Source organism: Microtus oregoni, unplaced genomic scaffold (assembly GCF_018167655.1).
Source record: "Microtus oregoni isolate MIOR12 unplaced genomic scaffold, Mior012 000005F_ref0000423, whole genome shotgun sequence".
NCBI classification, from domain to species: Eukaryota; Metazoa; Chordata; class Mammalia; order Rodentia; family Cricetidae; genus Microtus; species Microtus oregoni.
The window spans coordinates 9,960,983-10,021,930 of NW_024543064.1; the positions used below are offsets into that span (position 1 = coordinate 9,960,983).

General features: G+C 48.3%; 3 protein-coding genes and 1 pseudogene across 4 annotated transcripts; 1 reads left to right on the plus strand and 3 right to left on the minus strand.

Annotated features, from left to right (window-relative positions):
• Positions 1–4,773: 4,773 nt before the first annotated feature.
• Positions 4,774–5,312, minus strand: LOC121448749 (40S ribosomal protein S10-like). Its single transcript, XM_041652950.1, has one exon. It carries the CDS (start codon positions 5,310–5,312, stop codon positions 4,815–4,817), a length of 498 nt encoding a protein of 165 aa, XP_041508884.1. The 3' UTR covers positions 4,774–4,814.
• Positions 5,313–7,569: 2,257 nt separating this feature from the next.
• LOC121448497 lies at positions 7,570–12,689 on the minus strand (annotated as a pseudogene).
• A 24,986-nt stretch (positions 12,690–37,675) lies between these two features.
• Positions 37,676–58,458, minus strand: Lrrc38 (leucine rich repeat containing 38). 2 transcript variants are annotated; one of them, XM_041652711.1, is made up of 3 exons: positions 57,487–58,458; positions 38,840–38,923; positions 37,676–37,815 (listed from the first exon to the last, which is right to left on the minus strand). In XM_041652711.1, exons 1-3 carry the CDS (start codon positions 58,385–58,387, stop codon positions 37,700–37,702), a joined length of 1,101 nt encoding a protein of 366 aa, XP_041508645.1. In that variant the 5' UTR covers positions 58,388–58,458; the 3' UTR covers positions 37,676–37,699. The 2 variants fall into 2 exon arrangements, with proteins under 2 accessions (XP_041508645.1, XP_041508644.1); XM_041652710.1 differs by having other exon boundaries at positions 37,706–38,923.
• On the plus strand, positions 51,203–51,996 carry LOC121448170 (cytochrome c oxidase subunit 6B1-like). The gene is made up of 3 exons (XM_041651963.1): positions 51,203–51,210; positions 51,408–51,566; positions 51,822–51,996. The coding sequence occupies exons 1-3, from the start codon at positions 51,203–51,205 to the stop codon at positions 51,994–51,996; spliced, it is 342 nt and encodes a 113-aa protein (XP_041507897.1).
• Positions 58,459–60,948: the final 2,490 nt, after the last annotated feature.

The window sequence follows — 60,948 nt, forward strand, 5'->3', positions numbered from 1 at the left end:
TACAAGACTGTCTCCAGTAACAACAAAACTGGAAAAATAAAAGTGTGTTTAATATGAACACTCTTAGGGCTGGGGGTAGAAGCAGGACGATTTCTGTGAGTCAAGCAGACTACAAGGTGAGTTCCAAAACAGCCAAGAAGAAACTCTCTCAAAAAAAAAAAAGGAAAAGAAAGAAAAAAAAAGAAAAGAAAAATAAGGCTGGGTTTTCAGGACAGCCAGGGCTACAAAAAGAAATCCTATCTCAAAAAAAAAAAAAATCAAACAAAACCAAAAGACAAGCTAGGCAGTGGTGGCGAACACCTTTAGTCCCAGCACTGGAGAGGTGGCGGCAGTTGGGTCTCTGAGTTCAAGGTCAGCCTGGTCCAAGGAGTGAGTTTCAGGACAGCCAGAGCATCTACTCAGAGAAACCCTGCCTCGAAAAAGCAAAGCAAAAAAGGACAAAAACAACAACAAAAATCAAAATATAAAAAAATGAGCGACCTGCCGTGATGGTGCGTGCCTTTAATCTCAACAATCCAGCGGCTGGAGTTGATCTGTCAGTTAAGGCCAGCCTAAGCTGCAGTGGACTCCAGTCTCAAAAATACAGAAATCAGGCTAGAGGTGGTGGGAGACACCTTTAATTTCAGGACTTGATTCAAATAGGCAGTCAGATCAAGGTCAGCGTGGTCTACAGAGTTCCTGGACAGCCAACGCTATGTAGAGAAACTTTGTCTCAAAAACAAAAATGTACACAAATCTGTAAGCATATGAATAAAATAAACAAAATAAGGGCTCCAAGACATGCTTGATCACGCCTGTAATAACAGCATCTGAAAGGCTGAGGCAGGAGGATTCCTATTTGTTCTAGGAGAACCTAGGATACAAAGACCCCACCTGCTGATGCTTCCACCTCCATCCACAGGCTAGGATTAAAGGCACTGGGCACTATGCCCACTTTTATAAAGCTGCCTACCACCCCTTCCTGACTACAGGCGGCTGCCACCTCACCCAGATTACCTATTAAATTGGGAAAACATCTGCTCACCGTAGACAGGACTCAAGCAGAAGACCAAAGTCAAGAATGTCCCTACCCAATTCTGGCTCATGAACCAGTTAACTGATCAGGCTCAGACAGAATTACATAGACCTAGGAGGGGCCAGAGGCCCAGGTTCAGATGAAGGTTTGAAACGCAGCCCCTCTCCATCCGTCTAGGAGAGAACCTGCACCAAAAAGCCCTGTCTAGTGAGGATCTTAGCACTAAAATGGTAATGGTTGTTAGTCTAAGAAGCCAAAGTTCAAACCAAGCGATTTTTGATTGCAGAAGCAGCTTGGTTGATCGAGCGCATGCCTAAGGCTCAACATACACGGGATATAGCAATTCGGATGTGCAAGCTAGGGAATCAGAAGTTCAATTCATGCCTCAGTTAAATAGGTTCAATGACGAGCATTTAATCCTAGCACTCCCGAGAATTACATTTGTTTGGATAGGCAAGTCTCCAGTGGGCATCTAGATTAATATGGACTGATTCGGGATCAAATGATCCTGCCGCCTGGGCCTAAACGACTCGTCTGCTACCACCTAAGTTCTTTTTCCTTTTTTTTTTTTTTTTTTTTTTTTTTTATTTTCGAGACAGGGTTTCTCTGTAGCTTTTGGTTCCTGTCCTGGAACTAGCTCTTCTACACCAGGCTGGCCTCGAACTCACAGAGACCCGCCTGCCTCTGCCTCCCGAGTGCTGGGATTAAAGGTGTGTGCCACCACCGCCCGGCCCACTAAGTTCTTTTTATTTTCTGGTTTTTCGGGTTTTTTCTGTGACTGCCCTAGCTGTCCTGGAACTAGCTGTGTACCATTGTACCAGACTGGTTTGACTTTCAAAGATTTGCCTGACTCGGCCTCCGTAGTTCTGGGATTAAAGGCACGACCGCCACTGCCGGGCTAAAGTGACTTACCAGAGTTGGACAGAAGAGAGAGGTCCGCAGCAGGGCCAGGAAGTGACTCCTGCCTCGAGGACTGTTTTCTGCGGTTCCTCTGTTGATCTGGCTCGCTGGAAACTCAGTATGTAGTCCAGTCTAAATTTAAACCCACAGCGAACAGCCAGCCAGCCTGCCTCGGGCTCCACGGGCTTCTGAAGTTTCCACGCCCCCGAAGCAAGTCCAGACCTCACTACAAACTGCTACCTGATTGGCTCTTTTAGTCTCCACCCACTTCATCTGAATTTGGTTTTTCCCCCAAAGAGCTTGCGTCTAGAGCCAGCCTTGACAGAACGCATTCTTTTTTTTTTCTTTTCTTTTTCTTTTGTTTATTTATTTATTTTGGTTTTTTGGTTATTTTGACACAGGGTTTCTCTGAAGCTTTGGAGCCTGAGCTGGAACTAGCCCTCGTAGACAAGACTGCCCGCCGCTGCTTCCTGAGTGTTGGGATTAAAGGCATGTGCCACCACCGCCAGACTCACAGAACACCTTCTGAACACCAGAGCCCGAGGCTGGGGGTCTCTGCGACTTTGACACAGCCTGCTTTAACTAAATATTGGCTTCCGGGCTCCAGCCAGGCCTACTTGATGAAACCCTGTCTTTAAAAAAAAAGGGGGGGGGGGAGGGACGGTGCCCATCTTTAATCTCTGTGCTCAGGAATCTGAGGGAGGAGGATCTCCATGTGCAAGCATGTGCGCATGCTCATACATGAGCAAAGGCACAGGCAGTGTTTGAACCTTATCTGTGTTCCCCAAAGGTAAAGAATTAAGATGGAAGCCGGGAGGTGGTGGTACAGGCACCAGGCACTCCGGAGGCAGAGGCCACGAGATCTCAGTGAGTTCAAGGCCAGCTTGTTTACAAAAGCTAGTTCCAGGACAGTCTCCAAAACTACAACAAAACCCTGTCTTGAAAAACAAAAACAAAAATAAATAAATAAATAGTAAAAGTTAAAAAATAAAAAGAAAGAAACAAAGAAAAGAAAAACAAAGCAGGGAGAGAGGAATGAAAGTAAGAATGAAAAGGAAGGAAGGAGGGAAGAAGGGAGGGAGGGAGGAAAAACGGAAGGCAAAAAGAAAAGGCAGCCAAGAAGTGGTGGTGCCCATCTTTAATCCAGGCAGAGGCAGGCAGATCTCAGTGAGTTTAAGGCCAGCCTTGTCTACAAAGCAAGGTCCAGGACAGACAGGACTCTTATACAAAGAAACCCTGTCTTGAAAAAAGCAGAAAAAAAGAAAAGGAAACACCTGCAGGCACAGTGACAGAGTATTTTGTTACATAGAGGGAAAAGAATCCAGGACCAACCAAGATACATACTGCTGGACCCTAGCGTCCAATCACAGAGGAGGAGGAGTTGCCCCAAGAGACAATCTCTCATATCACAGCTGATGTAAAAGCATGAGGATTTTATTATATTCATTCTGTCATGACAGTGTCTTCCAGCAGTTGGGAGGCTAGAAGACCCTGAATGTCTGATACATGTAGTAATAAGAGTGGCGGGGCTGCGTCCCCAACACCCCAGCCGCCTGCTAGCTTATGCCTGAAATAACAACACACAAACTGTATTCATTTAAACACTGCTTGGCCCTTTAGCTCTAGCACTTACAGGCTAATTCTCACATCCCGATCAACCCATCTCTAATAATCTGTGAGAACCGGTCTTACGGGGAAGATTCTAGCCTAGTCCATCCTGGGTCGGAGCTTCATGGCGTGTGTCTGCCTGGGAGCGGGGCATGGCGTCTCTCTCAGGCGTCTGCTCCCGAGAGGAGAGCTGTGGAGTCTGACCTCACTTCCTCTTCCTCCCAGCGTTCTGTTCTGTTTACTCCACCCACAGGGCCAAGCAGTTTCTTTATTGCTTAACCAATGAAATCAACAGATTGATATATGACACTCCCACATCAGATACAGGCTATTTTTAAAGGGAAAAACCACAGAAGGAAGGGGCGTCTGAGGGTTGTTCTTTGACTATTATAATCATAATAGTCAATAGCTTATTCAAAAAGGCTATTACCGATAATTGGCTGGAGAGTGGTTGCCAGATCAGATGAGGTAACTTTAAAACCAGTATTCCAGAGCCAGAGGCAGGAGGATCTCTGAGTTAGAGACCAGCCTGGTCTACAAAGTTCGTTCAGGGACAGAACATAATAAGAACGTGTCTCAAAAACAAAGAAAACAAATTAACAAAAACAAAGTGGGGTGGGGCTGGAGAGATGGTCCATTCACTAAGAACTCTTGGTTGCTCTTCCATAGGAACTGAGTTCAATTCTCAGCACCAACATAGCAGCTAACAACCATATGAAATGCCAGTTTCAAGTTCTTTTTTGAGCCGGGCGGTAGTGGCACACACCTTTAATCCCAGCACTCAGGAGGCAGAGGCAGATGGACCTCTGTGAGTTCGAGACCAGCCTGGTCTACAAGAGCTAGTTCCAGGACAGGCTCCAAAACCACAGAGAAACCCTGTCTCGAAAAACCAAAAAAAAAAAAAAAAAAATCAAGTTCTTTTTGGTATTGTGGACATTAGGCATGAACACGGCATCCATACACATTAAATAAAGAAAAGGTTTTAAAACCACAAAATAAACTAAAAAAATGTATTACATTTTATGTAGATGATGTTTTGCATGCTTGTTTGTATGTGACCCCATGCTTGTCCGGTGCCCTCTGAGGTCAGAAGAGGGTGTCAGGTTCCCTGGAACTGGACTTATTAATGTTTGTGGGTGCTGGGATCAAACCTGGGTCCTCTGCAAGAACAAGTGTCTTTAACCAATGTTGTCGTTCATTCTTTCTTTCTTTCTTTTTTTTTTGTTTTTGTTTTGTTTTTTTTTTTTGGACACTTTTCTTTAAAGTTTATTCCAAACAACAGTCTTCAAGCTCACTGTGGTGGCTGACCACGTCCACGACCAAAGCCTCCTCTAAACTGGAACTCGGTGGCTGAGCCAGCCCCGGCCTCGGCTTTCTTGTCAGCACCAGGAGGCACAGCACTCCTTCTGTAGGTGTCTCGGTCCGCCTCCCCTCTTGTGAATCTTGCCGGGCGCTCACCCTCTGGCCCTTTGGGCCGAGGCCTGCCAGTTTCGGGACGGCTGCGGCGCAGGGTGGCAGGCACGATCTCCGGAGGTAGGTGGAGATAATCGTGGAGATACTGGATGCCCTCATTCGTAAGGTACCAATAGAAGTGTCTCCAGACAAACTGCTCCTTCACGTAGCCTCGAGACTTCAGAGACTGAATGGCCTTCATGACATGAAGGTTGGGCACATTCTTGTCAGCCAGCTCGGGGTGTTTGGGCATATGGACATCCTTCTTGGCAACCATCACTCCTTCCTTAAAAAGGAGCTCATAGATGGCAATCCGGTTCTTCTTGGGCATCAACATCGCGGCAGCTGCAGGGTCCGGGACTGAGGCTGGAAAGGAAGGGCTCTTTCTTTCTTTCTTTCTTTTGGTGTTTCCCATCTCAAAAACCAAATAACTGAAAAGTGAAGCCACAGTCTGTTCTTCTGTTTTCTAGACCCTGATGCAGCACAGGAAATGCCCTGTGTCACACAGGCATCAGCCTCTCCTGCTGAGAATGGATCTTTCCAGATGCACAGTCTTGTTTTCACTCTCCCTGAATTGAGGTCTCAAGACATCGACTCAGGAAGCTGAGGGCTGAACTGGGGTAGGGGATGAGTCCAGCACTACCATGCTAGAAAACCAGGCAAGCGGGATAGAGAGAGGCTGGGATGTGTTTTCCTCCACAGGAAATATGTCTGAGATAAAGGGATAGACACAGGAAAGGAATGGGGACACTGAAGAAAGGGGGTCTCACACCTGCACTATGGCCAGGGCTTGTAGGAATAAGCACCAGCCGCTGTAATTCTCTATGGCTGTTTTGTGCTCATGGGTAATGAGAGATACGGAGCGTGGTGAGGGACAGTCGGGAAAGCATTATGAACAGGGACAAAGGATGAACCGAAGCAGAGATCAGTGAGTTTAGCAGACCCCCAAGCCCCAGGCTGATGTGGTCTCTTGTCAGCTCCGATGCTTGTGAAGTAGGTCATGAATGAGCTTCAGATTTCACTGCATCCCTAACTTCTGCCATTTCGGGAAGGCACGTTTGTACAAACAGTTCCTTGAACCATCCAGGACCCCATGAGGATGTGCTGGGTGGGTGTTCAGGAGCATGGTCAGTCATCCCTGGGACTGGAAAGTAGTAGTTGAAAAGGGAAGCTGTGGCTGTAGAAATGGTTAAAAGCACGAGCTGCTCCTGCAGAAGGACCCAGGTTTGCTTGGAGCACCCACGTGGCAGCTGGCAATCATCTGTAACTCAGTTCCAGGGGCAACACCCTCTTTGTAGCTTAATAAAAAATGATCAGGAGACAGGCTCTCTTTAGGTTTCCTTGGATGATTTGAACTTTGTAGCCCAAGAAATTTGCGGCCCTCCTATCCTAGGCTTCAAGTAGCTAGTACTACAAGCTGGTACCACCTAGCCTGCTAACCTGACATGTTTTCCTTCCTTCGTCTCTCCTTCCTTTCTTCCTTCTTTCTTTCCACTTCCTCTTCCTTTCCCTTTCTCTCCCTCCCACATCGTATATCTTGTTTCACATCTGGCCAAGTTGACAGTCAGCATTAACCACTCCATCTGTGATATTGAATAAGAAAAGAATGGATGTTGGATAAGTGTTTACATTTGTAGACACCGTCCTGTTCTACCAATAAGTGAAGAAACTGCAGGGTCTGGGCTCGTGGACACTGCAGCAGACTTTATGGAATGTACTAGCAGGAGGTGTTGTCAAGAATCCCAACAGTCTTGATGCTGTGGCAGTAGACTTGAGAGTTAGAGGCAAGTCTAGGCTAGAGAGTGAGACCCAGTTTCAAAAAAAAAAAATCGGAGAACCAAGACCCTACTACCCTGTCTTTCATCCCAGCACTCGGAAGGCAGAGACAGGCAGACGTCTGTGAGTTAGAGATAGCCTGGTCTACAAGTGCTAGTTCCAAGACAGGCTCCAAAACTACAGAGAAACCAAAAAAAAAAAAAAAAAAAACAAATAGCCGGGCGGTGGTGGCTCACGCCTTTAATCCCAGCACTTGGGAGGCAGAGACAGGCGGATCTCTGTGAGTTTGAGACCAGTCTGGTCTACAAGAGCTAGTTCCAGGACAGGCTCCAAAACCACAGAGAAACCCTGTCTCGAAAAACCAAAAAAATAAATAAATAAATAAATAAACAAAAAATAAATAAAAACAAATAAAAAACACCATACAAAAAAACAAACCAAACCACAATTCAAGATCTTTGATTGGCTAACACCTATAAGCTCATCAGTTTCAAGGAAGAAGGGGAGCTGTCACTCAAAACATAACCAACTTATGATTTGCTGTGTAGTGGAGGTGCACACCTTTAATGCTGGCACTTGGAAGGCAGAGGCAGGCAGATGTCTAATTTCCAGGTCAGCATTCTTTACATACTGAATTTCAGGACAACCAGGGTTATGTAGAGACCATGGCAAAAAAAAAAAATTAAAATTGTCAAAACTCTGCAGTGGTCATTCAAAAGACTGAAGCAGAATTGGTGGAGCCTCCTGTCCTTGTGACAGAGAGGGAATACAACCTTGGTTTCCCCAGAAAGTATAGGAAAGTTTCAGACACTATCAGCTCAGCTGACGTCCTTTGGAGAAGAAATATGGGGCTCATGAACAGAGAGCATCATGACTCCTTAGGGAAGTGAATTGTATCCAAGCCGTGAAAGCTCATGAGAGTACCAGCTGCGGCAATTTGGAGTGTTAGAAGGAAGCAAGGCAAGGAATGTATCTCTGACACCATAGTGACCACTACCTGGTATGTTTTCAGATTTGTCCCCATACAGATGGTCCCCAGGAAACAGAGTACCAGAGTCTATTGCCCTTGAACCTACAAGTTCATTCACAACACAAGTGAATGTTAATGAGAGCAGGACTCAGAGAGACAGGCTGGCTCTAATGGAGGAAGGAAGCTGAGGCAGGAGGATTGCAAGTTCAAGGCCTGACTGGAATACAGAATAAATTCTGGACCACTCTCTACGGAAAGCCGAAGAGACCCCTGTTATAGCCTTTATTTGAAAGGAGTGCACCACTGCGCCTGGCTAACAACTACAAGATGGCTCAGTGGTTAGGGAGCCTGTGTTCTTGCAGACGACCAGGGTTTGATTCCCAGCACCCACCCAGGAGCTCACAACCACATGTAACTCCAGTTTGAGGCAATGACACCCTCTTCTGGATTCCCAGGTACTGCATGAACGTGATACAGAGACAAGCAGGAAAAACACTCATGTGCAGTGAACATACTTTTCAGAAACAGATACACACAGTCTTTAGAACACATCAGAATTTATTAAATAACAATAAATCTGCATATAACATGAATTTTGTTGTCTATAACTCACTAAGTACTATGATCTCACTTGATAATCATAGCCACTAACAAGCCAAAAATTGTTCCAAGGTTAATCACGCATTAACTTCAGACAATGAAATGCAGGCTACCGTGGAGCTAAGGGTGAAAGAAGTGGAGATGCCAGGCTTGGTGGGGCAGGATCCTTCCAGCACTGAGAGGCAGAGGCAGGCCATGGTTTTCTGTGAGCTAAGACTAGCCTGGTTGCAAACCAGGTTACAGGACTACCAAAAGAGACAATCTCAAACACCAACAACTACAAAATTAAAGAGGAGGCTGTAGATGTAGCTTAGTGGTAGAATGTACATTGCTTGCCTGGTAAACAAGAAGCTATATGTTCAGGCCAGGGATTTGGTTCTCTAGGTAGACACTGACAACCAAGATCAATTCTGGGTTCCTATAGAACTAACTCCTACAAATTGGTTCAGGACCCCCCAACACATCAACAATAACTATTGTACATGTAAACACACACTATGGAAATGAAAACCTATGGGCTTCTTTTTCCCAGAAAAGGGGCCATAAAGCCTCTGATTCCATGAGCCTCTTGTTAAGGAGAATCGACCAGAGTAGAATAGAAGATGGCTGACCTTTTCCACAGCCTTGTTTGGAGATACACAACATGCAGCACGCCGTACATTCACACACACACCCCAATTCCAGAAGTCCATCCGTCATGGTATAGTGTTGTATGCAATCCAGAGACAGAGTTGGGAGCTCACTCCAAGCGATGGTCTAATGACACAGGACATTACCATGGCCCAATGCTAAAAGTCCCTCTTTATCTGATGCAGGCAGGGCCGAAGTTTTCAGTGGTCTGGAGTTGGTAGCAATGCCATAAAAGCTGATTTTCTGCTAGGTAAACATCTACTTGCCCTGCTTCCATTAATAAACTCATAGGTGACAGGATTTAGGAGTGTAAATACATGACTTACCATGTATGTCACAGTAACGCTGGGTGGCTGTTGACTCACAGACAAGACATTCATCCAGCCTCCGCAAGACAAGCCAATTGTTAAATGATTTTAGGTCTATGGGTTATAATGATTTAGCCTGCATGTATGTTTATGCACCACATGTGTGTCTCATGCCCCGGAGGCCAGAAGAAGTCATCTGATCCTCTATAACTAGAGTTATGGATGATCCCACATCAGAGGTGATGTGGGAGTGTCATATATCAATCTGTTGATTTCATTGGTTGAGCAATAAAGAAACTGCTTGGCCCTCATAGGTTAAAACATAGGTGGGAGGAGTAAACAGGACAGAATGCTGGGAGAAAGAAGCTGAGAGAGGAGTAGCCATGATTCTCCCACTCCAGGCAGATGCAGGTTAAGATCATTCCTGGTAAGCCAGCTCGTGGGCTACAGCAGATTATTAGAAATGGGCTAGTCCAGGTGCGAGAGCTATCCTAGAAGAGGCTAGATAGAAATGGGCCAAGCGGTGTTTAAAAGAATACAGTTTCCGTGTAATTATTTCGAGTAAAGCTAGCTGTGGGGGCGGCCGGGTGCCGGGGACGCAGCCCGCCGCTTCTTATTTCAACACAGAGGCATGAGGAAAATCAAACCAGGTCCTATGCAAGAATAGGAAGTGCTCTAAATGGATGAGCCAACTCTCTAGCCCCACAAACGGCAGATATAAAAAGCTACTATTTTCCTGAGGAATTCAAGGCACAGCCACAGAATTCTTAAAAGACAGATACAATTCTATGGTTGTTTAAAAGTTCTCCCCTTAACTCTATTTATTTATTTTGTATACAATATTCTGTCTGTGTGCATGTCTGCAGGCCAGAAGAGGGCACCAGACCTCTTTACTGAGCCACCATGTGGTTGTCGGGAATTGAACTCAGGACCTTTGGAAGAGCAGACAATGCTCTTAACCACTGAGCCATCTTTCCAGCCCCTCCCCTTATCTCTACACACTCCAAACAAGGCTGGACAACCACCTCAAAGTTCTGGGGACAGATCATCACACCCAGGGATGAAGACTACCGTTGACCCTTCAGATCTCAAGGTTATCTCATGATCTCTCAACTCCCTCAAGAAATTCCCCGAAAAATGGTTTCCACAGAAGTTAAACCACATAAGCTGGGTACAGCACCTCAGGGAGGACAGGATGGCACGGAGTTGGCAGTCCAACAAATGGCAGTTCTCCAAGTCCAGAGATAGCAGAGTAGATGCAGATTTTCGCAGCACAGTTTGCAGGGGCTCTGGGCTAAAATGAGTCAGTTGGACCCTTTTCACACTCAGATGTTTTAGCTGGCTTGTGCACGGGAATTCTGACATATGGCCCAGGCTGATTTTGATAGCCAACAGTCAGTCAGAAACAGGTTCTCTAAGGGCGTTTTTAGCCACCTACAAGAAAACAAGAAGACAGATTTGGGAATATGCATGTGGTCCAAGATCCTTTTAATCACACAAGGAAAGTCAGTAGCCACCATGCTCCATGACAGAGTCTGCTCAATCTAATCTGTTCTGAGGCCTTTCACCATCACGGTAGGATCAGCTCAACCCAAGACAGCAATTCCCTTCCACACAGGAAGGACCAAGGCAGGCAGGATCTGCCTATGGGTTCACAGACCTGCCTCTTCACAGCACTTCACCCCGACCCCAATTCTCAACTGGGACATCACACTTCCCATATCCTCACCCTCTGACATCCAAACAAAGCCAGGTATGGTGGTCCACACCTGTGCTACTCCTAGGGCGCTGAGACAAGAGGGGGGCTGAGGGGAGTACTGGACAATCCTGTTCCCAATCTGGACCACAGACAACTCATCTCCAAACCCAGCCTGTCCTAGATGGAGAGCTGGAAGCAAGCTGAGCAGAGCTCAGTGAACAGAGTCCCCCCTACACGGCCCTCCTCCTTTTCCTTTTTCCCATACACCTTAGACACTTGCTAAGAAAGAAATCAGACCCCATTCTTACTAGATCTCATTCCTGAGAGGCTTCCTAGCATGGTACCTCTTTCTAAACCACCAACCACAGCTCAGCCCTACTCCTTTGGATTAGTAGCTATGTGAGACCCTGCTCCAGGACAGCAGACTCAAAACAATGCTCTGATATTCTCATGCTCTGGCAAGGATAATCTACCAGGGCTACAGAGAGTAGGTGGTCGCTAATGTCTAAAGGAACAGGCTTTGGCTGACACCCCTTCCTTACCAGAAGAGCTCCTCCAGGTGATCCTCTGGGAAGAAGACATGATGCAGATGCAGGCACTGGAGGTGCTTCAGTTTGAGAAACTGCGAGGTGAAGTGGGTGATGAACAGCTGCTTCTCCACTGGCGTGATATAGGCAAGCAGCCAGAAGCAGGAGAGGAGGAGATTGCGCAGGTACCTCATACGACCCAGGTAAGGGGAGAAGTTAAGCAGGCAGGTAAGATCATTCATGTAATACAAACGCAGTTCCTGAACAGAGTTCAGGTCCAATGTCTCCAAGACATCTTTATGGTAACAAGTGGCCATGGACCAGACCTCTAGCTTGTTACAGCACAGACATAGACCTTCTCTCCAAGCCACCCAAGCAATGACAAAGTACTCCAAGGACTTTAATGGGCATTCCTGCAGCACCAGGTCTATAACCACCTTCACCTGCGGCTTCACCTCTGTTTCTGAAAGACACACCGCTGCTTGGTTCTCACTGTAGTCAGGAGCCTTGAACACAGACCACAGATCCCACATCCTCAAAGGCATAATCCGTAGATCCAGCACTTTGAGTCTGCACCTCCTGGGGTAGAGCAGGGAAGAGCATCAGCATGGAGGCTTTAACCACTGCCCTATTCCCACTCCCTTCTCCTTAAGTCCAGCCAGTCCCACTCTAGTGCCTGTGTGCACAGTGACTGGGTCTTCCAGTCTCAGCTGATTCATGAGTCCTGAAGAACCCAGAGCCCTTTCCCAGAGGGCTCAGCAATGGCCAAAGCCTCTGGAGTTCTCAAAGTTGGTCCCCCAACACTTCTACCTCACTATAAGTCTACTCTTTTACCCTGATTCTACCTGTCCCCAGCTGTCTCTGCTTTTTAATTCCCAAGGCCTTCCTTCAGGGCATCCAGGTCTACTCACCTGTGAGGAACCTTCTGGCAAAGCATGCTATCAAGCCCAAACAGGATAATCTCTAAGATTCTCCTGTAGAAATCATTTCTCTTGATCATGGCTCCTAGTGGGAGGCAGGGGAAGGGCCAGGCCTGCACCATTGCCTTCACAATGCTAGTCTTTTCCTTTTTGCAGGCCTTTTTGAACAGTGATGGGAAAAAAACTGAGGGTATATTGTCCAGATTAGAGATTGCCACAGTCTTGCTCCTCAGGAGGCTGTTCTCCGCCAGGTCCTGGAGTGTGAGTGGGGACTTGAAGCTCATCCTGATGAATCTTCAGTAAGAAGGTTCCTGGAGCAACATTTAGAAAGATACTCTTTCAGTCAGGCAGTGGTGGCACACACCTCCTTTAACCCATCACTCAGGAGGCAGAGGCAGGCAGACCTCTGAGTTTGAGACCAGCCTGGTCTACAGAGCCAGTTTCAGGACACGCTCCCCAGCTACAAAGAAACCCTGTCTCGAAATATCAAAAAAAAAAATAAAAGTAAAAAAGAATGAAGCCCATCCTATGAAAGGAGTGCTGAGACACTATTCTCATCCATGAGGGGAGCTAACCCTGGGACAGTCACTGCTCTGAGAATGGCACAGACCTCAATTTAACTCACTCCACTCAATGCTCCAATGGACCACAAACCCTTCGAACTTCCTGCTGGTCCCAGGAGAATGGTCTCTCGAGCATCCACGGCCACAGCTCATCTCATGACCACCCATTTCCAGTTTGTGCGCTGCATTTCATGTCCAGTGAGAAGTGAGTCCTGCACATCCTAGAAGCTAAACTCGAGCTTCGGGGAAATGTGTGTCCTTCAATACCCCATAGGGCCAGGAGTGCTGGCATGCAGGTGCCGTCCCTGCACTCAGGAGGCAGGGAAGAGGGGGTAGCAATAACTTAGAGGGAATCCGTGGTAAGAGCTAAGAGAGTTATGACAGGCCTGTCAGCCCTTGAAAGTAGAATAATCAGGGGTTTGATGCCAGCCTTGGCTACATAGAAAATTGGATGTTAGTTGGACTTACATCAGATCCAGTCTTAAACAAGAAATATCAGCCAGGGCCGGGAGATGGTGTCACATGCCTTTAATCCAAGCACTTAGGAGGCAGAGGCAGGTGGATCTCTGTGAGTTTGAAGCCAGCTTTCCAGAGTTCTAGGACAGCCAGGTTTACAGAGAAACCCTGTCTCTAAAAATATAAATACTCTTCCTATTTTCAACTCATAAATAGAAAGCATTATGAATCTATACCCAGGCTCCGGGAATGCTCACCTTCCCTGATGCCTATGCTCAGACACCCTGGGGTCTGCTGGCAAACAATGCTGCAGGCTGAGAACTCCTTACTGCAATGACATCAGCATTCTAAAATGCAACCACCGCATCCACACTGGAATTTCCGTGTCAGCATCAGAATTTTGGCTTCTGTGTTGAGACAAGGTCTTCCTATGCAGCCTTGGCTGGCCTCAACTCACTATTTAGGCTGGATAGCTGGCTCAGTGGTGAAGAGACCATGTTGTTCTACTAAAGGGTTTGGGCTCAGTTTCCCAGTACCCACCTGGTGCCTCACACCATCCTTAATTCCAGTTATGAAGCTCTAATGCCTACCTCAGAGCACCGAACACGCATGTGCTGCATATAAACACACACATGCAGGCAAAACACTCACACATAAAATGAATATCTTTTAAAAAAAATTTAATGTGTAGACCAGGCTGGCCTCCAATTCACACAGATCTACCTGGCTCTCTGCCTGAGTGCCGAGATTAAAGGTGTATTCCACCAAGCCTGGGCAACAAGTTTTTGGGTTGTTTGTTTGTTTATTTTTGATATTTGTTTTTTGAGACAGGGTTTCTCTGTAGCATTGGAGACTGTTCTGGATCTAGCTCTTATAGACCAGGTTGGTCTCGAATGCACAGAGATCTGCCTGCCTCTGCCTCCCGAGTGCTTGGATAAAGGCGCATGCCACCACTGTCTGGCTTGTTTTGATTTTTAAGACAGGGTTTTTCTGTGAAACAGTCCTGGTTGTCCTGGAACTCACTCTGTAGACCAGGCTGGCCTCAAACTCAGCCCCTCTCCAACCTTCTAGGAGGGAACCTGCACCAAAAAGCCTGTCTAGTGAGGATCTTAAAACTAAAATGGTAATGGTTGTGAGTCTAAGAAGCCAAAGTTCAAAACAAGCAATCTTTGATTGCTGTAGCAGTTTGGTTGGTTGAGGGCACGCCTTAAGGCTCAGCATAAAGAGGAAATAGCAACTAGGAAGTGGAAGCTAGGGAATCAGAAGTTCAATTCATTCCTCATTTAAATAGGTTCAATGACTCAGCATTTAATCCTAGGACTCTTGAGAATTACAAGTGTTTGGATAATCAAGTCTCCATTGGGCATCTAGATTAATATGGAATGATTCCGGTTCAACGATCCTATGGCCTTGACCTCAGTGACTAGGTAAAATCATGGTCTGCTACCACTAAGTACTTTTTTTTCCTCTTTAGTGTTTTATTATTATTTTTATTTATTTATTTAGGTTCTTCGAGACTGGGTTTCTCTGTAGCTTTGGAGCCTGTCCTGGAACTAGCTCTTGTAGACCAGGATTGCCTCGAACTCAGAGATCCGCCTGGCTCTTCCTCCCAAGTGCTGGGATTAAAGGCGTGCGCCACCACTGCCCACAGGCTTTTCAGTTTTCAAGACAGCGTTTTTCCTGTGACCGCCACAGCTGTCCTGGAACCTGTGTACCAGGCTGGCCTCAAACTCAAAAGATTTGCCTGCCTCTGCCTCCCGAGTTCTGGGATTAAAGGCACGACTGCCACTGCCGGGCTAAAGTGACTTACCAGAGTTGGACAGAAGAGAGAGGTCCGCAGTAGGGCCAAGAAGTGGCTCCGGTCTCCAGGACTGTCTTCTTCGGTTCCTCTGTTGACCTGGCTGGCTGGAAACTCAGTACATGGTCAAGACTAACTTCAAACTCACAGCGACCACCCCACCAGGCTAGTGCACTCCAAGGGCTGCCGAAGTTTCCACAGAACGTTCTACTTCCACTACCCCTAAGGAAGCCCAGACCCCACTACAAACCGCCACCTGATTGGCTGTTTCAGGCTCCACCTACTTCATTGGGATTTTTGATTTTCTCTAGCGTCTACAGGTGACTATGGCAGAACACCTTCTTAACAGTAGCTCACGAGGCTGAGGCAGATGGGTCTCTGCGACTTTGACCCCAGTGTGGTCTAACTAAATATTAACTTCCAGGCTCCAGCCGGGCGGTGGTGGCGCACGCCTTTAATCCCAGCACTTGGGAGGCAGAGGCAGGCGGATCTCTGTGAGTTCGAGACCAGCCTGGTCTACAAGAGGTAGTTCCAGGACAGGCTCCAAAACCACAGAGAAACCCTGTCTCGAAAAACAAAAACAAAACAAAACAAAAAAAAACTTCCAGGCTCCAACCAGGCGGACTTGATGAAACCCTGTCGTTAAAAAAATGGTGGGTCAGGACAGTGCCCATCTTTAATCTCTGGGCTCAGGAAGCAGAGGCAGTAGGATCTCCGTGAGCAAGCGTGTGCCCGTGTGTGTATGCGCGCACACGCACACACAGTGTTTGAATCTGATCGGTATTCCCCAAAGATAAAGAATTAAGATGAAAGCTGGGCAGTGGTGGTGGAGGCAAGCAGATCTCTGTGAGTTCCAGGCCGGCCTGGTCTACAAGAGCTAGTTCCAGGACAGGAACCAAAAAGCTATGGAGAAACCCTGTCTCGAAAATAAAAAAAAAAAAAAAAACAAAACACACAACAACAACAACAACAAAGATACTCCACAGTGAGGCAGCCTAAGGAGGACAGCCTGATCCTGTCCACAGAAAACATTAGCAAGGCTTTACCAGTGCCATTGCGGTTTTTCTCTTTATTTGTGTTACTGACACAAGGCTTTGGTATGAGCAATCCAGGTTGGTGTGGGACTTGCTATGTAGACCAGGCTGGCCCTGAGAGGTGAGTTTCAGCCTGTCCAGTGCTGGCTAACAGAGCAGAAACACCACAGCTGGCAACCTAGATTTTAGGAGCCATGCTTTATCACCCCAGGTTTGTTTGTTTTATGTTGTTGTTTTGTTTGTTTGTTTTGGGTTTTACAAGACAGGGTTTCTCTGTAGCTTTGGAAGCCTGTCCTGGAACTAGCTCTTTTTTTTGTTTTGTTTTGTTTTGTTTTGTTTTGAGACAGGGTTTCTCTGTGGCTTTGGAGCCTGTCCTGGAACTAGCTCTTGTAGACCAGGTTGGCCTCCAACTCACAAAGATCCACCTGCCTCTGCTGGGATTAAAGGCGTGAACCACCACCGCCCAGTCACACCAGTTTTTGTAGAAGCTGGGTGTCAAATTGGAACTCATTCTGTAACCTAGACTGGCCTTGAACTCACTGAGAACCAAGTGTGTCAGCTTCCTGAGTGCCCGGATTAAAGGTTTGCACCACCACCTCCAGGATACATTCCCTTTTAAAAGGTAGGCCTTGTCCACCTCCTATTTCTCTCTCTCTCTCTCTCTCTCTCTCTCTTTCTCTCTCTCTCTCTCTCTTTCTCTCTCTCTCTCTCTCTCTCTTTCTCTCTCTCTCTCTCTCCCTCCCTCCCCCCCCTTTCCTTCCTTCCTTCCATTTCCTCCTCTTCCCCATACTCCCCACATTGTATCTCTGGTTCTACATCTTGTCAAGTTGATAGTCAGCATTAACCATTACATCTGTGATATTGAATAAGAAAAGAATGGATGTTGGGTAATTGCCTACATTTGTAGACACTGTCCTGTTCTACCAACAAGTGATAGAAACTGCAGGGGCTGGACTTGTGGACAGTGCAGCAGACTTTATGGAATGTACTAGCAGGAGGTGTTGTCAAGAATCCCAACAGTCTTGATGCTGAGGCAGTAGAATTGAGAGTTAGAGGCAAGTCTAGGCTAGATAGTGAAACCCAATTTCAAAAACAATAAAAAATAAAAAACCAAGACCTTACTACCCAATCTTTAATCCCAGCACTTGGGAGGCAGAGGCCGGTATATCTCTGTAAATTTGAGGCCAGCCTGGTCTAAAAAGTGAGTTCCTTGACAGCCAGGAAAGTTACACAGAGAAACCCTGTCTCAACAAACAAACAACAAAACAAAACCAAAAACAAACAAAACAAAAAAACAAAAATAAATATTTAAAACAAACAAATCAACAAAAAACCAAGACTCAAAAATGCCATGAAAATGGAAGGAATGGAGGGAAGGAGGGAAGAAGGGATTGAAGAAGGAAGGAAGGAAGGAAGGAAGGAGGTGGTGAAAGAAAGGTTGGCTTCTGAAATGTATAATCCAGAGCTATGGACTGAGTGACAGATCGTGAGACAGTGGAGAACTGTTTGGGCCCAGGGTGAGGCAGCCTTGCAAGGTGTGGGTGAAGCTTGGCCTCGGGTGTAACCTACTGGACGGGTTCCACGTCTGCTTCCTTCCGAGGGTCCGGCAGAAATAGTGCCGCATCTGTACTACAAATTGATGCCTTGCCCATTCCCTGGATCAGGCATGTCCAGGAAGCACTGCAAGTGCTGGGCACCCAGGAGCATGCAGTGAACCTTAACTGGAGTCTGTTGGCTCTGGAACCGTGTGCTCTTTAACTGGCTACTAAGACTGAGGACCTGGGCTTCATTCCTGGAACCCACATGGTAGAAGGACAGATCCAACTCCTGTAAGGTGTCCTCTAACCTCCACAAACATGTCTGTGAATGAATTTTTATCCCTGGGCTATAGGTAGTTTAGTCTGTAGAGTGCTTCCTACACAAGCATAGGACCTGAGTTCAGATCCCAGGCACCTACGAAAAAGCCAGGCTTGGTGTCTCTTTATCCCTGGACAGGTAGCAATGAGCAGATCCCTGAAGCTTATGACCAATCAGCTTTCCAGTGGGGTCTAGACTCTCTGTCAAAAAAAAAACAAAAAAAAACCAAAAACAAGGGACAGAAGATCAAGGGAAATCACACACCCATGCACATATACACAGACTACACATATATACATACATGCATACACACATGTACACACAGAGAGAGACTACATACACATAAAGACATGCATACACAGACTACACACTACATACACTCACACACATGCACCTATGTACACACATTCACACATATACACACATGTGCACACACAAACTACACGCACACACATATGCACAGACTACACCCACATTCACACATGCACATATGTACACACACACACACACACATACTCACTCTATCCTTTAAGTTACAACCTTGCAGTTTGACCCATATAAAAGACAATGAGACGACGTTCATTTAGGGCTTCACATACAGTGAGAGTTCGCTAGCGCAACTTCTTTTTCCTGGCAGAGGTCCACACATTCTCCATCCTCTATACCCAATAACAGGGAAGAGAGCAGATATACAGGCACAGGAGGAATCAGCTTCAATGTTCTCCATGTAATCATCTTTCACCCACAAAGCCAGGCTTCACCAGCCCTAAGAGGGCTCAACTCGGCACTCACCTCCAGCAAGGCCAAGATAAACATTCTAAGCTGTAGGCTTTGCTCGCCACCTGCTGGACATTCAGAGTACAGGGCCTGGGTTTTTACGGGCACCAATATTTTGAGTGGTAGTTTTTGCTTTGTTTGGGGGTTGAGTTTTTAAGCTCAGAGACAGTTTTCTTAGTGTTTTAAAGAAAAACCCAAAGGCAGATAAGCTGTAAAAACCTCAGCAGCTTCCTGGAGAAGAAGAGTGGCAGGGAGAAGAGAGAAACCCATGCCGTATGAATTCAGCCACAGGACAACAGGCCTCTGTACGGTGGGAAGAGGGGCTTTAGGAAAAGGTAAGGAAACCTGTGGAAGCATGCTTAGAACAGAGGTGACATAAGAGAAGTCAGTCTGTGCTGGGTAAACCAGAAAAACAAGCCTACTTGTGAAGCTGCCACGCTGAGACCTGTGACTACCGCTGCCTGACAGATTGTTTTGTTTGTTTCTTTCAGAAGGAATCTTGCCAGGCGTGGTGGTGCACACCTTTAATCCCAGCACCCCAGAGGCAGAGGCAGGTGGAGCTCTGTGAGTTTGAGGCCAGCCTGGTCTATAGAAAGAGTTCCAGGACATATTCCAAAGCTACACAGAGAAACCCTGTCTCAAAAAGAAGAGGAGGAGGAGGAGGAGGAGGAGGAGGAGGAGGAGGAGGAGGAGGAGGAAAAGGAGGAGGAAGAGGAAGAGGAGGCGGAGGAAAGGGAAGGAAGGAAGGAAGGGGAAGGGAAGGAAAAGGGGGAGAAAGGGAGGGGAGACGGAGAGAGAGGGAAGGAGGAAGGGAGGGAGGGAGACAGGGAGAGAGGGAGGGAGGGAGGAAGGAAGGAAGGAAGGAAGGAAGGAAGGAAGGAACGCTCGCTTTGCGTAGTCCTGGCTGGCCTGGAACACGCTATGTATACTTGAACTCACAGAGATCCATCTGCCTCAGCCTCCCAAATGCTGAGATTAAAGGCGTGTGCCTCCACATTCAGTTTTTTTGTTGCTGTTGCTGTTGTTTTTGTTGTTGTTTTTTTGAGACAGGGTTTCTCTGTGCAGCCTTGATTGTCCAGGAACTCAGTCTGTAGACCAGGCTGGCCTCAAACTCACAGAGATCCACCTGCCTCCCAAGTGCTGGGATCAAAGGCATACACCACCACAGCCCGACTTCACATCCAGTTTTTAACAATCACTATTAGGAAATGTTTGAACATATTTATTCGGAAAACCAGCCAGGGCCCTTGGGAGGCCAGCCACACCTGCTTAAAGAAGGTTCTCACAGACGGGCCTAACTGGGACCTTCCCAGTAGGTGAGAAGAAAGCCAGCCTGGGTCCTTGGTCCTTGAGTGGTGAGAAGACAGACAGGAGCCCCTCATTTTAAGTAAATAAGAGGGGAGAGAATTGGGAGGGTTAGAAAAGTGCAATGGTTCATATGCCATGGGAAGACACATAGAGGAAGAAAGGCAGACAGAGAGGATTGGGCAGATGTTGGAAAACAGCTTGCCACCTGGGTCCATGGTGATGGTGGTGAGGAGCAGACAGAGGAGGGAGGTCTGCTTGCCACCCAGGACCACGGTGATGTCCAGATCAGGTGACCACCAAGGGCTGTGTGCAGGTCCTATAGGAACCAGGGTCTGTGTTGAGATCCATGACCTCTGTTGCCGTTGAGTGCCATGGTGACTCCAGTGGGCTGGGCTGCCTCCTGGGACAGAGTTTGGGTTCATGAGCCATGCCACCACTGGGGCCATGGGTGGTTTGAGCTGTCACCTGGGGCCATGGTGAGAGCCAGGCCCAGGATGCTGCTGAGGACCATGTCCATGCCCATGATCCTACAGCTGAGATTTATGTTGATGCCCATGTCCTCATGGTGCCACCAAAGGCCACATGAAGTCTGGGGTCTAGCCCACATCCTGAGGACTTGTTGGTGTACAGGGGCCATGCTGCCCAGAGCTTTTATAATTTAGGAAAAAAGCAGCAGAAGAGAGAAAGGCACCATACAACAGAGTTCACAGGGAGGGTTTTTTTTTTTTTGCTAAGTATAATATGTTTTTTATTATTTATTTATTTATTTATTAAAGATTTCTGTCTCCTCCCCATCACTGCCTCCCATTTCCCTCCCCCTCCCCCAATCAACTCCCCCTCTCTCATCAGCCCGAAGAGCAGTCAAGGTTCCCTGCCCTGTGGGGAGTCCAAGGACCTCCCACCTCCTTCCAGGTCTAGTAAGGTGAACATCCAAACAGCAGGGAGGGGTTTTTATGAAGGAAAAGGGAACATAAAAAGAGGGAAGGGGAGAGAGAGACTGGCCTCTGGAGATAGGAGCAGCATAAGAGAAGAAAGAGACAGATGCAAACAGAGAGAGAGAGAGAGAGAGAGAGAGAGAGAGAGAGAGAGAGAAACAAACAGAGAAACAGAGAGAGAGAGAAATGAGAAGTAGGCAAGGCCCTTTTAAAAGGGAACGTAGTGAATGTGCGCAGGAGATGCTCTTAGTGGCTGCAGCTGAGGGCGAATCCTGTCAAGCCCCAAGGTCAGGCCAGTATAGATGTATAGATGCCTGGAAAATAACATTCCTCCCTTTCATTTATTATAAAAAGGTGAGGAGATAGAAAGAGATAGCAGGTGAGGTGGGGATGAGGACGCTGTGTTCTCAAGAGTACTTCCTGCGGACCTGGGGAGTGTCATTCATCTTTGAGGGCCTGAGAATGCTGGTCACGTCCTGGAGTAACTGGCTGTTTCACTTCACTGTCCAGGCTCTGTGGTACCATCCATCAGGTGCCACTTGGACCTGGCAAAATGCTGTTCGGGGTGGATCCAAGTCGACTCCCTAGGGCTTAGAGCACCTGATCCTTTTCTATCACCACAGCATTGCCCAGGTATGTTTGATGGTCTTGCAACTCCAGCTCTGTGGCTGACAGCTGGTAGTCCTGCCAGGAGAACCTTTCCTGATCAGGGAACCAATGTTTTGTTTTTTGGTTTTTGTTGTTTTGGTTTTTCGAGACAGAGTTTCTCTGTAGCTTTGGAGTCTGTCCTGGAACTAGCTCTGTAGACCAGGCTGGACTCGAACTCACAGAGATCTGCCTGTCTCTGCCTCTTGAGTCCTGGGATTAAAGGTGTGTGCCACCACTGCCTAGCTGCCAATGTTATAATTTAGAAAAGGCAGCAAGAGGGCTGGAGAGATGGCTCAGAGGTTAAGAGCACTGGCTGCTCTTCCAGAGGTCCTGAGTTCAATTCCCAGCAACCACATGGTGGCTGACAACCATCTGTACTGAGATCTGGCGCCCTCCTCTGGCGTGTGGGCATACATTGAGGCAGAATGTTGTATACATAATAAATAAATAAATCTTTTAAAAAAAAAAAGGCAGCGAGAGAGAGAGAAAGACACCATACAACAGAGTTCACATGAGGGTTTTTATGAAGGAAAAGGGAACGTAAAAAGAGGGGAGGGAAGGAGAGGGAAGACCTTGAGACAGAAGCAGCAGAAGAGAAGAGAGGCAGAGAGACAGATAGACAGACAGAGAGATGGAGGTAGGCAAGGCCCTTTTAAAAGAAAGGGAACATAGTGAATGTTCACAGGAGGTGCTCTTAGTGGCTACAGCTGAGAAGCTGAGAATGTAGCCTGTCAGAGTTCCAAGATCAGGCCAGTACAGATAGCTGAATACTAACAAGAGCCATCCTGATCTGAGTACCAGGAGCTACCTCTGAGAACAGGAAGTCAGCCAGGCTAAGCTGCTGCCTGAGGCCATGTCTGGGTCCCTGGCCCAGCTGCAGCCGGGGTCTGCAGTTGAACTCTGCTGCACAGGTTGCCACTGGAGTCCATATAGAAGCCTGGGATCTGAGCTGGAGCCTGTGGCTTGGGTGGAGTCAGTGGGCCACGCCACAGCAGGGGCTACCACCTGGGGCCAGGATGTCCTCTGGACTTAGGGCCATGTCTGGGTTCATGGCTTTGTAGAGGCCAGGGTCCAGATTGACATATGTAGCTCCCTCCGGTTGCCACCGAGCACCATGAAGAAGCTCTGGGTCAAACCAGCCACCTGAGATGGGTTGGTGTCCGAGGACCAGATACATCCATGTCTGAGTGGCCTGCACTGCTTGCTACTCAATGACATGGCAATGTCTGGACCCAAGTTGCAGCTAAGGGCCATGTCAGGGTCCATGGCCTCAATGCAGCCAGGATCTGTGCTAATGTCTGTCAAAGACTGCACAGACATCCAAGATCAAGGTCCAAGTTAGTGTCTCAGGGACAAACCACCACTGGGGACAGTGGAGACATCCAGACCCAGCTGCTGATAAGGACCTCGTTGGGGGTCCATTGTCTGACTGCAGCTTGAGGTCTCACCTGAAGTCCGGGTCCTGCATTGCCACTAATGGTCACCTAGAGGCCCAAGGTTGGGGCCACAACTTGAGGTCTTGGTGGTGTGGCTGCCGGACCCATTGCCACCTGAGCGGCCATTCCCTCCATCCAGAGCCAGGATGTCATTTGGGCCTAAGTTGTTGCCAAGGGCCATGTCTGCGTCAGTGGTCTACTGTGGGATCGTGCTCTTGAACACTGGAAAGATTTGTCATTCATGTTGATTGATTCTCCAGTAGCCAGGCAGGAAGTATAGGCAGGGAAGAGGAAAGGCAGAGACACAGTCACCAGCAAGATGCAGAGGAAGCAAGATGAGAATGCCTTACTGAAAAAAGGTAACAAGCCACATGGCAAAAAACATAGATAAAAATTATGGGTTAATTTAAGTTGTAAGAGCTAGTTAATAATAAGCCTGAAGTAATAGGTCAAACAGTTTATAATTAATATAAGCCTCTGTATGTGTCTTTGGGACTAAATAGCCAAAGGACCAGGTGGGATAGAAACTTCCTTCTATAATGGTCCAACCACAAATGGGGTCTGTGTTGACGTCTGTGGCCAGTGTCACCTCAGGAGACCTTCAAATCGTGCAAGATGAAAACAGAGGGATATACTGAGTCAGTCCCACCCTTTCTTGCCCTGGGAAAGCTGGCCTTGCCTCTTGCTGGCCACTATAGCAAGAGAGCTGCCCCCTGCACTCAGGAGAGAGGGCCCTCACCCCTCACAACAGGCGAGAATGAACCTAGCCCAGGGGAAAGCATGATAGGACAAAGGGGTACACTATATGGCACACCGGAGCCCCCAGTGCCATCAGCATAGATGAAAGAGGTGATGGAGAGTCAGGAGAGGAGAAGCAGAGATTTTTCTTGTGTGGTTTTTGTTCTATTTTGATTTATTAGGATTTTGTTGTTGTTGTTGCTTTTGTTTGTTTGCTTGCTTGCTTGCTTTTTTGTTTCCTTCCATGGGGGGATGCAACAGGGATGAGGGGAGATCTGGGGGGCCAGGAGGTGAACAGAATTGGGGTACATGATGTGAAACTCCAGCGATTCAAAAATGAAGTTTAAAAATAAATATTCATGCTGCCGTTTTTTAGGAGTAAGAAAGATATGAATTGCCAAGTGCATTCAATGTGTCCCTGCATCCCTTGGTTCCATCTACATGACCACAAATACATAATAAACAAAAAATAATTTAAAAGGTAATTTTTTTTCCCCCTTTGGTCTTTTGAGATAGTAGTTTTGGTGCCCGTCCAGGAACTTGCTCTGTAGAGCAGGCTGGCCTCGAACTCACACAGACCCACCTGCCTCTGCCTCCCAAGCACTGGGATTTAAAGCATGCTTCACCACCACCCAGCTAAAAGGTAATTTTTAAAATGTATTTTTATATTATTATGTATGAGTGTTTTGCTGACGGGCATGTTAAGTGCACCATGGTCATGCAGTGCCTACTGCAGCCAGATGAGGGCACCAGATCCCTGGGATCAGCAGTTAGAGGTGGCTGTGAGCAGCTAAGTGGATTCTGGAAACTGAACTCTGTAATAGTGTTCTAGTCCTGGAAGATGAGGGCCCTGGAAAGAGCCCAATCATAAGAAGCTCCAGCAGAATACAGCCAGCTTCCGCCAGACCCACAGCAATCTTTGGAGCATGAACCCTGCTATCAAAATCTGTTTTACAGCAGGCCACATCAGCGCTGTTGTGTTCCTGAATAGGAATCAGGGCAGCGCCACGACTTGGACAGGTAGTCCTCTGCCTGCTGGGGCTGCTCCTCTTCCCTAGAAGTGAGAAAAATTGAGACGGAGGCCCGCGGCTCGGTGGTAGAGCTCTTGTCCAGCGCCCATGAGGCTGTGAGTTGCTCCTCAGCAGCCACACTAGCCCGATGCGCACAATGAGGATTTCCATGAGACCATGGCAGTCCAGTGAATTCATCAAAACGCGGGGAAGGTTCTGTGGGTCCTGCAGCATAACCAGAATGCCAGACCTTCAGGGCAAAGACGGAAGTGCTAAGAGACTAGGCGACTCCAGATGTAGGGCCTGGGTACCTGTCTCAAGGAACAAAGCTCTGAAGTACGACTGTGGGGCTGACATTTGTGCTGGGCCCGCAGCCCGACTGGCAGAGGTATCGCCTAGTATGCAGTGTAAGTCCGGGGTTCAGTCCCCAGAAGAAACTCCACTGTGTGTCTGTCATCCTAGGATGGGGAGGTAGAAACCGAAAGATCAGGATTCAAAGGTCATCTATAGCTACACACTAGGTTTGAGCTCTTTCTGAGATATTGGGGAAGAAAAAACAAAACTAGGGACTGACTGGAGAGATGGCCCAGAACCAAAGAGCACTTGCTCCTCTTGCAGAAGACTTGGGTTCAGTTCTCAGCACCTATGTTGGGTAGCTCACAATCTCTTGCAACTCCAGTCCCGGGGAATCCGCCACCATCTTATGTCTTCTGAAGTGATCACATGTAGATCACAGAGAAACAGGCACACACACATATACATAAATAAAATCAACTAATTTAAAAACCGAAACACTAAAGATGACTTTTGAGGCTGAGACTGTAGCTCAGCTGTAGAACACTTGCCAAGTGTGCACAAGGCCCCAGCTTCCATCCCTCCCCCGCCCCCCCCACCACCACCAGAAAGAGCCACATAAAGAAAGCTGTGCCCTGTGCAGTAATCGCTTTTCAAAGTAACCGGTCTTTCAACATATACATATTCATGAGACGACACCCGCGAGTTTGTCTGAAAGTTAAATTGCTGTCAAAACAGGGTATTTTCCCCCTGCCACTTAACATTGTGATCTGACTCCCCGTCCCCTGCATGTCCACACAGTCCAAAGGCTTCTGGGTGAGAAATAATCTATTAACTTCCCATCAAGGGCTGGGCTGGGCGCCAGCTCCCTTTCTGACAGGGAAATCTGTGGGGGCAGATTCATGACCTACTTTGATGTGGCCGGAGAAAGAAAGCTCAACCTGGTTGGAAATTCAAATCTGTCTTTCGTCTGGAGAGAGAACATAGATGCTGCCCTGGTGCGGTGGTTCTCGCCCACTTTGTTATCCTGAATAGTTCTCAGCATCTCACTGCCCAGAAAGAAGGAAAAAGAAAGGAAAAAAAGGAGGGAAAAAAGGAAGGAAAAGAAAGACTAAACAAAGAGACTTTGGGGATAGGGATAAGAGCAGTTGCAAGCTCCTGGACTCTATCCCTAGTTCCACAAAATAAAAAATAAAATTAGTTGGGTTTTTATTCTATGGAAAAAAGGGGGAATGAAGGAAGAAAGGAGGAGGCATGAGGGAAGAGGGAGACTAATTACAAAGAAGGGGGATTGGCAGCGGTCTCCATGGGCACCCATGCATATACGTATGGCACACACTCCCATAGACATACACATGTACATGGAAGAAGATTTTTTTTGGGAGGCGGGGGTTTCAAGACAGGGTTTCTCTGTAGCTTTAGAGCCTGTCCTGGAACTCACTCTGCAGACCAGGCTGGCCTCAAAACTCACAGAGATCCACCTGTCTCTGCCTCCTGAGTGCTGGGATTAAAGGCGTGCGCCGCCGCCACCACCACCTGGCTAAAAAAGTAAATCTTAATTATTTTAATTTTATGTGTGTGGGCATTTTTCCTGCATGTATGTATGTACCCATGTGTCCACCGAGGGCTTAAGAGAACACTGAATCCCCTAGAACTGGAGTCACGGACAGTAGTGAGCTGCCATGTGGACCCAGGACCTCTAGAAGAGCAGCCAGTGCTCTTAACCAATGAGCCACCTGTCCAGTCCAATTAAAACAAATCTTCAAAACTTAAAGCCTTGTTTTTTCCCTGTATTCCTTCTGTCAGCAAAGGAAGCATGCATTATCATTCACCCCGGAGAAGCAGGCAGCATAATCTGCGCATCTATCCACCCTGTCGGCTCTGAATCCTTTGAGGTGGCACAGGGAGACTCCAGGGTGACCTTGAGTTCCATCCTCATTTGCCCATCTTCTTCTCCCCGGTGCTGGGGCTATAGGCATAGGCCAGGTTTGAGGGCAGGCTGTTTGTTTGTTTGTTTGTTTGGTTGGTTGGTTGGTTGGTTGGTTAGTTGTGACAGGGGCTTACTGGCTCAGAGCTCTCTATGAAAATAAGACTGGCTTCAATTCACTGGCCTCGGCCTTCTGAGAACTGGGATCAAAGGTGTGTGCCACCACCTCCAGGCAAACAGGGTGGGTTTTTGTTTGCTTGCTTGCTTGCTTTTATTATTTTTGTTGTTGTTATCATTTTATTACTATATTGTATGTGTGTGCATGCACACACACAGTAGGTGTGAAAACAGAGGACCACTTTCCCAGTTATTCTGGAGTCTCCTTCCACCTTGTAGGTCTCAGGGATCAATCTCAGGTCATCAGGCTTTGTGGCTCCAACCTTTACCTACTAAGCATATCTTCCCTGCCAACCTCGCCAGGTTTTCTGCACTGCTGGGGATGGAACACAGGGCCTCATGCATGTTAAGCAAGCATTCTGCCAGCTGAGCTATCTCACTGTCTTAGGTTTTTGTTTGACATGATTCTCACTATCTTAGGTTTTTGTTTGACATGATTTTAACAAGCCTGAGAGCCCAAGACAGTCATGGCAGGCAGAATAGGATGGTCTCACTTGCTGGGCATGTGTGGTGGAAACAGAAAGTAAAAGCTAATTCTGAAAAACAATCAAACAAACAAAAAACCATTTCCAAGGTCAGACCCCTCAGAATTCAGTGCTCTATACAGCCACACGTGGGCGCTCTCGCTCTCTCTCGCCCTCTCTCTCCTTAACATTATTATTATTATTATTATTATTATTATTATTATTATTATTATTATTATTATATGTGTTTTTGTGAGTCCTGGTGCCCACAGAGGTCAGAGGAAGATGTCAGTACTGGAACTGGAGTTACAGGCAGCTCTCAGCCACCTGTCATGGGTGCTAGGAACTGAACTTGGATCCTCTGAGAGAGCAATAAACCCTTTAACCTCTGAGCCATTTCTCCAGCCCCCTCACTCCTTAACTTTCTTTGGCTTTCTTCAGATGCCCTTGGAAGTTGAAATCTACACTGTGGCTTCAACAAGGAGCATGATCTAAAAGTTTGGTTTTTGTTCTGGAGACCTCAAACTGAATTCTCCAGGATGTCCACGTGCCCTTGACTGCCTTGAGACTGTCTGGTCAGAGCGATAAGCAAGTTCATTATTCAGGCAGCTCCCCTCCCCCCAGCACCCCGATGCTGTTCTAACTCTTTCAGCAGCTCAGCCATTCTTTTCTGGTATCAACAGCTCTTGCCTCTCTGAGTAGCTTCTGTCTCCTGAATGAATTCTGTTTCGTTCCAGTGCGCTCCCGGTCTATTGAAGCTGCAGCCTCCTAGCCGACTGGGAGGAATGTCAGGGATAGATAAATCCCAGCTGCACGTTGCAGGGGACATTGAGTTGCCTCCAGGCCAGACAGAGGGGGCGTCCGGATTGAAAGTCACTTACTGCTCCAGCTTGAGTAGCAACTGATTCTGGAAACAGCAGCTAGCTGCCTTGAGTTTGGCTCTGGGTGGATGGGGAGACAAGCAAAGGTCCTGGGGTGGGTGGGGACATGGAAAGGTTCCTCTCTGTTGTGCCGTGGCCACCTCCCCTGTGACTAGGTCTCCACCTGGTCTTATTTCCTCAGAAGCCCTTCCACACCGGTGACCTTGGAACGCCTGACCACTGTTCCCCTCACTCATGATGTGGGTTTCATCTGCAGCAGAGGGTCAAAGAATCACACTGAATGGTCTGGTTTCTTGGCAGGTGGCCAGCTCCAGGAGGCAGAGCCCAATCACCTTCATCTGAGCAGGCGCTAAAGTGGCTCTGTGGCCAGGGCTTCTGTCTTTGTGCCACAGTGAGCACTGACTGTCACTGTGTTGTAAGGAAACAGGGGTCCAGCAAGGGTAGATTCCCCACATCATCCTTATCGTCATGACAACAGGACGGGGATGTGGATGCACCTGCCGCCGAACAGAATTGCTAAGTCTCCTTCTCCACTGATATCCCCATCCAGGCTTTGAGAGTGAGAGGGCAGAGGTTAAGAAGGAGAGGGGAAAGAAACAAGAAAAGGATGGGTAGGAAGGGGTTCCAATGTCCTCTAGTGCATCTGGGGAGTAGGGGGGCAGGTGAACCCCTGCTTTTCTTCAAGTCCACCCCCAGGCAACTCTGACTAAATGACCAAACATGTGATCCTTTGTGGGTTTTCAGTTCAATAGCTCCGGAGTCAGGTGTGTGAACAAGAGGAACAAGCGTTCGAGGTCACCTAGCCTGGGCTCCATAAAACCCTGTCTCAAAACAAACAAAACCCAAAAGACCCAGCAGCTTTCTATTTCCGAACCAGTCGGAGGGAGGGAGGAGCTTGTGTCAGCCTTGGGGAGGGGCATGGCCCTCTCTCCTCTATGGGTACAGAGGGAATTAGCGAAAGAATCCCAGTGGAATTCAAAGGACAGTGGGGGAGAAAAGGAGACCACAAGGGGTTAGCAGGTGGGATTTGCCTGAAGGATGTTGAGCACCCTCTGCAGAGTGGAAGGAAGGCCAGGACTCGCAGGTCCCAGGTATCTTCCACAGTCCTCCATCTGAAATCGTTTTTTAAAGATGTATTTATTATGTATGCAATGATCTGCCTGCATATCTGCCTACAGGCCAGAGGAGGGCTCCAGATCTCCTTACGTGTGTCTGTGAGCCATGTGGGTTGCTGGGAATTGAACTCAGGACCTCTGGAAGAGCAGCCAGTGCTCTTAACCACTGAGCCATTTCTCCAGTCCTCTCCATCTGAAATTATAATGAAATCTCAGAAAGCCTGCCTCATACCCTGCCATTTGTGGTCCCATTGAATCGTCATAACAGACCAATGTGGTTAGCGCTGGACTTATCCCCATTCGATAGAAGAGAAGAACAAAGTCTGAGGAGAGTGAGTGACTAGACCTGAGTTGCACAGTGAGAGGAGAGCTAAGGCGCCTACTCACTGTGACAGTCTGAGAGCCTTTGCTTTTGTCACGTGTGGGTTGTAGGAGAGGATGCTAAGCCCAGAGGACCAGCACAGGCAAACCACAGCATCCGTCCACTTCATCCATCCATCCCCTGTGTTCCATTAGACAGGGCAGCACCACTCTGTCAATCCTCTGTGCCCTCGCCTGGATACAGCCTGGGTACAAATGACACACTCCTGAGGCACGAGGTACAGTTCCAGGGTATCTCTGAGGGGGGAAATGGGCCCGTCTTCAAGTCCTCCACACCAGACTCTCCCAAGGAACAAATAAATTCTCTTGGTGACTGACTCTCTACAATTGCCCTGCAAGTACCCGTTGAGAGACAGGTTCCCAGCGAGTACTGTGGGATTGCAGAGGCCTTGGAAGAACTTTATTTACCCACCCATCCACCAACCCATCATCCACCCACCCAACCAATCACCCATCCATCCACCCACCCATCTACCTACCCACCCATCCATCTATCCATCCGTCCTCCCATCCACCCACCATCCACCTAACCCATCCATCCATCCATCCATCCATCCATCCATCCATCCGTCCTCCCATCTATCCATCCATCCTCCCATCTACCCATCCACTCACCCATATATCCACCCATCTATTCATTCACTCAATAGTAGTTTTCCAACAGAGGAAGACCAGATAACCATTCAGGATAATGAAAAAAATTAGCACAGGGAGCCCAGAGCTGAAGCCAGCTCCTGGGAAGGGTTCCTGGAAGGACCTGCAGAGCACTCAGGACTAAGGAGTCCTCCCAGTGTCTGTATAAGGAGGGAGCCAGACTCTGGCATAGCTTCTGACTTGTACTAGTTACTTTTCTCACTTCTGTGGCCTCACAGTTACCTGGCTGATGCCTATTTATTATGAAGCAAAAGTTGAAGTTCATTAAGATAAAGATAATATTCTGATTTTATTTTTATGTATTTATTTATTTCTATGTTAGGATTTCACTCTTGTCCAGGATGACTTGTTGTGGTTGTGTGTTTTGCTGTTGTTTTTGAGACAGGGTCTCTTTTTATTTTGTGTTTTTTTTTCAAAACAGGGTTTCTTTGTAACTTTGGAGCTTGTCCTGGAATGAGCTCTTGTTGACAAGGCTGGCCTCGAACTCACAAAGATCCGCCTGCCTCTGCCTTCCGAGTGCTGGGATTAAAAACGTGTGCCACCACTGCAAAGTTTCTTTATTTTTTTTAAATTTTTTTATATTAAACTTTATTTTTATTTTATGTGCATTGGTGTTTTGCCTGGATGTCTGTGTGAGGGTGCCTCTGGAACCGGAGTCAGAGACCATTGCGAGCTGCCGTGTGGGTGCTGGGAGTTGAACCTGGGTCCTCTGGAAGAACAGACAGTGCTCTTATATGCTGAGCCATCTCTCCAGCCCCCGACAGGATTTCTTTATAAAGCCCTGGCTGACCTGGAATTTGCTATGTAGATCAGGCTAGCCTCAAACTCACAGTGACCTATTGGCCTCTGCCCCCTGAGTTATTGCTACCACTAAAAGCATATGCCACCACTGGTGCCCTAAAGCCAGAAGAGGGCATCAGTTCCCCCTGAAAATGGGGTTACAGGTGGCTGGGCAGCCATATGAATGGTGGGAGTTGAACCCAGGTCTTCTGCAAGAGCAACAAGTGTTCTTAACTGCTGAGCCATCTTCCCAGTCTTGTCCAGGATGGTTTTGAACTGCTAACACTGGTTGAATAGCAGCTCAGACTGACTATTTTGTGTGTGTGTGTGTGTGTGTGTGTGTGTGTGTCCCCACTCATGTGGAAATTAGAGGACAAATTTCAGGAGTCAATTCTCTCACTGGGCAGGTTCTAGGGATTGAACTCAGGTTGTCAATTTTCGCGGCAACTGTCTTTACCTGCTGAGCCATCTTGACAGACCCTTTTATATGTATATTGTTATTTGAGACGTTTTGTTGTTTTCAAGACAGGACATCACTCTGTAGCTCTTCATTGTCCCACAAGCTGGGATTGCAGGCCTCCCCCCCCCCCCAGTGAAGATTTTATTCCCTGCTGAGCTGTCCCTGGACAGGGCTGCTCCTTATTGGCCTTTCTTTGGATGACGAACAGAGAGGGGAGCACAAGGAACTAGAGGTTAGTGCCATGTTGGACAGATAACAAGGAGCCTTGTCCCTGTCCCCCCTACCCACCCCCCGTGAGCAATCAGTCACTTTAGAAGACATGGGATTAGCTAAGGAATTAACTCTTAAGGGGACCCATCAAAATGACAGGTGGACCTTGGTCTTGGCAGAGTCAATGAGAGAATAAATCCCTGGGAAACAGAATAACCTGAACCCACAGTCTCCTTAGGGAGCAGGTGGTGGACGAGGACAGATGAAGGACATCCCTTCCTACTTCCCTGGGTTTTAAGCTCTTTTTGCGAAGAAAATCTGTCCAAGTAATTAGCAGAAGTAATTAGGGGTCAGATGGTCATGAACGAAAATCACTCAGCACACAGTCACGATGCCAAGACTGTTTGTGCCAGGCAGACGGGGCTGGCCTGATGTGTCCTAACCGTGTGACCCAGGACCTTGTCCCTAGCGAAGTCTGAAGGCACATCCATAGTCAGCAGTCTGAGCCACAATAGAGATGGGCAGATTCTCAGGACGGGGGCACTCATATAGCTCCTAACCTCACGGTAGTGCCGCGCTCAGAGCTGTGTCCCTTGTCTTCTGCAATGCGAAGAGGGCTTTTCCTTTAATGTGTGCTGGTTTTCTTGGCTATATTCCTAGCAGCGTCTGGGTAGCTTTCAAATCCTTGAAAAGGAAAGGAACATCGTAAGTCATCTGTCTGTTCAGTCACGTATCTCCCACTCACCCTCCTATCCACTTAATCCACCCACCTTCCCACCATCTTCCTGTCTACTATCTCCCCTCCTGTCCATTCACTCAGCTAACTAGTCACCATTCCTATACAGCCCACCGGTTTCCCACCTGTCCACACATTCCCCCATAGCCCTCCCATCTACCCATCCATCTACCTGGCCATGTACCTGCACATCTGTTCATCCAGCCATGTGAACCCCACCCATTTTTCTATCCTCCCACCTACTCATCCGTCTGTATGGAACACCTCTCCATTCACCCACCTGTTGGAATAGGCTATTTGTTCGTTCCTGGCTGCTCAGACCCGAAATAATCACAGAGAAACTATATTATTTGCAATACTGTTTGGCCAATAGCTTAAGCATATTGTCTAGCTAGCTCTTATATCCTAAACTAACCAATTTCTATTATTTCTGGGCATCAGCATGAGGTCATGGCCTAAGGGCAATGTCCAGTTCATACAGCATAACATGAAGCAGTCCAGGCAAGAACAGTTTCTTGCCCAAATGGCTAACAAACTCCATAAGGAGCCTCTTTGATGCCCATCATCCTCTTGACTGCCAGGAGCAGATGTGTCTCATTGTCAAGAAAAATCCTAAGTTCTTAAAACATTTTAAAAGCCATATTCTGTAGGTCTTTGAAAGATTTGAAGATTATCTATCTAACTGAAATATATCTCTGTATATCTAGAAAATCTAACATGACTACAAGATTGACTATTATAGATGACTAGCTATTAACTTGTATTTCTTAATTATACATTACATTTTTAAATGAGCTGCACAGACATAATACTTTATTCAAGAGCAGAACTATATATATATATATATATATATATATATAAAACAAAATTGATCTTAAATTTGATTCAATAAACCAAGACCCATACCAAATCAAAGTATCCATATCTATAGAATATCCCCCTTTAAATGTAAACAAACATTTATAAACAATTTTTGGGAATCTGGGTGTAGTTCTCTCCAAACTACTTCCTGCTGTTTATGGGGCAAAGCATTTGTAGAGCTCATGGAGACCTCTAGGGCTGGTCTTGTTCCATCAAACCACATTAGTCTGGAAGGAATCCACAGGTTCTCATCCTCTTTGGAAACAAAAGCAGAACTTCTTTTCCAAAGTAACATATCCTTAGACCCAAATTTTGAAGTCAAGATACTTTTCTGGGCTGAGCAGGGCAGGAGAGGCCTCTCTGAGATGGCAATATTGAGGTGAGACCCGGGTGCTAAGAGGGAACAGTGACCTAGGGAAAGAAGAGACAGAGAGGACTCAGGTAGAAACCTCCCATCTACTGCTGGGACAAGCTGGGCTTATGCAAGGAACCTGAGGAGGTGGAGGGCCAAAGGATGTGAGTGACTGTAGAGAGATGGAAGGAGGCTGGGCAAGTCTGAGACCCCAGTTGTACAGAGCTGTCATCTGAGCCAAACTGCTGCCATCTTCAGGAGTTCTTGTTATTTTAAGATTTTTTTTATGATTTATTTAACTTTATTTTATGTGCAGTGGTGTGAAGGGGTCAGATCCCCTGGACAGTTGTGAGCTGCCATGTGGGTGCTGGGAATTGAACCCAGGTCCTCTGGAAGAGCAGTCAGTGCTCTTAACCGCCAAGCCATCTCTCCAGTCCCCACATCAGGAGTTCTTGCAAAAGAAAATCACAGTTGGGCTTAGCTGACTGTTGACGTTTTCTCACAGAAGGAGCTGACAGGGAGGGTCATGGGATCCTCATCTGAGTATACGGCCACCCTCCCAACCAGTTATATGCTGCTCCAATTCTGCTTTTACTGCACGTGCCCTCAAGGTCTTGGGAGAGGTACTAGAGGCTACAGCTGGGGAAGGATGAGGACAGAATTCCATCTACGCAGCCACGGGGAAACAATCATCCCTGCTGGGTGCAGACTTTCCAGTGTGGCTGCTCTGTGGTCACCCATGCTCCCACCAGTAAGCACCCACCCATTACTGTAAAGAAGCCTAGTGAACTCTTTGATTGACCTGGGTGAACTTTGGAGGAATTGAACTTCCCTCCTCAGTTCGTCGTTGGGTAGGTGTTGTTTCCTTATCGCCTAGGGGAGGGAATCTTCCCTCAGGGAAGCACCGCAGTTTAAGGACCAGCAGGATGTGCCCTAGACACCAAAGTGGAGAAGACTATTACAATATTATTCCTGAATGCAGCAAAGCCCCTTCCTGTTTGCTCTCCCCAGTTAAAGGGCTCACCCATGTCTGTGACGTACACACAAGAATTCAAGCAACGCCTAATGGCATGCAGCGATCAACTTCAGTTTGCCTCTATGGTCCACTCAGCAGAAGCCCACCTGCTTCAAGGGTCAGAGCCCACCAAGGTTGCCTTGGAAACCAGATAGATGACTTATGTACCTACTTAACGCACCTACCCAGCCACTGTGAGAAGTCATTCCTCTGCCTAAGACCATAGAGCTGGAAAGCAGAGGGGTGACTGAGAGTCTCACCAAGGTTCCTGAGCATAGAGAAGGATAGTGAGAGAGGCTAGAAGGAAAGGAAGGGGGAAGGGAGGCTATAGTAACAGAACAGGGAAAACAGGATTCAGCTTGAAGCCAGCCAATCAGAAGCATTCTAGGAGGTGGTGGTTTGCTTCGTGTGTACAGCTGACTGGGCTACAAGGCGCTCAGAAATTTGCTTAGTCCTAAAGACTTAGGACTAAGTGTATCTATTGCAGCTGTTTCCGGCCCAAATCAACACTTGAACGGAGTGTTTGAGTAGCATGATGTATCACCCAATCCATTCAGGGCCCAAGTAATTCACAAAAGCAGCAGCAAAAGAGAAATCCACTCTGACTGCTGAACTGGGCCTTCTACCGCCCCAGCCTTGAGTTGCCACATCAATTCTCCTGTCTCCAGCCTGCCAACTACAGAAGTACGTGGTACTTCTTGTCACCCATTATGGGAGCCATTTCATCTCTTGATACAGGTCTCTTGTACACCGTGTTTCTCAGGAGATCCCCATGCATACAACCTCTAGCCACTCTGGGATGCCTCCTATGAGTTACTGTCTGTCCTGGGACTTCATTTATTCCCTTCTTGGAGTTTGCTACTGCTTTTCAGTGATAGTTGTGTTTCCTTTCTAATGTGATGTGCACATGTGGTCCAGTACAAACCAGAACCTGGCACTCAGCACTCAGGATGATCATGGAAACAAAGGGACTTTCTTTCTTTCTTTCTTTCCTTCCTTCCTTCCTTCTTTCCCTCCCTTTCTTTCTTTCTTTCTTTCTTTCTTTCTTTCTTTTGTATGTGGTGAGCTAACGTGAACTGTGTAATGTAGGAGCCCCTGGAAGCCCAAAGGGGGCATTGGATCTTCTAGGACTAGAATTACAGGTGATTGTGAGGTGTCATGTAGGTTCTGGGAACCAAACCAGGGTCCTCTGCAGGAGAAACAAATGATCTCAACTGCCAAGCCATCTCTCCAGCCCCCGACTTTTTGTCTTTTTGAGACAGGATCTCATGAAGTCCAGACTGGCTGTAAACTCCTGACCCTCCTTGCCTCTGCCTCCCAAATGCTGGGATTATACCACCACATCTGGCTCCTAAGATGGACATTATAAACGATGAATTCGTGGTTCCTTAAAATATCCGGGCCATTTCTCGTGAGCTTCTTCTGGTCCCGGTCTCGGCCCCAGCCACACTCAGTGTTGCCAGCGCAAGTCATTTTGCATTAGCCCGCGTAGACTCATGATGTGGTTGCTTCTATCTCTGAAGCAAAGTGCTGCCTCCCTCACCCCGGAAAACACTGTCTGTCACAGCCCATCTTCCCAGGAAATGTCACGCACACCCCGAGGCCACTAATGCCACCGATGGAAGTTGTTCAGAGGCCAAGTCCCCGTGGTAGGTTTTTGTTCATTTGTTTTGCTTTTGAGACAGGGTCTCACTTGCACTACGTAGCCCAGCCTAGCCTCAAACTTGAGGTAATCCTCCTGCTGCCACCTCCTGAGTGCTGGCCAGGCTGAGAGGCATGTGTTATCATGCCAACATTTTTTTAAAGACAGGGTTTCACTATGTAGTGCGTGCCCCCTGGCTGGCCTGGAACACTCTCTTTGGGGTGCACGGAGCCCTATCTACTTCCTTAGACTTGGAGTTTTGCCTGTTTCTGCCTCTTGAGATTAGAGGCGTGTGGCCTCACATCTATTTTGTTGTTGTTTTATTTTGTTTAAGGAACACTTTGTTGGTCCAAGGCAACCTGCTTATTGACCTCCTGGTTTCTGGGAGAGTTCCCCAAAATTTCTTCAGCGGACAGGTCTAAGACCATACCAACACAGAAAATGACTCAGCTATTGGCTAAGGTGGGACTCTGGAAGAGAACAAACACCTTGACAGTACTACAGAAGAAAGAAGGAAACAACAAAGCGGCCATCACAACTTGACACAGTGATTGTCTGTCCTCTGCAAGGTGTTACCTCTTAGGATAATGATTGGAGTCCAGGCGATACCAACACACATTTTCCCAACCTATTTACCAACAGACAACAAACACCCTTTGACAGAGTTCAAGCTTTTATTTCTTGCTAACATTTCATCTAAATCTGGTGTCTTAGTCTCCTTGAGCTGTTGTTATCAAAAAAAAAAAAAAAAACCACAGGCACGAGGGTCTATAAATAACTAACATTTATTTCTCACAGTTCTGGAGGCTAGAGGTTGGAGGCCAGGGTGCCAATAGGGTTGAGTTCCTGGGAGAGACCACTTCCTGGTTCACAGATGGCTGTCCTCTCATCGGGTCCTCACCTGGAAGAAGGAGCAGGGAGGTCTTCAGAGTTTGTGTTATAAGGACACTGACTGCACTCAGTATGAATGAAGGAGCAGGGAGGTCTTCAGAGTTTGTGTTATAAGGACACTAACTGCACTCAGTATGAATCCATCCTCATGACCCTGTCATATCCAAGGGTCCTCTTCAAAACACCCTGAAGGAGTGGATCCCGAAAACACCCCCAGCCACTTCTTGTGAACCTCTGCCTCGGGTATCTTAGCCCAGCTCAGTGTTGCTGGCTCAAGTCATCTTGTGTCATCACGCTGGGTATTGGGTGTCAACGCAGCAATGGAGGGGAGACACAGGCATTGTCTATTGTGCGTACGTTTGTTTATTCTTGGTCTAACCTCCCAAAGCTGCCAGGTCCTTTTATAGAGGAAAAGAATTCCTGCTCCCGTGGAGAATGAGCTGAGCTTGAATCTCCACCGAGAGCTCCGCTGTCTTTTAGGAGGAAGATGATTCATGGTCCAGAGTGCAGCTCGTAATAAGAATGGTCCAAATGCCTCTGAGGTCAGAAGCTGTAAGCTCTCACTTCAGCTTGGGGAAGTTGTAAAGCTGTAAGCCATGAAGCCTGACTTGATTATCTTCACACACATGAATGCCCCAGCCTGGGAGGTGGGCTCGCTCAGGAATGAATCTCTCCATCCTTCCTGCATCTCTACTCTGCTGATTCTATGCTCTGGGATCGGCTGTCCCAGCAGGTGCATCTAGGCAAGCACCCGCCCTTTCACTGCCTGGAGTGATGCGATGCTTCTGTCTTCAGCATCTCGGTCTCCCTTGGAGAGGTACCACTAGCTTGGGTGTGGGGAAGCAAAGGGCAGGAAGAGGTGGCTCAGTCATCCTCGTCGTCATCCTCATCCTCCGTGTCCTTGTTAGGGGTGCACCTCTGGAAACACTGCACCACAGTGGCCAGGAAGAAGCTGGAGATGATGGCGGCGATGGACACGGCCACGCCCGAGAAGATGATGATGAATAGGTCTGTGAGGGACAGGCTGAACTTACACTCGCTAAAACTGGCTTCTGACAGCTCGCGCAGGGCCACCCTCCGGTCCTCCATGGGCAGTGAGCACTGGATGGCATCGAGGCCTGAGGAGAGACAGAATGAGGGAGAAGGGTTAGGCTGCAGCCCCCAACTGTAGTACCTCCCAGGAAATCTCATAGTGTAGTAAAAGGGGAGCGGGCTGCTTTTCGTCCTGCCCGGCTCTCAGCCGCCTGGCTAGCCTTACCTGAAATAATTACACGGAAACTGTATTCGTTTAAACACTGCCTGGCCCATTATATCTAGCCTCTTCTTGGCTAACTCTCACATCTTGCTTTAACCCATATCTAATAATCTGTGTATCACCGCTGGGTCGTGGCTAACTGGCAAGATTTTAACCCACATCCATCTCAGGCTGGAGCTTTATGGCATCTGCCTGTCTCTGCTTTCTTCCTCCCACCATTCTGTTCTGTCTTCTCTGCCTACCTATGTTCTGACCTATCAGGCCAAGCAGTTTTCTTTATTAATTAAGCAATGAAAGCAACAGATAGATAGAAGACCCTCCTCCATCATTGTAGCACTTCCTTTGGTAACTTAACTTCACAGGTTCACACCTAGGGTCAAGAGCGCAGGCATTCAGCTCTGGAGACTTCCTCTTATCTGTGGATAGGTTTGGAAGGTGTGCTTTTTCTGGGGAGAAAATGGGAGACATCATTTTGACAGGAAACTGAGCGACCATCAATCCTTGCTTACTTTTGGTGTCTTCACATTCTCGGGAAAGCCTCTCTCGTTCTCTGTTTCAGTGTTTCCAAGCAGCAGAGCTCACCCTCAGCCCTTTCCCAACATCGTCTGAGAGTCAGCTGCCTTCCAGCTTTGTTAGTTAGCCCTCTTGGGTCCATAAAAGAGCAACCTCACTCATTGTCCAGTGCCCCAAACCAGCCTTGGGGTTCTTACCAGTGACCCCCTCTTCTCCAGCTCAGAACAGAAAATGGAGAAAGAATATTTGAGCTTCCTCCCTCCCTCAGTCTGGGCCCATCCTTTACACATCCACAGCCACCCCACCCATTCATTCCTCCATGGGAACAGTTGCCTAGCAACTATACTGCATTCTCTCTCCTCTCCCTTAATCGATGTAGCTGCTTGGGAGCCTCAAGGATTTAGATGACCCAGAACTCTTTGTTGTTTGTTTGTTTGCTTTGCTTTGCTTTTTTAGGCAAGGTTTCACTGCATAGCCCCTGATGGCCTAGAACTCACTTTGTAGACCAGGTTGTCTTCAGTCTCACAGAGATCCACCTGCCTCTGCTTCCTAAATGCTGGGATTAAAGGCACATGTATAATATAATTGCTGACACATAAATTATATAAATTAATGGAATTGACTTGCCATTCCTATATACACATATACTATACAATGATTCTGTCTACCCCACTGCTTCAATTCACAGGGTGTGTGTGTGTGTGTGTGTGTGTGTGTGTGTGTGTGTGTTTACATGTGATGCCCTTGGAGGCCGAGGCATTGGATCATCTACAACTGCTAGACACAGGTGCTGGGACCAGAACTCAGGTCCTCTGAGAGAGTAAGCAGTGTGTGCTTGGAACTGCTGAGGCATCTCTCCAGCTCCTAGTTAGCTAGCTTTTGAGACAGAGGTTCATTATGTACTTGAGACTGATCTGGAACTCATTATTTAAGGTCCCCAAGTGCTGGAAGTATAGGAATGAGCCACCTTGTCCATCTTCACAATGGAATTTTTTACTCTTTTCTTTCTTTTACCCTCCCTCCTTTCCTACCTCTCTGCCTTTTCTTCCCTTTCTCTCTCTCTCTCTCTCTCTCTCTCTCTCTCTCTCTCTCTCTGTCTCTCTCTCTTTCTCTCTCTCTCCTGCTGAGGATAGAAGCCAGGCCTTGCTCATCCCGGGCAAGCACAGTACCTTTGAGCTATATCCCAAGCCCTTGACTGTTTCTTAAGCTAAAACTTCAGGGCTGGGATGTAGCTCAGTAGGCAGAGTGGTTTGGTTTACTTTCTATTCCGGTATGGCATGCTGCATGCCTATAACACTAAACCAGCTAAGCCAGCATTGGCCACGTGGAATCTCGTCTGAAAACCAAAGCAAAATAAAACATGGGCTGAAGAGATAGCTCAGTGGTTAAGGGTACTTGCTACTCTTCCGGAGGAAGAGTTAGGTTCCTAGCATGTGTGTCAGATTACTCCCAGGTCCCATAATTCCAGCTCCAGGGTAACTGATGCCCACTTCTGGCCTTTTCACACGCATGTGCGCATGCACACACACACACACACACACACACACACACACACACACCTGAAATTTAAAAATTAAGCATACTTTAAAAAAAAAAAAAACTTCTCCCTACTTATTCTGAGCATTTGAAAAGCATTTGGGCCAAATTAGGAAAGCTTTAAGATGTCCATAGCAGGGCTCCCTTGCAGACATCTATTTTTCAGGGCTAAAAATCAGTCAGCCTGCCTCCTCTTGATAGCTACTCACTAGCCAAAGATACCCTGAAAACCAGGAAGAAAGAGTCCTGCCTGAGGCCTGAGCACGGGCTCTAACAACCACAGGACGGGCAGCTCTCAAGCTCACAGCAGGTCACAGTTCAGCTAGTCAGTGGCCCAGCCATACACACCCATCACGCACGCACCTCTGAGCCCATTCTTCCCGGGCTGCAGCTCCCCGAGTCAGTTCTGATCTCCACACTGCTCTTTGTGCCTGGAGATTAGCCTTGGCATTTTTACAAAGCAACGGTTTTAGAAAATGTCATTTCACATTTCTCTGTGGCTGCAAGAAAAGGACTTGTTTGGGAAAACACCACCTAACCCACCAGGCGTGGAGGCTGGGCCTGCGCTCAGCTGTGATAAGACACCTTGACTTAATGGCTTTCCCAAGTTCACAGAGGGCAGACAAACAAGAGGAGCTGGACAAAGACGGTCGGCTGGATGGATAGAGCCAGGCAGAAGAGGGTGAAGATCTGTCCCTACAGCCATCTGCTGAAGTACCCGTGACTGGTGCAGGGCTCTGATGTTGGGGTCTGTGACTTCAGGGTTCCCCTTCCTTTTTAACAGTATTCTGCCATAAACTGGTTTCTCAACCTGGCACTGTTTTGCTTGGGTTTGATTGCTCTTGTTTGTTTGATAGTTGTATATATGTATAGAACACATTTAGTTGTTTTCACACATATCCTTTCCCATCGCTTCCCCCACCACCTCCAGATCCTTTCTTCTCAGCAAGTGCCCCACCTATTACCATGTCTTCTTTTTGGTGTGTGGACCACTCTGTTAATTAGGGCTGTGGTGGATTGATTGACTGACTGACTGATGGACTGATTGATTTAAAGTCATGAGGTGTGTGTGTGTGCGTGCATGCGCCTGCTCCTGTGTGCGTGAAGAGAGAGAGAGAGAGAGAGAGAGAGAGAGAGAGAGAGAGAGATCAGATCTCCTGGAGCTGGAGTCACAGGCAGTTGTGAATTGTCTGATGTGAGGGCTGGGAATTGAACTCTGGCCCCTTGGAAGAGCAATACACTCTCTTACCCAGTGAACTGTCTTTCAGGCATCTTGGGTTTTGTTTTTGAGACAGTCTCACGTAGCCCAGACGAGCCTTGAACAGCCAAGAATGACGTTAAACTTCCAATTCACCTGCTTCCACCTCAGGAAGTGCTAAGATTACAGACACGCCCCACCATGCCTGGTTTATCTGGTACTGAGGATTGAACCCAGAACTTGCTGCATGCTAGACAAGGACTCTAGCAACTGAGCTGCATCCTAACCCCCAACCCCAGGACTATTGACATGCGGGACGGGACTCTTGTCCTTGGCTTGAGCCGTGTGCACTTCAGGCTAACATCCCATCCTATTTATAGGAGAGGAGATGCCAGCAGCACCCCAGCCAGGGGTGCAATTCAAAGTGTCCCCAGGAGCCAGGTGTGTTTACATTGTCAGCACTTGGGAAGCGAAGTCATGAGGATTAGAAGTTAAATGCAATCTCAGCTGTACACTAAGGATTATTTGAAATCCTGTCTGAAGCAAGTAAATAATCAGAAAAGTACCTCATCTAAGTGTCTTTGCAACCATTTGAAAATAGTAATTATAAATAATGTCTTTGATTTCTTCTTTTAGATTTTTATTTGTTTTTATTTTATGTGTTTTTCCTGCATGTATATCTGTACACCATGCCATGCCTTTGGAGGTCATAAGAGGGCAACAAATCTCCTGGAACTGGAGCGATGGATGGGTGGTTGTGAGCTAACACATGGGTGCTGGGAACTAGACCCAGGTCCTCTGCCAGGACAGTCAGTACTCTTAACCTCTAAATCATCTCTCCAGCGTCACCTCGTATGATTTCTGAAACACTAACCCGGAACAGCTTGGGGAGAAAAGGGTTTATTTGGCTTCCAGGTTATAGTCCATCATGGGAGGAGTCAGGACAGGAACTCAAGGCAGGAGTATAAAGGCAGGAACGAAAGCAGAGGCCATGGAGGAGCGCTGCTTACTGGCTTGCTTCCCATGGCTTCCTCGGCCTGTTTTCTCATACAGCCTAGGATCACCAGTTTAGGGCTGGCACTGTCTACAGTAGACTGGGCCCCAAACATTCATCAGCCAAGAAAATACCCTAAAGTCATGCCCACAGGCTAATCTGATAGAGGCATTTTCTCTTTCTTTCTTTCTTTTCTTTTCTTTTTTCTTTTTTGGTTTTTTGAGACAGGGTTTTTTTGTAACTTTGGAGCCTGTCTTGGAACTAGCTCTGTAGACCAGGCTGGCCTCAAACTTACAGAATTCTGCCTGCCTCTGCCTGCTCAGTGACTGGAGGCATTTCCTAATGAGATTTTTTTTCCCCAGCTGACTCTAGCTTGACAGACACTTAACCAAGACAAATTACTTTAGACGAGCCACTCTCCCCTGAGAGCCCACACGTGGGTATATCCGACTCCCCGTGACTCTTTGAGCACATGCTCTCAGGTGTGTCTGTCTGTCCTTCTGAGCTGCCTTCTCTTCTAACCCCCACACCTGAACCTATATTAAAATATCTTTGGGGGGCTGGAGAGATGGCTCAGAGGTTAAGAGCACTGGCTGCTCCTCCAGAGGTCCTGAGTTCAATTCCCAGTCAACCACATGGTGGCTCACAACCACCTGTATCTGGCACCCTCCTCTGGCGTGTGGGCATACATCGAGGCAGAATGTTGTATACATAATAAATAAATAAATCTTTAAAAAAATATATCTTTAATAAAATCTCCAAATCAACCTCATAAACTGGCCAGTCCTAAATTCTTTCCTGAGTTGACTCAAAAATCCTGGCTTTGCCTGACTGGGGACCCCTAAAAGTCTGGGAGAAGTTCTTCTAGTATCTGAAAGTGACAATGGGGGAACTGTGTCTCCTGCGCCCCAACTGACAATTCCACAGGGCATGGACCTGCATCATTTCCTCATAGCTGCCCCAGTAACTACCCACAAACAGGGGCACCCAGACTAATTGCAGTTGATTGTGGTGGCTCACACCTGTAATCCCAGGGTACTTAGGAAACTGAGGCAGGAGAATCAAAAGTTAGAAGCTAGCCTGAGCTACATGGAGAGATCACGTCTCAAAACAACATAAAAAAAAAAAAAAGGCTGGGGGTATAGCTTAGAAGCCGAACTCTTATTGCCTGGCACGCACAAGGCCTGTGTTCAATTCCCAGGGCCACACGCATAACAAATTAAAAAAGGTTCACTCTGGGGCAGAGGTGAACACTGAGCATCATGACACATGCATGAAATCACCACACTCTGGAGGCTGAGGTGAGGCAGGAAAGGTCAAGACTGAGGCTAGCCTGAGCTGCAAGATATAAGAACTTGTCTACACACAGAGAGGGAGCGGGTATGCTCTCACAGCTATGGAGGTCAGAATCAGGGTTACCTCTGAAGACCCTAGGAGAGAGGCTGCCTGTCCTTGGCTCGTCGCTTCCTACTCTAACCTGTCTTCCCGGGATCTTCTGCTCTGCGTCGCTGTCTTTCAGATATCTCTTGGCCTCTCTCCCACAAGGATAATTGCCTCTGTGCCAGGGCAACACTTAAACTCAATAGTTCAAAAGAAAGTGGAGCCCACTTAGTCCAGCCGCCCCTCCTGCTGCCCCTACCAGTGGGGTTCGACTCTCCAAACCCCCAGAGCCATCTTCCCCTCACTATGGTTTGTTTGAGGTTTTGGTTATTTTTGAGACAGGGTCTCACTACGTAGCCAACGTTGGCTTCCCAGGCAATCCTCCTACCTCTACCTCTATGGCATTTGTCCACCACATCCAGTTTACGGTGCCAGCGGTGGAACCCAGGGCTTCCTGCATGCCATGCAAGCACGCTGGCAGCTGAGCTGCATCCCTGTCCTGAGCCCGCTTCTTCAGCGCTAAGGATAGGCTGGCATCCTTCCGATAATAACCTTCCTTCCCTTTGCTCAGTCAGGGCTGGTTTCTCTTGCTTATGCTCACTAGTCCCGGGATGGGTTATGGGAAATGGAATTCAAGGATGAGTTAGCCCCTGTTCTGACAGCTACTGCCTCACAACCCCTTATTATCTACGGCTGCCCAGATGTCCTGCAAAACTGCCGGCTCGGAGGCCCATGCAGGCGGGAGGGCCATAGGAAAGGTGCCCGTGCAGATCACCTCTCCTGGGGTGACTTCCCAGTGGGCAGCTTATGTGACCTCCTGACCTCTGCCTTGTAGTGGCTCTTCCTCTGCTCATTCACCCACCAGGCAACTCAATCTTGTTCCCGCCTATCTTCTCTCTAGGGATAGCTGTGGTACTCCTGCGAGTGGCTGGGGTCCTCCTCCCACCCACACCCCAGGCTCCACCCCCTTGAATGATGACTTCTCCCCACAGCTGATACCTGAGTGGCGAGGGTGACAAACTGCCATCCTCGAAATAGACAGTGACACAGCAGATGGTGGATTGAGATTAATCTCTCGAGCCTGGCCCGGCCCCTTGCCAAAGACCAGGCTGGGCTGAGATCTCTCAGGGGGCCTTTCTCCAGCTCTGGCCTCCTGAGAGCTTCTCAATCCAATTGGCTACAGGCTCTCCTAAGCACTTCTGTTGTTAAAGATAGGTTTCTGCTTTCCTGATTCCGCTTATTAGGCAAAACCAACATACACACTGAGACGCCAGCAATAAATGAGCAGAAGGCAGAGGCAAGAACTCACAAATCCGATTTGCACAATGGTTTAGCTGTTCCTAGGTCCTCTTCTAGGTGTAAGCGCACACAGATCTGTCTGGAAGAAATATCCTCAGCGCCGTGTTTGGTGACCATATTGGGAAAGTCTTTCCATTCACCAAATACAACATGTCACTTCTGGGCATTTGTCTCACTGTCTCCCAGGCTGGTTTCAAACTCCTGGCCTCAAGAGATCCTCCGACTTCAGCCTCCTGAATCTTGGGACTATAGACTAAAATACACTTTGGAAGTTAGAGAATGGTTAAATGAGCTTGCCATGCAAGTACACCGAGCTGGGTTCGAATTTCCAGGGTCTATATATATATTTTTTTTTCAAAAGGTAGGTGAAGCTGTTTATGCACCTGTAATCCCAACATCAACATTTTTTTTTTGAGGCAGGCACAGCCACATGCATACCTGTAAGACCAGTGCTATACGAGACAGAGACAGGCAAATGGCTAGGGTTTGCTGGCTGCCAGGCTAGCCCTAGGCTCTGTGAGAGACCCTGTCTAAAGGAAATAGGTGGAGCATGACATCAGATGTACTCTGGCCTCTGAATGTACTTTTTAGCAAGGGTGCGTGCACTGCGAGTGTATAACACGCGCTCACATATATCACATGGAGAGACACACAAAAATACACACTCAATGGCTGCAGGCTATTTATGGTAGAGGAGTCATGATCTTTTTCTCTTCTCAGATGATTCTAGGATTGTTCTTTTTTTCTCCTATTAAAATTTCATTACACTTTATTTTTGTGTTTGGCGTGGAGGGTGCTTAAAACAACACACTTGTGCAGGTCAGAGGACAAGAACAGGAGTCCGTTTCTCCTTTCACCATTTCCCACATAGCAAACTCAGGTCACCAGGCCCGGCAGCAATTGTCCTTACCAGCTGAGCCATCTCTCCAGCTCTGGCTACTCACCTATGCAGCATCATCAACCTGACAGGTTGTAGAAAAGAATGTCACCGAGAGATTTGGTATTACTCTGGTCACCAGTTGAGCTGCATGCTGTATTGTGCAATCAGGGGCCAAGACCTGTGTGACAACAGCTCTTGTCCATCTTCTGGAAGTGTCAGAGGCCTTAGGAACAAGGCTAAAGGGGGCACACCCTGTGCTGGAAAAAACCCCACCTGCGCTTTACCCTGCCTGCCTCATAGAACTTAAGAAAGAAAGGAAGAAAGAAAGAAAGAAAGAAAGAAAGAGAAAGGGAGAGAGGAAGGAGGGAAGGAGGGAAGGAAGGAAGGAAGGAACAAAACACCTCAAAAACAAACAAACAACAAATAAAATGCTCAGGAAATAGGGAAATAGCAGTTTGGGGCCTTCCACATCTCCAGCCAGGCTTTCAGCAGCTGTGTCTTCTCAAGCATCACATAGTGGAAGGTCAGATGTGTGAGAAGATACCTTTTTTGATGCCTGCACTTCCCTCCTTCCCCTGCCCTCACTTATATTATAGATGAAGGGTCCAGGGAAATCAGACAACTTGCCTAAGGTCACTGTGATGATGGCTAATCTTGAGGGCGGACAGTGCAGTTAAAGAATTGGCTCCATCAGACTGGTCATGTGTGGGCGTGTGTGTAGGGGCATTTTCTTGATTGCAATTGGTGAAAGAGGACCCAGCCACTCTGCTCAGTACTGTCCCTGGGCTGGTGGGCCTGGAAACCATCCAGTAAGTAGTATTCCTCCGTGGTTTATGCATCAAGTCCTGGCCTGCTTGGGTTACTACTCTGAATTCCTTCAACGATGGGCTGTGGCCTGTGAGATGAGTTCCAGCTCTCATTTCCCCCTGCCTTTGACCTTCTCCCCAAGTTGGCTTCATAGTATTTATCACGGCAATAGAAAGCTAAATAGGGCAGTTACCCAGACTCTGGCCTGGATCCCAAGTCTCCTGACGGCCTGTTTAGTGTCTTTCCAGACACCTATTCTCTGTCACCCTGAACATCTGGAGAAGGTGTATGTGCTGTGGCCTCAGCTGGAGTTATTCCGGGCCACAGAGGAATGCTGCCTAAGGAGGCCTGCAAGGAGCTCTGTGGGGCTCATTCTTGCTCTGGGGTGCCAAGGAGCACGGGCTCCAATTTCCCATAGTGCTAATTTTGTTTTCTACTGCCACTTTCATTAAATATCCACTATCGCACGGGGGACAGTTCCCAATTATCCTTACTGTCTCGGCCAGCAGACACTCCGTCTGATTAAATAATAAGCTGATTTCGTGGCGAGAAGGATGTAGGGCAACTTTGGGTCAAGGGCTCACACTGGAGCATCCTGGCATCGAGTAGCCAGCGCTCCTATATCTCTCAAACAGAAACTGTACCCGTGAAATGCCCACTGCCCAGCCCCTGGCCACCCCCATTCTCCTCCCTCTTCTGTGAATTTCACCACCTTGTTCCTCCACAAATATGGAGCTAATTGTATAGGACTTGTCTTAGTTAGGGTTCCTATTGCTGTGATGAAACACCATGACCAAAAGCAGCTAGGGGAGGAAAGGGTTTATTTTATTCACGGTTCCATATAACAGTTCAGCATCAAAAGCACTGTGGGCAGGAACTCAAGCAGGGCAGGAAACTGGAAGCAGGAGCCAATGCGGAAGCCATGGAGGGGTGCTGCTTACTGGCTCACTCTCCGTGGCTTGCTCAGCCTTTCTTATAGTGCCCAGGTCCACCAGCCCAGAGATGGCCCCACCCACAATGGGCGGGGCCCGGGGCCCTCCCACCTTGTTCCACTGATAAGAAAATGCCTTAGAGCCTGGCCCTCGATCTTAAGGAGGCATTTCCTCAACCGAGGCTCCCTCCTTTCAGATATCTCTAGCTTGTGTCAAATGGACATAAAAACACCCAGCACAGGACTCACTGTTTTGTGACTAATTTATTTCCTTTTTTGTTTGTTTGGTCGCTTTGGTTTTTTAACATAATGGTCTGTTTTCTTTCACTTTTTTTTTTTTTTTTCTGAGATAGGGTTTCTCTGTGGCTTTGGAGCCTGTCCCAGAATTAGCTCTTGTAGACCAGGCTGGGCTGGGATTAAAGGTGTACACCATAATGCCATCTTAAAAAAAAAATATTAGCATAGAACTTTGATAGTAAAAGGATTTCAGCCTGGTGGTGGTGGCACACACCTTTAATCCCAACACTCAGGAGGCAGAGGCAGCTGGATCTCTGGGAGTTCGAGGCCAGCCTGGTCTGCAAAGTGAGTTCCAGGATAGCTAGGACTGTTATACAGAGAAACCATGTAAATAAATAAATAAATAAATAAATATATATTTTGGTTGTTTAACTTATATTTTATGTGTATGAGTTTTTGCCTACACGTATGCTAAGTGAGTCATGAGTGTGTAATGTACTTGGGGGCCAGAAGAAGACATTGGAGCTACTGGAATCACAGATGCTTGCGAGCCACCATGTGGGTGCTGGGAACTAGACTCAGGTCCTCTGCAGGAGCAGCCAGAGCTTTAGCTGCTGAGCCATCTCTCAGACCTCTGGGGATTTTTGTTTGTTTGCTTGTTTGCTTTGGGGGCCGGGGGTTGTCTTTAAGTTTTATCTTCGTTATGTAATGTGTATCCACTCCCCCACCCCTGGCTGCTAAGTGAAGCTTATTACTTTTATAATCAGGAGAAGAAAACTGCTTTTATTTTATTTTTAGAAGAAGAGTCACCTTGGCGCTGTCTAAGAGGAAGCATCCTGTGACTTTCAGGCAAGCTTTGGCTCTTTCTCCATCTGGGTGACAGTAATCTCCATTCACTTGCCCTAGGCGAGACTGCTTGACGTCAGAAAATCGAAGGAGTTTCTGGGGCTCAGGATGAGCTCCCCCACTGGTCCTGAGTTGAGCCAGGTAGCAAACTGGGTTAAGTGATATGGTACAGGGGCTGACTAAACACCCTGTCTGCCATAGCACCCTCTCACGGAAGGATTCTGCCCACAGAAGTGCCCACTGGAGTTCCCAGCCAGCGAGAGCCAGGACATTCCAGGCCTTTCTGCTGGGTTCTCTCTAGTAGGCTTTCCCGGTGGAGACCAGGGCTAGGCAGAGTCAAGGCACTTCTGCCTAGCTCTGCCACAGCTACCCTCCTCCCAGCCCACACCCTACTTCTCCTAGTGTCAAGGTCATATGACAATTAGACTCAAGCATCCCCCTGTCTGGTACTGAGGGTTGTGACCTTTGAGGACACAGGACCATGGCTAGAAAGAGAAGGTCCAAGAAGAGGCCTAGCTAAATCAGCCTCTGTAATGAGATCCATTGGCTCCTTTCCCAACATCTGCTCTCTCAGGCCTGATGTAGACTGTGCCACCTGCTCCGTGCACCTCCAAACCCAGGCATACAGTCCTGCATCTGCCAGCTTCTATCTCTCAATCCAGCGGCCATCCTTCCACCATGGCTCCAGGACCAAGGCGAGGGAGCACATATGAACAGGCCTTCTGTGATGGCATCTCAGGCTGCTGTGCACACGTCCACATAGGGCGTGCCCAACCTCATGAAAATATTTGCATAGCCAGGCATAGTGGTATACGAAGAGGCATAGACATGTGGATCTCTGCGAATTCAAGGCCAGCCTGGTCTACGCAGCAAGTTCCAAGCTAGCCAGAGTTACATGGGGAGACTTTGTTGCAAAACCAACCAACCAAACAAACAAACAAACAAATAAATAAATAGAATGGAAAAGAAACATTTTTGAATACACACCTTTTTTTAAAAATATTTATTTGTTTGTTTATTATATATACAGTATTCTTTCTGCAGTCCAGAAGAGGGCACCAAGCCTCACTACAGATGGTTGTGAGCCACCATGTGGTTGCTGGGAATTGAACTCAGGACCTTTGAAAGAGCAGGCAATGCTCTTAACCACTGAGTCATCTCTCCAGCCCCTACACCTTTTTTTTTTTTTTTTAACCCACAGACTTTCATTTGGAAATGGCTCTCCAGGTCTAACACTGATACACTTGATTGCAGAAGAAATTTCTTAGGCCTAGAGACAGTAAGCGATTTAGGTCACATCGCTATACTGAAGAGTTTTTATGTCAACTTGACACACACTAAAGTCATCAGAGAGGAGGGAACCTCAATTAAGAAAATGCCTCTGCATCTTGGAGCCCACTCTTTTTGGAGGGATATTTTGCTCAGCCTAGGCAATGGGGGGAGGGGCTTGGTCTTGCCTGGAAGGGAAGTGTCAGACTTTGTTGACTCCCCATGGGAAGCCTTACCCTTTCTGAGGAGTGGATGGAGAGGTGAGGTAGGGGGGAAGGTGGAGAAGAGGGAGGAGGAAAGGGAGTGGGAACAGGGATAGCTATGTAAAATGAGAAAAGATTGTATTTAAAAAATTCTTAATAAAAGAAAGGAAAAAGAAGAGGACAATGCCTTCATAAGATCAGACTGTGGGTTGGCACCTTGGCTAAGGGTCACCTTGAACTACCACTGCTCCAAGGCAGTCTTCAGGAGTCAGCACCAGGGCTGAGGACATCAAGACTAAAATCAAGAACTACGAAACTGTCCTCTTTGACAGCCATTTCCCAAACCAGAACCAGACCAGGCACTGCTGGCTGAACTATCTGGACTTCCACCACTGCGAGAAGGCAATGACCGCGGGGGGGGGGGGGGGGGGTAGAGAATTAAGTCGGTACGATAAATAACCAGGCTAGCTCAAGAATAACAGTTATACTTTAATGGTTAAAGAGGGCAAACTCACATTATAAGAGTGGGAGGTCCGACTTACAATTGGCCTGTCCGGCAGGCACCACAGAGAGAGAGAGCAAGCACCTGGATCTCCCAGTTTTTCTTCCTGGGGTCCAGATCACCACGCCCCAATTAGCTGTGATTGGTTAACAGAGTTCCCCATGAGGGGGGGGGGTGATGTCTCCTTATGTGAGTGGTACCAGCATGTATACAAGTCCCTCTGCCCCGTACCGTGGGTCTCAGCTTGGGATGATGGCAGAGCAGAAGGCACATTTTCTGGGAAGATCTGGCCTGGCTCCACCCTCCTCTCTTCTGTTCACTGTCCTCTCCTCATTCAGTAAAGGGAGGGGGCCTGGGTATATGATGGTCCCTACCCTGAGACCCTGAATCACGATGCAATGCCTAATAAAAATTCACTGAAAAATTTAAAAAAAAAAAAAGATCAGACTGTCAGTAAACCTGAAGGGCATTATGTGGAATCATTACAGGGGGTGCCATCCATGGGCTGGTCCTTGGTTCTATAAGAAAGCAGGCTGAGCAAGCCCTGGGGAAGAAGCCAGTTAGCAGCACCTTCGACAGGCTCTGCACTGGCTTCTGCCTTCAGGTTCCTGCCCTGACTTCCTTTGATGATAAGCAGGGATGTGGAAATGTAAACCAGATCATTCCTCCCTAAGTTGCTTCTGGCCATGGTGTTTCAACAGAGCAATAGTAACTTAAGACAGCCACCCAGCTGCAAACTACAGAGCCAGGGAGCCAAGGCTTCCCCGAAGCAGTTATTAGGCTTCTGTGCATAGGGAAGCCTTTCAAAGGGGGCTCATACAGAACAGATCATGACCTTCTCCCCTGGCACTTATTCAAGAAGCCTGGGGACCTAGGGATCCGCAGGAAGTTCCCAGGTGGCTCGCTCTCAGATTAGGCTCTCTACTTGCCAGGCCTATGAGAAGGAAGCTCCGACGCAAGGTCACATTTGTGACAAAGGTGTCATTACCAGATGTTTCCTGGCCTCACTACCCTGGCTGGCCACCTAAGTGATTTCCAAAGTCTCTCTGGCTTCCAGGTCTGGGGTACTTTCTATTTAAAGAAATATGAGACCTGTGCCCCCGCCTCCCACTGTCCCTCCCTACCTGTGAGCCAGGTATCTCGTGGGGAACCACCAGAACAGGTACAGAATCTAGGACTAGACAGAAGAAGCAGCCTGGTGTCACCCAGGAATTGGGGACTGAACGGGGAAAGACAGTGTCCCTTTCCCATGTCTCTCAGGATGGGGCATGCGGTGGGGTACCCCAGAGTGCCAGCTTGTCACTAACTATTCAGCCCCATGCCGGACAATCCATCCTGGTAACTGCTTTGTTTCTTGGTGGGAAAGTTGTTGGGGAGGTGTCCATCGGACACAGATGTTAAGTGAAAAGAGACTTAGAAACGACAAAGAGGTTTATAACTGTAGGCAGCACGGTCGGGATGCCAGAGAGCTGGGCATGGAGATGAATGCTGGGGATCCTAGAACTCAAGGGGCTCACGCAGGAGAATCATGAGTTCCAGGCCAGCCTAGGCTGCACAGCAAGACCCTCCTGCAAACACAAGCAAATCAAAGGGAGCACGGGAGATGGCAAGGTGGCTTCGTGCGTAAAGGCACGTGTCGCTGTGCTTGATAACCTGAGTTTTACCCCCGTGTCCCACACAGTGGAAGGAGACAGCAAACTCTGAAAAGTGGTCCATTGACCTCCACATTCACACTTTAATACACATATGTCACCACTCCTGACTAAATAAATAAAATTAAATGAAAACACAAATATAGGATGCCCAATTAGGTCTGGATTTCATATAAAGGACAAATAACATTCCATATAAATACTAAATGTGTCATATTTCATTAAATAGGTATAGCATACTTGGTCTTCATATCTTTAGGAATAACATAGTTATATTAAGAAGTGATTTATCATTGATTTGAAATTCAACACTAATTGGGCATCCTAGAATTTCCGCTTGGCTTGTCATTTGCTAGTTTGTTTTGCTTTCTGTTACCCGGCCACGGTGCTGCTGGCATCCCTTGCCCTCTCCCTTCAGCAGGGCAGGTTCTTCTCTGACCTTAGGCCCAGTGAAAGAGCCTGGCCTGTCCCTGTCTCCCCTCCCCACTCCTCTCCTGGGAACTTGCTTTGAGGCTCGAAAACTCCCCATCCCTGTGTGGCCACCAGGGGAGGTTCACTGGCAGACAACACATTTTTACTACAGTCTGAGGCAGTCAAGGTCACAAGGAGAAAACTCGGCCCTGGTCCTGTTGGAGGAGGGGGCAGAGGTACAGGGAGCAATACTAGAGGACGCCCTCTGCTCAGGTCTGGGGGTTCCCTCTCTGGGAAGAGGCAACGTTTGTTCTTAGAAGGCGTGACGCTTGTACCCTAGTGCAGCCTGATTTTCATTGGAGAAAGTTGGTGGTCAGGATGGCTAAGAAACTGGGAGTCAGGAGGAAGCATCTTCCAGCCTTGTTTTCGTGTGAGTGTGGCCTTTCTGCACACATGCCTCCGCTGCAGTGAGGCAGTCTAGACAACACTACCATTTAAAAAGTCACGTTCTAGCAGGGCGGTGGTGGCCTTTAATCCCAGCACTCGGAGGCAGAGGCAGGCGGATCTCTGTGAGTTCGAGTCCAGCCTGGTCTACAAGAGCTAGTTCCAGGACAGGAACCAAAAGCTACGGAGAAACCCTGTCTCGAAAATCAAAAAAAAAAGTTACCGTTCTGAGCCTAGCAGGGTACTTCATCATTATTTACAGATGAGATAAGTGTGTTACAAAGATTGGGGGTGTCACTCAGTGACACACACACACACACACACACACACACAAACTTCAGTGCCCCACCTAGGTCAGTGCCCCACCTAGGCCTTGGAGATTTGACCTTGGCCTTCATGATAAATGTAGACTGAGAAGGAGGTGGGGGTGGAGACCAGAGGGAAACCACATAACAGTACAGGCAGCTTTTCTTATTTAATTACTTATTATTTATTGTGTGTGTATGTGTAGTGTACATGTGTATCCAGGTACACACATGTACATGTGAAGTGTGCAGATGGATGGAGGCCAGAGGTCATGTGTTTTCCTCAAGTGCTCTCCATCTCTTTTTAAGTATCCTTCGAAAATTTTGTTTCTATTTTTAATTATGTTTCTACAGGTCTGCAATGGAGAGGCTATGCGTGCAGTATGAGCGTAGTACCAACAAGAAGAGGTTGTTGGATCTCCTGGAGGCGGAATCAGCCTGGGTGCTGGGACCTGAACTCTGATCCTCTAGAAGATATAAGAGCAGTAAGTTCTCTTAACCATTGAGCCTTCTCTCTAGCCTCCTCCACCATCTTTTTCTTTTCCTTTTTGAGAGTATCTCCCACTGAGCCTGGAGGTTCCTGATACAGCTTGATTGGCTGCTCAATGAGCTCCTGGCATCCATTTGTCTCTGCCCATCCGACCGTAGACACACACTATCATGCCTGGTTTTTACACGTAGGCCCGGGGATCAGAGCTCAGGTCCTCAGGCTTGTGTGGCAGCACTTTATAAACCGAGCCATGTCTAGTCCCCATATCAACATACTTATATTTAATTAAGACCAGGAGGAGTCTGCACGAGGCCAGAGCAAAGAAATGATCAATGGTTAATAGGATAGAAATGGTAAGCTCCTCTAATTTGATAGCTATATATCACGTACATGAATTAAATTATCACATGATGTGCCCCATTAATGTACACAATTACCATGTGCCATTTAAAGTTTGAAGAGCTGTGAAGTATGATAAAGGAGGGAGTGGCTATTAACCCCTCTTAAGCATCCACAACACACTGGATATCATTGTGCCCTCCCAGCAGGTAGGAGGACAATGTCCATATCTTGATTTCAGAAGCAGGGAAACTGAGGCTGGGGGAGGTCAGGGACTCATCCAAAATCGTAAACCTGAGTTCAGATCAGAGCTTGAGTCTTGCACTCGCCAGGTCCCTCACCCCCTTGCTTCTGGTTCACTTTGGGGACACTGTTCTGGCCACATTCTGTAGGCAGCTGCCCTGAGAGACTGGAGCTGCCCTTGGCTCTGGGCCCAGGAGGTGTCTTCCAGCTGGCACCCTCCTCTCCTGGCTGGATGAGACTGGTCTTTCTCTCCCCCCTGCCCTATCCCCAGGACCCTCACACGGTCTTCAGTGCCTGTCCATTCTTTCCAGCCTTCTGTATCCACCTGCTGCCCATTTTCTCCCACGGATGATGGATGTTGGAAGAGATACAGCTCCCCTTGCTCTGGGGCTACACCCTCATTACTGTGTTTTGGTTTTGACAACACATGAAGAAGGGAAAACCTTAAGTGACTTACCTCCTCAGGGTCCCCAAGACCTTAAAGCAAAACCCACAACTTCAGACTCTGACCCAAGGCACTGTGGAGGTCTCAGAGGTCAACCCAAGTAGTCAAGGGACAACGGAGCCAAAGCACAGAAGCATTTAAAGCCCACTCAAGGCCCCAGCTACCCAAGGCAACCCTGGAAACAGAACCCAAGCTCCTGCCCCCAACTGGAAGACAATGAGAGCCCCATAGTAAACACACACTCAGATAACTGAGAAGCTGTCCACCAAGAGGGGAACAACCACAGAAAAGTGACCCTCTCCCCAGAGAAGGCTTTGACAGGACATTCCTGTCATTCAGACTATCCTGGCAGATCTAGGGAGCCAGGCAGGAGAAGGGCATCATTCAAACCTGGGGGACTCTGCAGCTTGCAGGCTAGATCTTTTATGAACTGTTCACAGAGGAGAGGTATTAGGGAGATAAAGTGTCCTCTTATCACAGGAGTAACCGCAGGGCCTCAGGGTGTGTGCTTATGACCCGGTGGGGTGGACAAGTAGACACGGGAGTCCCATACACCAAGGAACCGTGTTTCTGAGTTCTCAACTTTAGTCCGAAGACTAAAGGGAAGCTCACAGCTAGGCCACCTTTTGTAACGTGTGCTCAGGACTGCAGACAATTTCACCAAAATTTAGAGGCTCTCCGGAGGTTGGTTCTGGACTGAGAGGTCAATTTGGGCCAGTGCTCACAGGCTCATGAGTAGAAGGGTGAACTCTACCCAAGGCATGGCTATCACCTGCCATCAGTCCTGGCGTGCACTCCGACAAATGCTGGGGTCCCTGACATCTCAACTCTGCCTTAACCTCCTTCATGCTGTGTTCCTAGAGCCCTGGTGTTCCCATCAGCCATTTGGGTGTAAGTGAGAAAGCAGGAGGGGCAGCAGGAAAGCAGGGGAGATACCCACCCAAAAGATTTCTGTCCCACAATTCCACATCTAGGCTGCCTTTGTCCTAGCCAGAAATTTTCTTTCCCAGAGATGCTCTGAAGAGTCAAGGGGATCCGGGAACAAAAGGACCAGGTTAGAATCTATGCAGCTAGACCACGTTCAGGACTGACCAGCTCCTCTCCATCTCTGGGTTCTGGGAATGGTATGGCGTCCCACACAGCACGGGGTTTTCCCATTAGGAGGGACCCGTACGTGGCTCACACCCACCTGTCCTAGGACCCAAAGAGGATGTGGACCACAATGATGAAGAAAAGGCGGAACCTGAATCTGGGTAGGAGGTGAAGAAGAAAAGTAGACACTTGGGAGAGTTCCAGATGGGTTCTTTGACATTTTCTATGTCAACATATCCGGGAGACGTTCAGGCCTCTGATATTGTGAAGTTACACCTATAGCGATTCTCATTCAGGGCACTTGTTACTGAGTCCCCAAAGCGAGGTCACGAACATCCGGAGCATGCTGAACTCTCCCATCTCCTTCCCTACACCACCCAGCCCTGGCTTCCAGCCACCCTCTGGCTCACCTTTGGGCAGTTTGGATGCGTTCTCTTGAATCCAAGAGAAGAGGTGGGCGAAGTCACAGTCGCATAACCAGGGATTCCCATCCAGGCGCACAGTGCGCAGCGCCGGCAGTGCATCCAGAGCCGCCACGTTGAGGCTGCGCAGGTTATTGTCGTTGAGTTCCAGCACCTGCAGCGACTCCAGGCTCTCGAAGGCGGCCTCGTGCACACCGGCCAGGTGGTTGTTGGCCAGGCTCAGCTTGACCAGTCGTCCCGCCGAGCGGAAGGCGCCGGCGCCCAGCTGAGTGAGGTTGTTGTAGCTCAGGTCCAGGAAGGCCAGCTTCGCCGAGCCGCTGAACGTGCCCTCCTCCAGCGAGCGCAGGGAGTTGTTCCTGAAATCCAGATAGACCAGGTCTCCGTGGAAGATAAAGAAGTCCTCGGGGATCTGCTGGATTCGGTTGCCGGCCACAAGCAGTTTGCGCACGTCCAGGGGGAAGGGATCGGGCACGCTGGGCAGCCCGCGATCACGGCAGTCCACGGTGTGGGGGTCGGTGCAGGCACAGCCCGTGGGGCACGCGCGTCCCGGCCCGAGCAGCATCAAGAGGCTACCGAGCCCCAGCGCCGCAGTGGCGCCGGTGGGGCGGCAGGGGACAGAGCAGAGACTCATGGCCCCCGGGGGCTCCGGAGGACTCGGTTCGTGGGGCGAAGCAGGCGTAGCAGGGCACTGGCTGCGGGGCGCCGGGAGCCCTAGGGCAGCGGCGCGGGGCGGGGAGAATGCTCCCGGGCGCGCGGGGGCGATGAGAGTGTGGCGGGGACAGAGCGACCTGGGGTGTCCGGGCAGCGGGGAGGGAGGAGGCAGAGGAGAGGCGCTGGGCGCCGAATTCACCCGCACAGGAAATTGACCCTCTGGAACATTCCAAGGCATAGGTGGTGATCACGGAGGGAGCCCAGCGAGACCCCCACTCGGGCGGGGAAGTAGAACCTGTCGCACGGACCTGGCCAGCGGTGTTCACGACTAAGTTCGGTGACGGATCCCTGGAGCGATTTTCATAGGGCGTGTCTGGGGCATGCGCCCGCAGCGCCACCCTAGTCTCTGCCAAAGGGGCCCCTGTCACTCTAGCTCCAAGTCCGGGACAATACCCTCAGGCTGTCAAGTCCCCGTCTGGGGTTGCGAATCTGAGGTACGGGCTAGGCTCCAGGACGGCTGGGCTTCCTTCCTTCCACCCACCTGCCTTTGGCCCACCTCCTTCTGGAGAAGGGTGTGAGCCTGGTGAGTAGCTGCCAGTTCTGCTGTGACTGGAAAGATGACCCGGGCCAGTCAGCGTTTTCCATGCTGGTCCTGAGCTTGGGGATGGAACTGATTATCCTCCCAGGGTGGATCTACTGGGGCTCTGAGCAAGGCTCAAGCAAGAGGCATTAGGGCAGTTTGGAAGGGAGTTGGGAGGGGGATGACCTGGGGCCAGAGCCTCCTAGGCCCCCTGAACTCCTGTGGAACTATTTGTGAAATGGGGAGGGTAGCTGAGAAAGGTCAGAAGCAGAGTTCGGGAGTTACCAACTCTTTCCGTTCCCCATCATTTTGATACCCGAGAAAAGTGATCTGGACAGAGAGATGCCAAGGCTTCGAGCTGCACAAAGGTGAGGTTGGTCTTAGACCGTGGTAGAATTCCTACCTTGCCATTCCTCAAGTCACCCTCCCCACCCCGGCTTTGACTCTTTTCCTTTGGAAAGCCCCCACGGAGCTACAAGGGAATTGCCCCGCAGGTGGCTATTTTAATCCTAATGCTCTGTGACTGAAAAGCTCAGCCCCTGGCCCAAAAATAACTCAGGGAACAGCTGTCCACTACATGCCCCCCATGGCCTCTGCCCCAGCCCTAGCTCTGCAGGGGATTGGTGGAGCCAGTTATTCCGAAGCACCAGAGCTAAGTCTGGATATATTTTTCCCAGTTTGGAAGGGAGTTGGATGACCTCTTTTTCCAGTTTGGAATCCAGTTGGTCCCTCTGAGCCAGGGATCAGGCAATCAAGTCTTTGGGATGGAGCCAAGGGCCCAAGAGGATAATGCTTGCTTGAGTCCCAGGAGGGGCTGAGTATTGGATCCCCTCAGTAGCTCCTCCCCCTGCACAAACCCATGCCACCAAGCCAGACCTACAGTCTTGTATCCCCACTCTCTCCGGAGGTCCCAGAATGCCCTTACAATCCCCTGGTTCAGGGGGCTCTGCCTCTTTTGGGGTGGGAAAGATCTGGGTAGATGAAGGTGCCTTTAGCCACACTGGTGGTGTGCTGTTGAAGATGCGAGCAGGCGGCCAGAGTAAGCGCATGCCACTACCGGCTAGTCTGCAAGAGCCCCCTGAAAAGAGAGATGCTGCCCCCTTCAGCACCAGAGTCTGTTTCGACTGTTCTCACCAGGGCTGAGCAATACCGCGGTTCCTGTTGGAGCTCTGAGCTTTTTTGTCTCAGGACACCTGGTTGACTGGGAAGTCATTTTGCCCTCCCTTGTAAATGAGGGTCTAGGTGTGCACAGGTGTCTTCCTGCCATCTCTCCCCACCCCCCACCCCCGTCTGATCCTGGGTCTACCACTGACCACAGAGTTATAGGGCAGGTTCCTTTGTCTTTCTGAAACCTTGCCAAACCTTTTCTGTTAAAATTTAGCCTGGTGAGAAGTGGGCTCTTATCTAGAAAAAGGACACCAAGGGTAAATAAACATAGCACTCACTCACGGGTGACTTCGATCAACAAAAACAGTACTTTCTACCTAATACATGTACAGTATTTAGCCAATACATGCCCACAAAACAGGCCAGGCTTGATAGCGAGATAATGCAAGGGGGTTTCTGGAAACAAAACAGCTGAGAAAGGCCTCTCCATAGCTGTGGCTCCCGTGTCCTGAAATGAAGAAGAAATGCTTCCTCTACCCTTGCGCAGACAGCACGAGGACATGAGGGGAATTATTTGCACGCAACGTGACTTGGAAAATGTTGCAGAAGTCATGCATGGAAAAGTGGCCACAAATCTCCCTGTCGGGAACTCCTTGCTTCCTGCTTTGACTGTCTCCCAAAGTCCCTGGGATCCGAATCTAAATGATGTTTTTGTTTTTGTTTTTGAATTAATATCAGCACGGCATGGCTGAGGACCAGGAGGCCCCCCAGCTCCAGGACTCTCGTTCCTTAGGGAAAGGAAAGCTTTGCCACCCCTACTATTTCTCCCCCTTACAAGAAACACAAAGCCGTGACCTCAGCAAGGTCGTTCCGTGAGTCAGAGATACGAGCTGGAAATAGAATACGGGCACTGTGGGTCCACACCTGTGCCACTCACCCATGCTCGCTGAGCCCACTTGGGATGAAACCTCTTAGGGAGAGGTCAAAGTGCAGGTAGGTCAAAGGCCTGGAGAAGCTTCCAGAGCATCTGCCTGCCAGAAATGCTCCTGTGTTTATTCTCAAAGGCAACATGTCCTGATTCCTATTCAAGAGACTCTAGATGGGGTATAAAA

What these genes read in the sequence shown, in the direction of transcription:
- LOC121448749 (XM_041652950.1), bottom strand. Translation starts at nt 5,312, where the DNA reads ATGTTGATGCCCAAGAAGAACCGGATTGCCATCTATGAGCTCCTTTTT.
- Lrrc38 (XM_041652710.1), bottom strand. Translation starts at nt 58,387, where the DNA reads ATGCCTTGGAATGTTCCAGAGGGTCAATTTCCTGTGCGGGTGAATTCG. An exon ending in CGCATCCAAACTGCCCAAAG is followed by an intron (nt 38,924 to 57,486) that starts GTGAGCCAGAGG and finishes GTCTCTCCTCAG; the next exon opens with GCCTCGATGCCATCCAGTGC.
- LOC121448170 (XM_041651963.1), top strand. An exon ending in TGCGAGAAGGCAATGACCGC is followed by an intron (nt 51,567 to 51,821) that starts GGGGGGGGGGGG and finishes GTTCCCCATGAG; the next exon opens with GGGGGGGGGTGATGTCTCCT.